Below are 72,089 nucleotides of genomic sequence, written 5' to 3' on the forward strand. Positions count from 1 at the left end.
GGTCTCCTACACATAAATATTATTGACGGTCTCCTACACATAAATATTATTGACGGTCTCCTACACATAAATATTATTGACGGTCTCCTACACATAAATATTATTGACGGTCTCCTACACATAAATATTATTGACGGTCTCCTACACATAAATATTATTGACGGTCTCCTACACATAAATATTATAGACGGTCTCCTACACATAAATATTATTGACGGTCTCCTACACATAAACATTATAGACGGTCTCCTACACATAAATATTATAGACGGTCTCCTGCACATAAATATTATTGAATATACAGAATCTTGGTGAAATTCACTCTTATCTGCGTCCTATTTCCATGAGAAATTAAAAAAAAATAATAATAAGCGGTACTTCGGCCTCCAAAAACCTGGATAAATTTTCGCGATTTATTTTTTGAGAAAATGTCATCTTCGACGCTGTAAAATTCAATAACTTTCTCAAATAAGCATCTAAGTAAATGTTTACACTGTACCTATTCTGATTTCCAAGTTCGCAAGAAACTGGGGAAGAAAGTTGCGTTATTTTAATTACCAATAACGAACAAACTTGCGTTAACTAATGAATATATTTCTGCACTAAGGGATGAGTCTTCCTGAAATATTTGAAATATAAACATTTTTACATTGACAGAAAGGAAATTTGTTCATGTCATCGCTACTTCATCTTGGAGGAGCCGTGTTAGCTGGACGAGTCTGGCGACTCTTGGGCACAAACCTCCAGCAGACAGTCAAACGTTACAATGGGGAAAGTTCCTCAGTTGCTCTCTCCTTCCGTACTTTCTCCTCCAGCACTTTCCTTGGCACTACCACGTAAGTTCTGCAACAGTTCTACTAAATACTGATGTGCATAATTTATAAAAAATCGTAAAATAAAAAAAGCTTGGTGTATTTCCTGGTCTCACTGTATATAATGTATTATGTAAATTTATATAGTGAATATTTGACTTGTATTTGGATTAATGGTTATTTATATATAAAAAGAATGAGTAAGTTGTCATTATTTAGTGAGATAGTCCAAACTAACCAACGTATATACCCACATATATACCCACATATATACCCACATATATACCCACATATATACCCACATATATACCCACATATATACCCACGTATATACCCACATATATACCCACATATATACCCACATATATACCCACATATATACCCACATATATACCCACATATATACCCACATATATACCCACATATATACCCACATATATACCCACGTATATACCCACGTATATACCCACATATATACCCACATATATACCCACATATATACCCACATATATACCTTTCTGTCGCAAGTGGTAACGAAATTATCCTTATGCTGTACACTGCTGCCTCAAGTGGCAACTTATCCTCACCCTTTACATTTCTGCCTAAAGTTACAACTTATCTTAACAACATAAAAATAAAGGAACACTGCAGTAGGTCTACTAGCCCACACTAGGCAATTCCTTCACAAAACCAACCATTCCCACCCACTCTCCATGTCCAACTTTTTCCCAAAGGTAACCAAGCATATTCTTCAGTACCTCAGGTACTAGTCAGACCCTGAAAAATTCAGATTCAGGAAGGATATAGGAAAGTACTGGTTTGGTAATAGAGTTGTGGATGAGTGGAACAAACTCCCGAGTACAGTTATAGAGGCCAGAACGTTGTGTAGCTTTAAAAATAGGTTGGATAAATACATGAGTGGATGTGGGTGGGTGTGAGTTGGACCTGATAGCTTGTGCTACCAGGTCGGTTGCCGTGTTCCTCCCTTAAGTCAATGTGACCTGACCTGACTAGGTTGGGTGCATTGGCTTAAGCCGGTAGGAGACTTGGACCTGCCTCGCATGGGCCAGTAGGCCTTCTGCAGTGTTCCTTCGTTCTTATGTTCTTATATTCTTCAGTACCTCAGGTACTAGTCAGACCCACACCTTCTCACTCACACTTTTGTCCAGTCTGTTCTTGAAGGTACCCAAGGTTTTAGCTTCCATTGCTCTTCTATTACCTGTACAATTCTTCCTCAAGTTGCAACTAATCTCCATACTGTATATGTTTATTACTTTTCCTCAAACCTCAGCGTCAAGTTTTAAACGTTGCCTACAACTTAAATTAAAGTTACTTAGGTTAGGATAAGACATTCAAACTATTTGAATTATATATGTATATACTATTTGTGTTTATAAAGGTTGAATCTCAGCTCCTGGTTCAGGAGCTGAATATGGGCAGTGGAACCAAGCTACACTTCCAGTCAGACTAGGAGGCATTGGTGTCTGCAAGGCATCACAGATTGCGCTACTTGCTTTCTTATCCTCATGCTTTGCATCCAGTTGAACATCTTAGGGACAAGGTTGGAGTCCGTAACCAAAAGTTCGTTGATAGAGCCATGTTCTGTGATGATCTAACGGGCTGTGAAACCAGACATGCAGCCCCCAACAACTACAAATATTTTTTACACTGGGATGATCCATTAGTGAAGAATATAGCCTCAACACTGCTTCAGAGTGTGTAAGGGGAAAATAAAGCCCTCCTTCTGGAAGTGAGAGCTCCACATGCAGGGGACTTCCTATTGGCTGTTTCTAACTCTTCCCTTGGCACAAGTCTCGACCCACAGGCCATACGTGGCTCATTGGATGTGAGCCAAGTATGCAGCAAGCATTTCTCTTCTGGATGGCCATGCTGAAGTGCTGAAACACGAAAGTGGAGGCTGCCCTCGGGTCCCTGGTGGTGTCAATGAGTCAGGAACCCAGTTCTTTAAGGAAATATGAGGCGTTTCTTCCCCAAGATCCCAAGGTCTCTGATCCCAATGTCTCTGATACTGGTGAGTTGTCTCCATTCTTGCCGACCTTGTACTCTTCCCTGTCATAAGCAGCTCCTCCCTATCGCCCATCACTGTGATGGATGTAGGTGTCAGCCAGCATCGACACGTAGGTATAGTCCCTTGCTAAAAGCTTGAAAGCGTGCCATTCTTCCAACAATAGATGGCGATCCCGCCAAGGCAGTTTTCAGGGTAGTGAGTATTGTTGGCTGCTAGTGATTGTTCTCTCTCGGCTGGGCATCCAGCTATAGCAAGGCTCCTCTTTATGATGTCATTGACTTCACTGTGTCTTCGTGCCAGCCCTTGGATTTGGAGCAGTTAAGACCATGTAGACCATATTGGTCAGCTTGTGCATCACTGCAAACACACATATTCTGTGTGAATTTGATCAGCAAAGCGGAGAGCCACTGCAATACAGAGGGTCTCACGGTCGAGTCATGTTCCTAAAGCAGAAATAGGGTCTGTTTGGAGGAAGTCCCCAGAGTGATGTGCATTCACAACTTTTAGATGGGCAGTCTCCCTGTCTGATGTTACAGCCCTAAGCATGTTGGCAAGCATCTTTTCAGCGATGGGGGCCATCCTAACTTGACTGTTTGTAGGCCAGCGCTGTACTAGGTTTTGGTGCTGAAGCAGCGAATCTCACATTCGATAATGGCACTGGCGTAGCTAGGCTCCTGTATTCCTGCTGAGTCACTGAGTTTGTCAGGAAGAATTTGCTTTATTAACTCGTTTGATGCTGTGGAGGAAGATAAGCTGGTAGAGCAATCTGGGAGAATTTGTGTGCTCCCAGCCCTTCCCCCGCCCCCAAGCCCGATGGAAGTGAGGCTTGCGACCACTGTCCATCTTCAAGAGAAAGATTCAATACACTCTCTTGGATAGTTTTTAGGAGGAAGTCATATTCCTTGAGTTCTGGGCTGCTAAAGGCTGGGGAGCCTCTCAGGAAGTAGGTAAGTTTTGGAATGGACAGGCACCTGGTGAGTAGGTAGAAGGTATAATTGTATCAGTGTCTTTCAGCTTGCCTTTTATCGTCCAGGGATCTTAGATTTTCTTTTCTAAGATCAAATCAATGACATTGCGCTCAAGAGGAGCACCGAGGAGAATGCTGTTGGCTGGATGAATGGCTCGTGCTCCTGGTAAAACAGGAGCACGAGCCTCAATGATCTGCTGATTGGAAGAAACAGTTTTGCATTTGGTGGGGTTTAAATATATGCCCAGGCTCTTTCCCATGTCTTTAATTTTTCTGATGTCCTCTAGGAGAGATTCTGTTGTGCCGGCCAGGGTACCATCATCTAAGAACTAGATACTGAGCTCACTGGAGAGTGCTTCTATAACTTCCTTTGAAGACCAGACAGAAAAGGAGTGAGAGAGTCCCCTGTTTCACACCCTCACACGAGTCAATTTCATAGTCTCCAAACAAAAGTTTAGAAGTCACACTATAACACGATTGTATGAAGGGATAGAGGGAAGGGAATTGTCTAGAAACTGCTTGGAGAACAGCATCTCTTCTGACTAAGTTGAATGCACTGGCAAAGTCCAATTTGATCAAGGGTTTTTCATCTGACATATTTGTGTTGCATGGGGAGCTGCTTCACAGCCTTGTTGAACACCAAAATAGAGCTGAGCTCGTTTCGATAATAGGAAGCCTCTTGACTCACCATTCTTACTGCAGCCTTGGCGACAAGACGCAGAAGGTGTTGCCCACTGCAATGGGCCTGATTCCTCCATCCTTTTTCCGGAGGGCATATAGTTAGGCGCCAACGGAGAGGGGTCTAATGGCCTCTGGACCACTGCCAGCCAAGTACACACTGGAAAATTTGATGAGTTCAGACAACAACTTCTCTGAATTGAGCACTGGACTGTACATTTGTTTTAAGTGTTGTCGCCTTAAACCGGTGAAAAGCCCTGATGAGCTCTGTGAAAATGACACAGGGACTTTATAAACACCAGCATCCTGTTGAGTTAAATGTTCCTCATCTGCTGTAATGCCAGGGAGGTTAGTGTTAGTACTGGGAGCTCTGGGTGAATGTTTGCCCTTCAGAGCTTGTGCTGTAATGAAGTCCATAGGGGCGATGGTATCCTCACTGGTTATAAGTCTCAGTGCTCCAGCGGTATTACCCTCTTCTATTTTTTGGTAATTTGGGCTCTGATTTTTGAGGCATCAGGTGTTCTATTGTTGAAATTTGCCAGGCGGGTGTTTGTCAACCAAGAGGGGAGATGGACGATGTTGTCATCTCTGGGAATGCATTTATTGCCTTAATGACAGATGTTGCCAGGGACTTGTCCCTCCTGATGGGACAGCCAGACAGGCATTGCCAAATAGCAGTAGTTTGTGCTAGGATCCGTTGTTTGCGGGGACATGAATGACTTTCTTCAAGAGGACAGCAAATCTGCTAGCAGCTTTAGAGCAAGCTGCTTTTGGGATGTGTGTCAGCATACTGGTGGACGTTAATTTGATTGCAGATTTTAGGACCTCTGTAGAGACGAAGTCACGGTGGCTGTCAGCTCTGCTGGGAGGGGCTGTTGGTTGTTCCCACTTGGAACCCTTCGGGATCCTGGACCGTCTGCACAGATGTTGCCATTAAAGGGACTGAATGCACACTCCCTGTTGCACACCTGGCAGATGCCTTGTGGACGAATTCCACGACGTTGGCTCTGTCGTGGAGATTCCTGGGAACTTAAATGAATGGTACTGAATCATTAACAACAACCCTGCAACTAGCCGGTGTGCGAAAAATTACACATGATGCTCTAACCCACAGGATCACGCAATCCTACAATAATTGATCAATAACAACGCTGCAGTAGCCAAGGACTCGAATCCATGCTGCTTTGGCCTGCCTCATGGTGGGCGAAAACACATGACGCCCTTATCCACTGAACCATACTATCCTTAAGAGTAGCGCATCCAGCGGAACTGGTTGTTGTACTCCCTACCCAAGGACACACGATGGTGTGGATGACTCTAGGCTAATTTCATTTTAGTCCCTGTTTGGTGTACTAGTTCAAAGAGCAGTATTTTATATTATTGTGACCACGAACGAGTGGTATTGATCAATAACAACACTGCAGTTGCCAAGGACTCGAACCCATGCTGCTTTGGCCTGCCTCATGGTGGGCGAAAACACCACTATGCCACTGATCCTACAAAAACCAAGCACTCAGCACGTAGCTATGTGTTTGCCTTGGTCCGAGGACACTCGTGGCAAGATTAATTTCAGCCTCATCCTATTCGAATACCCACCTCAGGATCAGTGGTGTAGTGCTGTCTCTGAGGCGGTACAAGGTTTGTAGGGTCGAGTCCTGGCCTGCTGCAGTTTGGTAAATGATTATATATATATATATATATATATATATATATATATATATATATATATATATATATATATATATATATATATATAATCGTATCGAAGTTTAGTTTAGTTTAATATGTTTATTATGCACCCCATACCCATCCTGTGGGCGGTAGTCAAAAGATTACAGAGGTACATAATTGGTCCAGGGACTGGACTCCAAAGTTTTGATAGCTGAGCAAGTTACAGAGGTAATGAATATCGAAGTCCGACAGAATTTTGATAAATGTCATGTGACTAATGTTATATTCATTACTACATTATCAGTGCTTGTGAGCAGGTCTGACTTTTTCTACTTTCCCAGTATTCTACCTTCATTCTTTCTGACACTTAGCACTGGTCTACCTGCCTCTATCTACTTTATTCTAAATAGAAAAGTTCCCCTGAACGAACCTACTTTAACTTCCTACTCTTTCCTATATTTTTTTCGTTACATTCTGAGTGGTTTATGCATATTTATGGGCTATATAATTCTTCACTCTGCTTATTCAACAAAAAAAAACTTATGTTCTGGGCCTAAATATTTAGTTTTGGACTAAAATTAACTGTACATGACCTTAATATAATACAGGTAATTTATTTTTGTTTATACTACTAAATTAATTTTGGAATAATTTTATAATACTTATAAAATAGCCTTCATTAAACAATAATTAATAACTAATTAATAAAATATAGTTAATGTTAAAATAGCTATCTTTTTGTTCTTCACTTATCCATTTTGTTCTTCACTTATCTATTTTGTTCTTCACTTATCCATTTTGTTCTTCACTTATCCATTTTGTTCTTCACTTATCTATTTTGTTCTTCACTTATCCATTTTGTTCTTCACTTATCCATTTTGTTCTTCACTTATCCATTTTGTTCTTCACTTATTCATTTTGTTCTTCACTTATCCATTTTGTTCTTCACTTATCCATTTTGTTCTTCACTTATCCATTTTGTTCTTCACTTATCTATTTTGTTCTTCACTTATCCATTTTGTTCTTCACTTATCCATTTTGTTCTTCACTTATCCATTTTGTTCTTCACTTATCTATTTTGTTCTTCACTTATCCATTTTGTTCTTCACTTATCTATTTTGTTCTTCACTTATCCATTTTGTTCTTCACTTATCTATTTTGTTCTTCACTTATCCATTTTGTTCTTCACTTATCCATTTTGTTCTTCACTTATCTATTTTGTTCTTCACTTATCTATTTTCTTCTTCACTTATCCATTTTGTTCTTCACTTATCTATTTTGTTCTTCACTTATCCATTTTGTTCTTCATTTATCCATTTATCAATATTGATTCTGATACATTATACAGTGTATTAACCAACATGTATTCCCAGTACTAATTCTGATAATAATTATCATGTTATTATAGGCGTGATAGCGACGAGGTCACTTGGCTTCACCCAGGTGATAAAAGGCTGGATCTCATAATAGCCATGAATAATAACAAATTTTTCCACAATGGAGTACAACTTACCATAAATACTGACACACCTCTAGAACCTGAACACGTTTCTCAAGTGCTGACACATTTATATAAGTAAGTTTATATGTGTAATTTATTTTAACTTGAAGACTATATTAGCTTTATTTTGATAAAGAAATGTGCATTATTAAAATGTTTAACTTTATTACGGCTTCTGTTGACTCTGTAAAATTATTGACCATAATTTCTATATTTTATCAATAAATGTAAGTAGAGGTGAAGTGTTGAAGGACTCTGATAATTTACACTGTCAGTACAAATATCATTTACATAAACTACTATTGTTAGGAGTAAGAGACTGGTTATTTATGTTCTTTATTTGTATATACATGTATATCAAAGTAGATGGTGTTACAATGGGTCAAATAACAGAGAAAACTTCTTTCATCTATCATTCAAAATATTGGCTTGATAACTTGTCATGTATTCTTAAGCGTCTTATAGCATGTCATTTACCTACGAAATACAAAATAATTTTAAGTTCATTTTTCTATCACTACCCTTATTTACAAAACTACATTTTTTTCTCAACGTCAACTATTTCTTTCCAGAATAATTTTGCAGCAATCTTAGCATTTAAAGCTTTACAAATCAGTAAACGAATTGCAAGGAAGCAGAAGAGAGGTTTGTTCAAAAGGGCAACTGCAATAATGGGAAGGCTAGAACGAGCTCTTGGTTCACCCAAATGCGTAGGGAGACAAAACCTAAGTTTGCTAGAGATTGGAGAAAGTACAGAAAACAAAGGACCCAAGAAAATAAAGAGATTAGTCGAACAGCCTGAAACAAGTATGCACAGATAAGGAGAGAGGCCCAACAACAGTTCGAAAACGACAGCTTCGAAAGTTAAGTCTGACCCGAAGATGTTGTATAGCCACATCAGGTGGAAAATAACAGTCAAGGACCAGATAATCAGGTTGAGGAAGGAATGTGGGGAACTCACTAGAAACGACCAAGAGGTATGTGAGGAGCTCAACATGAGACTTGTAGAAGCATTTACAGTAGAGACAGAAAGGACTCCAGGAAGTCAGAATACTGGGGTACACCAACAGAGGATATATCAACAAGTACTGGATGAAATACACACAACTGAGGAGGGCGTTTAGAAGCTGCTAAATGAACTTAACACCTCAAAGGCGGTGGGGCCGGACATCTCTCTGTGGGTCCTTAGAGAGGGAGCAGAGACCCTGTGTGTGCCACTGACAACAATCTTCATCATATCCATTGAAACTAGGCAACAACCTGAGGCATGGAAGATGGCAAATGAAGTGCCAATTTTTAAGAAAGGAGACAGATACAAGGCATTAATTAAACTACAGACCAGTGTCACTGACATGCATAGTATGCAAAGTCATGGAAAAGATTATCTGGAAGAAAGTGTTGGAGCACATAGAACGGAACAAGCTTATAAACGACAACCAACATGGTTTCACAACTAGTGGTCAAACACCTGTTACACCTGTAACAACAAGTGTCCCATTACCAAGCTTACCTACATTGTCATTACCTATTTTCCAAGGTCATAATTATGAAGAATTCATTAGTGGTTTTCAATCCATAGTAAATTCACGAACTGACATAGATGAGATTGCTAAGTTCAGTTATCTTAAATGTCTTGTGAAGGGAGAACCCTATGAACTGATTAAGTCATTTCCGGTGGTTAAAGGTAATTATCAAATAGCCTTACGTGTCTTAGCAGACAATTACTTTGATGATGACAAGGCTAGAGTTAGACATGCAGTCTTAATATCAAGCTTGAAGCCACCCAAACATTGTTTTTCAGACTTACAGGCATTTAGAATTACATTAGACAATAGTCTCAGATCTCTAGATGCTAAATATGACCTAAGACAATGTGATTGGTTTATCAGTGGTATTGTACAGGATAAGTTGTCACCACAAACTATTGAACGATTAAATATTATGTTCAATAAACGCTATTTCACTTGTGAGGAAATTAGCAATGGTTTACAAACAATAGTTTCCTGCATGCAAGCAACGAGACAAGATGAAAAATCCACAAATCCAGTGGATAATAAACCTTCAACTCAGTATAAAAAGAGTATACCTACTCCCACTAAACCACATAATGGGAAATCCCATATAGGCATTTATCAAGCTGTGAATACAACAGACAGTAAACAAACTGTCACACATAAACGTACTCCAAAATGTGTACTTTGTGATGGAACACATTGGGCACAGTATTGTAGTCAATACACATCAATGGAGGCACGTAAACAACGTGTTCATCAGCTGAAAAGGTGCATCAAGTGTTTAGGTGAACACAAGGGAGGAAAATGCTCACTGAAGAAGTGTTTTAAATGCAAGGGTATGCATCATACAGCATTATGCCCAAATACTTTTGCTGAACAGCAGCAGACTTCCACAGAATCAGGAAGTCAACAAGCAACAGCATTAAATGTGAGAGATAAGTTTAAAGCAACTGCTCTCCCGATAGCTCGAGTTGAGTTATCTAATAAATTACACAAAACCAATGTGCTAACACTATTTGATCAAGGCTCACAAAGGTCCTTCATAAGAAGAACAGTGTTGCAGAAACTGAATAAACAACCCTATGCCAAAATACAGTTAGATACAGCTGGTTTTTTCGACAATTCTGGTAAACAGACATATGACCTAGCCAGAATCACTGTTGGTCTAGGAAACAGGAAAAAGACAGTAGAAGCTGTGGTAGTAGATGATTTGCCTAAGTCTGTGCAGATCCAGGGATTAAAAGAAACAGTTGCAGCACTGAAAGCAGCTAAGGTCAAGTTAGCCTGTCCTGACATACAGACGGACACAATTAGTCCAATTGATTTAATCATTGGAAGTGATTATTATCACTGTTTTGTGCAAAATATAGTAAGTAAACATGATGTTCACTTGCTGAAAACAGCAGGAGGCCACATGATATGTGGTCCCATTCCCTCTCAAAGTGGGAAAGAAGCTGATATTGATTCAGTGGAAAATGTACTAGTTACGAGAATAACAGCCGATCATGTACCACAGCAAAAATTATCATTACTGGAAGAAATGAATGAACCAATTGATAAGTTGTGGGATTTAGATGCGATAGGTATTGATGTAAATAAACCAAGCCCACAAGAGTCTCAGACTTATAACCAATATTTGGACACTGTCAAATATAAAGATGGACAGTATTGGGTTAGGTTACCATGGAAATTAAATCCACCACATCTGCCTAGCAATTATCGCATGGCTTTCGGACAGATGAAAGCACAAATACATGAGCTCAGGAAGAATCCAGAGCTACTGACTGTCTATGATAATATCATACAAGAACAGTTGGACAATAAATTCATTGAGGAAATAGTCGAAGATAAGTTGAAGACAAACGCTCATTATCTCCCGCACCATGGAGTCAGAAAAGATTCTGAAACCACTCCACTACGTGTTGTATATAATTGCAGCGCACGTGCAAATAAAGATGTAGCAAGTCTTAATGATTGTCTGATGACCGGACCTTTACTAACTGAGAAGCTTGGAGACGTTCTTATGAAATTTCGCACAAACCCATATACCTACACGGCTGATATTTCCAAGGCTTTCTTAAGAGTAGGACTACAAGAAATAGATAGAGATTATACTCGATTCTTGTGGCCTGAAAATCCACATGATCCTCAAAGTCCTGTGAAAACTTATCGTTTCAAATCAGTATTATTTGGTGCAACATCCTCTCCATTCTTACTAGAAGCTACTCTAAATACACATTTGAAGAAATCTGAAAGTCCCTTCAAAGAAGTCTTAAAGAAAAGTTTCTATGTGGACAATCTTCAAGGTACTGTGAATAAAGAGGAGGATTTGAAATCCTTATACAGAGAAGCTAACAAGGAGATGAAAGAAGCAAATATGCCTCTAAGGATGTGGAATACAAATTCAAAGCAATTAAGGGAACTTATCAAAGAAGATTTCTCTGAAACTGAAATTCCTGATTGCAACAATATGCTGGGACTTAACTGGAACACACAGGAAGATACTCTGAGTCTCAAAAGGATAAACAATAAATCATGCAGTACACTCACTAAACGTAGTTTACTGTCAGAGGTATCACAATGTTTTGATCCTCTAGGACTCGTCTCACCAATTACCATAAAGGGTAAAATGCTTATGCAAGATGCATGGAAACTCAAAATTGGATGGGATGAGAACTTGCCTCTAGAAATGAGTCAAGCATGGGATGAAATATCCAAGGAGTTTAAACAACTTCATCAAATTAAATTTCCCAGACAAATAGGTCAAGAGGGAAACAATTACACATTACATGTGTTCTGTGATGCGTCAACCAGAGGTTATGGCGCTGTAGCTTACATGAGTAATGCTGAAGGAAGTACACTAATTACTTCAAAGGCCAGGGTAGCACCCTTGAAGGTCAGAACAGTACCACAATTGGAACTGACAGCACTCTATGTAGGTACAAAATTAGCTGTCTATCTCAACAAAGTACTTGATCATCTCACTATTGAGAAAACCGTGATCTGGAGTGATAATGAAGCAGTTCTCCAGTGGTTAAGAAATAATAAGAGTAAGTTGGTCTATGTACACAACAGAGTAGCAGAAATAAAAGAGATGCAGAGAGATTATCTCTTTCTTCACGTCTCTACCAAAGAGAATCCAGCTGACATGTTGTCACGTGGTGTCCCACTCAAGAAATTTGTGGATAATAAATTATGGCTCCACGGACCGAACTGCCTCTCTAATGAAAATAACTGGCCTCAGCAAAAAGCTCACATTATGCCAGAAGAAACAGTCTGCTTGAACACAGCAGAAATAAGTTGTGTAAATACTGCAGCAGACTCAACAGAAATAGTCATTGATGGATCTAATTACTCATCTTTGGGTAAACTCTTAAGAGTTACAGCTCTTGTCTTTAAATTCATTAAAGGAATTAAACCTGATTATGAATGTCTGGAACCCATTAAATACTGGGTGAAACTAATACAGAAAGACGTTTTCTCTACAGAATATAAATTTCTAGAAACACAAGATAAATCCCCAAAGAAACCTGTCATGATTAATTCTTTAGGACTTTATCTCGACTCAGAAAAGATTATGAGATGTCGAGGAAGAATTCATAATTCTTCACTACCTAAAGAAGCCATACATCCAATATTGATCCCCAAGAATCATTGGCTGACAAAACTTATTGTGCAAAACGCCCACAGTAACGTGTTACATGGTGGGGTAGCTGACACACTTTGTCATATACGACAATCCTACTGGATACCTCAAGGTCGACAAAGTGTGAAAAAACAAATAAAGGACTGTATTACTTGTCGTCACTACGATATGCGAGTATGTCAGTATCCAGGTCCACCTCCATATCCCTCTGAAAGAGTTTGTCATATCACTCCATTTGAGGTGACAGGTGTAGATTATACTGGACCAATAATTTTAACCAAAACAGTTGACAAAGTTCCCATCAAGGTGTACATCTGTTTGTTCACTTGTGCTACAACTAGAGCAGTACATCTAGAAGTAGCCACTGACATGTCTGCTGAAACCTTTATCAAATTATTCAGAAGGTTTGCAGCCAGAAGGGCATGTCCCAGACTGATGATTTCAGACAATGCAACGAACTTTGTTGCTGGTGCTGCTTATATAAGCAAGATCTTTGATCAACCAGAAGTACAACAGATGCTGAATCAACGCAGATGTCGTTGGAGATACATTCCTCCTAAATCTCCATGGCACGGCGGATTTTATGAAAGAATGATCGGCATTGTAAAACGTTGTTTAAGGAAGACTCTTCATCGTCAGAGAATAGACTTAGAAGAATTCCGTACAGTTGTGACTGAAATAGAAAATAGAGTCAACAACAGACCTCTAACTTATGTTACCGATGGTCTGGACAATTTAGAAGTGTTAAGTCCATCTCATTTACTCCATGGCAGAAGGCTCGAACCTGTTCCTCCCATGAATGATAAAGAAATCAAAGAGGATCCTACTTATTTCGAACCTGAGCAACTCAGACTTAAATTCAAACACCTTAATAAAGTGATTGAACGTTGGGAGAAAATTTGGCGAGAAGACTATCTCACCTCATTGAGAGAACACTTCTATGGAGCTGGTGTTCCTGAAAATCATAAGTCCTTAAGACCTGGTGACATAGTGATTATCGACAATGATGGTCCGAGGTCCCAATGGCCACTTGGAAAAATTGTGACCATATATCCTGATGCAAATGGAATCATCAGGACAGTTGATGTTTTGAGCAAAGGTGTAGTGAATAAGCGGACAATAAATAAACTAGTGCCGTTAGAATTACACAGTGTTGAAAACAAAATTAGTGATTCTCCAGAAACCACACAGACTAAAGCTGTTCAAAGACAAGCAGCAGTGGTGGCGAGTGAGAAAATTAAATTAATGTTAAGTGATGAATAGTTCACCTGCAGCGAACCTCCGCCGCCCCCCAGTGTGGAGAAATTTTCTCCAGGAGGGGGGTATCAGCCCCCTTCAGCCCCCTTCAGCCCCCTTCAGCCCTCTCAGCCCTGAGGGGCCACTAGAAGGGGCGAGCGTCTTGTTTACTGTTAGAGTGAGTAATTGATCACAGATGCTATGCGTGGTCAAATGACCTCTGCTCCTTGCAGAGGTGTTGCAAAGTGTATTTTTATAAGAGACAGTGCATCTCTTACTTAGCAGGACAATTAAGGAAAATCCTGCTCCCACTTTATTACCATAGTAAAGATAGTGTACATTGTTGTTTATGATTAAGACAGCAAGAAACAAACATTCTGCTTTGCTTCATCGAGGAGGTGACAAGGATGCAAGGTACTAGGTCAGCGTTTTTTTTTTGTGCTGGGGCCAGTGACGGGATGGAGCCCTGTAGCGTCTGGCAGACTAACTTTGACACTACTACGAGACACTGACGCCAGGATAACCAGCAAAGGACACTGATCTGTGCGTTAGTGTGAATAAAGTGTCTCACACAACACAATAAACACTTAAGAGAAGTGTGATCAGCTTCTCTTGTGATACATTGTGAACAATAAAGACGAATCTTGTTGAACATAGTGTACCAGTGTGCGTTTCCTAGACAATGGAAGACGTGGACATCCGAGGACACTTCAGCTTCTATCAAGTCACCGATATCTGTCGAAGGTGTTGAGAACACCATAGCTCACGTTACAAAGAGCAAGGTATGTTACGAATTTCTTGTAGATTGGGGGATTGCGCAATTCTTGAGTCACAAGGAGTTTGTAATCAACCTATAATCGGCAGTAAGGTGTGGACTTTTGAGTCCAAACAAGTAAGTATTCGTCAGCCATCATCGAATGAAATATGCTGACATAACACCCCCTAGGGGTAATTTATACTTACAAATTGTATCTCTTGACAGCCCACTGTTGTGATGGTTTCGACAGCTTCTAGACCTCGTCTGCAGGGGCGGCTGTGTAGACGACTTGCTGTCATTTATCAGCTAAGTGTTCATTATATATAGTCATAATGAACACGGCAGGTAAGGCCAAAAAGTCTCAACAGAGTTTTGCTCAGGGCTGAGAGGGCTGAAGGGGGCTGAAGGGGGCTGAAGGGGGCTGATACCCCCCTCCTGGAGAAAATTTCTCCACAGGAGCACATAGAACGGAACAAGCTTATAAACGACAACCAACATGGTTTCACAGGAGTGAAATTCTGTGTCACAAACCTACTGGAGTTTTATGACAAACTAATGTAAATAATGCACGAGACAGAGGGATGGGTATATTACATTTTCTTGGACTGCAAGAAGGCCTTTGACACAGTTCCTCACAAGAGATTAGTGCAAAAGCTAGAGGATCAGGCACGCATAACAGGAAAGGCACTGCAACAGATCAGAGAACACCTGACAGGGAGGTAACAACGAGTCATGGTACGTGACAATGTGTCAGAGTGGGCACCTGTGACAAGTGGGGCTCCACAGGGATCAGTCCTAGGACCAGGGCTGTTTTTGGTATATGTGAATGACATGACAGAATGGATAGATGCAGATGATGTGAAGTTATTGAAGAGAATAAAATCTGATGAGGATGAGGCAGGGCTTCAAAGAGACCCAAACAGGCTGCAAGCCTGGTCCAGTAACTGGCTCCTTGCATTTAACCTCGCCAAATGCAAAGTCATGATGATCGGGAAGGGCAAAGAAGACGCAGACAGAATATAGGGTATGTGACCAAACACTGCAAACCTCACTCAAAGAAAAGGATCTTCGGATGAGTATAATATCGAGCACTTCTCCTGAGGTGCACATGAACCATAAAACTGCTGCAGCATATGGGTGCCTGGCAAACCTAAGAATAACTCAGTAAGAAATTGTTCAAGACTCTGTACACCATGTCTGTCAGGACTATATTGGAGATTGCACCACCAGTTTGGAACCCACACCTGGTCAAGCACATCAAGAAATAAGAGAAAGTGTCAAGGTTTGCAACAAGACTAGTCTCAGAGCTAAGAGTTCTATGATAAGGTGACAGCAGTAAGACAAGAGAGAGAGAGAGAGGGGTAGGTAGACTGCATTTTCTTTGACTGTAAGAAGGTTTTTGACACAGTTCCACACAAGAGACTAGTGCGAAAACTGGAGGACTAGGCAGGTATAACAGGGAAAATACTACACTGGATCAGAGAATATCTGACATGGAGGCAACAACGAATCATGGTACGTGACAAGGTGTCTGAGTGGGCATCTGTGATGAGCGGGGTTCCACAGGGGTCAGTCCAAGGACCAGTGCTGTTTTTGGTATATGTGAATGACATGATGGAAGGAGGTATGATACAGCTCATGGAGGAGGGAGAGTGACATAGTAGTGACCATTGAAGAGGCAGGGCCAGGAGCTGTGGCTCAACCCCCTGCAACCACAATTAGGTGACACACACACACTACTCACACATACACACTAACACCCACCCACACACACATGCTAACATCCCACATACACACACCAACACCCCATAAGCACACGATAACCCCTCACACACACAAGGCAGGATGAAGAGGCAAGGGTACTGGGAATGGTCGGGCTGAACAAGAAGCATTGGCAGAAAGGATCAAGAGCAAAATTTAATGGGAGCGGGAGAAAAGGTTAAGTCAGTTTTGCAACACAATGGTCAAGAAGATATCTACAGAGAGCAAGAAATGGGAATAACAAGCTCTTGTGTGGAGACAAGGATGTAGAGACTGGCCGAGGAACTGGAAGTGCTGAAGTGGAATATAGTGGTGAGGACCGATAGGAGCAAGGAGCCGGATGAAGGATCAACAGCAGACAGTGAAGAGGATTGAAGGATGGAAAAGAGCAAAGAAGTCCCTTGAGGAAATGATGCCAGGCCACCAAGACGTCTGGAAGATGATATAGGAGACAACCAGGGAGATACATAAATCAGACCCAGAGTTATGGAGGGAAGCAAACTGGGATGAGGAAAGGGAGAGGACATTCATAATTCATGGGATCCATGAGGCAGAAAGGAAGACCTATGATGAAAGACGACAAGGGGTGGTAAAAGAGATTGAGAACATCATTGCAGTAACAGAAGAGGACATGAACCAACCAACAAATTGTCAAAGACTTGGTTGGTATTCAATGCAAAAGAACAGCCCAAAATGACACTGAAGTTAGAAATGATACATAACCAATGTTGAAGGGTCCCCAGAATTGCCAATGTACCTCAACCACAACAGAACACAAAATGAAAGGGAACAACTGAGAGAATGAGTGAGAAGGTACAATACACAGGAAAGGGGGACATGATAGGTACCAGTAGATGGGGAGCACAGCCTCGAAGGAATCACAAAACACATCCACCCATAGAATCACCCAGAGCATCCCCTCAACCCCTACTGTGGAAAATTAAAATTGCCTGGATGAACTTCATAAGATACATACCAGTAATTGGTAACAAAGATAATTATTTCTTACCAAATGTTATAGAGACATGTAAGAATTTTTAGACATTCTAGGTCGCAAGAAAATGTCACCCTATGAATACCCACTACTCTCATATTTCCGCAAGTCACTCTGAACCTATATTAATTCCAAATGAAATAAACATCACCAGTAATTCTGGCAAAACTATTAATATAAATTATATGGACTATATGTTAAATTGAGTTAATGAATACATATACACATTTATATATCAGAAGGGGAATATATATTAATAATACCAATTTGTCTAGAGATTACTTGGTGTGTCATCCACAACCCTCTGCCTAAAATATGAAGAAACTACTGGCCAGAATTTCAACATATAAAGACATTACTTATCTGGGGGATGGTGTAATTCTTATCCCTTTTCCCATCTAATATCAGAGTCCTGCCCATTCGTTGGTTTCTCACATTTTGTAGGACTGTACCTCCGACAATTTCTGCTCCTATTTGAGAGGTTTCAACCAGATATAACCTCCACAGCTACGAGATATTCTTTACGTTTCACTAACTCTTGTTTTGCCCAGTTCAAAACATGGCGTCTCCTCCCAAGCAATGCTAACACTGTCACTGGTTCCTTTTTTTATTTCCAAATTCATTTTTACTAACTACAATATATTTCACTAATTTACATGCAAAATACACTATATTTCGGAAAATATACAATATTTTCCACACTGCGGCCGGGTGGAGTTCGTTGTTAATGTCTCAAATTGCTCCTTCCTCTGGGAGACGATTCCAGCCAGTTCTAGATTGAGTGGCTGTTCTCCTAGTAGGCCTTACTAAAATTTCATCTTCTTGCATCTTCATGGTCAGTGCTATCCTCAATATCACTCGTGTCACTTTCCCTTAGATTTTCATTTACATTTGATTGAATATATTTAATTCCAAGGGAATCAATTTATTAATATTACCTGAACTTTCCTGGCCACAACACAACACTTTGACATTCCGGACAACACCTTGTGCGTCTGGGTACAATGTCAATACTTTGCCCAGAGGCCACAATGTTCGATGTTGTTCAGTATCAATTAACACAATATCATCTGGTTGAATGTTCTGTCGATTTACTGCCTCTGTCGCACCATAAAAGTGTTCACGTAGTGTAAGAAGATATTCCTTATGCCACACATTGGACCAATGACCAATTACTTTATTTAAAATGTTAAATTTATCACACAACACTGCCGTATCATTGTAATCATCACTTTCTTCAGGATTATCTCTATAGACAGGGGCAGCTTCCAATTTCCTTCCACATATTAGGTGAGAAGGTGTTAATACATCTGCATCAGGTGTATCACTCATGTACGAGAGAGGCCGATTATTTATCCAATTCTCCGCCTCCACCAACACTGCATGAAATTCCTCCAAATTAATTCTTCCGGTGTAGTACTTTACGGAGACACTTCTTCACTGTGCCTATCAGTCTTTCATACAGCCGCCCCCTGCCAAGGGGCTCTAGGAGTAATAAATTTCCAGGTACACCCTCGCTGGGTTAACAGAGATTGAACATCGTTACTATTATTTAATTCTATCAAGTGTTGAGCACCTGCTACAAAATTAGTGGCATTACCTGAAATCATCAATCTCGGACAGGATCTCCTAGCTGCAAAATTTTCGAAACAGCTGTATAAACTGTTCTGCAGACAAGTTCTGAGCCACTTCTAAATGAACTACCCTAGTAGCAGTACAAGTGAACAAGCATACATACACTTTCAGTGGAACACCATCTAAAGTACCTGTTAAAATTATTGGACCACTATAGTCTACACCTGTTACATCAAATGGTTTCACTAATTGTACACGCTCCTTTGACAATGGTGGAGGACCTGGGTACATATAGGATCTGGCATCCACACGGCGACATATTACACAAGATTTAATCACCCTTTTTACACTTTGCCGTCCTTGTGGAATCCAGAAAGTTCCCTAATACAATTTAAGGTATCTTGTACCCCACCATGCATTACATTTTTATGGGCATTTAAAACAATCAAAATTGTTAGATGATGAGTTTTGGGCAGTAAGATAGGGTGTTTAGCATAATTACCCAATTCAACACTTTGTAGCATACTTCTGCACCTAATTACATTATTCTCTAAATACAGCCCTAATTTCTCTATTATGGAGCCTTCCACAATTCTTCTTTCCATCATCAATTTAATCTCATCTGTGTAGATTTCTTCCTGTACCCTCTGTACCCAATATTCAAGAGGATGTGAAAAATTATGTGAGATATTCATCTTGTTTAGAACTTTAAACACCAACTTAGTTACATTGATTAGTTTGGGTAAAGAAGAATACCTATTTATATCAATGGCTAAGGAAAGACAAACCATTGGAGCGGTGGTCACAGTAATTTCAACAGGAGCAATATATATGCCTTTTGTACAGGCCAATTAACTTTATTTATCAACCAGCTCGGTACTTTAAACCATAATACAGCATTTACAAATTTAGCATAAGGTAAACCTCGAGACAAGGAAACAGCTGGATTCTCCTCACCAGGTATATGATTAAATGTTAACATATGCTGACCCAAACTATTATATTTCTCTTGCATCTGATTAATTTCAGCGACTGTTTTGTACGTACACAATTATCACACCAAATTACGTGTCGCTAATATTTATCTCCTGCAACTTATTTCTTATATAATTAGCTAATTTGACACCTACATAAACGGCTGTTAATTCCAACTGAGAAAGTGGAAAGGAGATGAACAGGCTGCACTAAATTACCGACAAGTGTCACTGACATGTATAGTATGTAAAGTTATGAAGATGATTATTAGGAGGAAAGTGGTGGAGCACCTAGAAAGGAATGGACTAATACATGACAACCAGCATGGCTTCTAGGAAGGGAAATCCTGCATCGTTGTAAGCTCCTTTCTTCTATGTGTGTATCGTTCCAGTCACGGTATTGTGCCTTTTTTTGTTATCTATTGGAGCTCTATAACAAGGTAACAGAAGTAAGACAGGAGAGAGAGAGAGATGTGTAGACTACATCTTAGACTGTAAAAAGGCTTGCGACACAGTACCACACAAGAAACTGGTTGAAAAGCTAGAGAAACAGCAGGAATTGGAGGGAAAGTACTGCAGTGGATCAAAGACTACCTGACAGGAAGGAAACAACGTGTGTCGGTACGAGATGAGGTGTCAGAGTGGGTGCATGCGTCAAGTGGGGTTCCAGAAGGGTCACTCCTAGATCTGGTGCTGTTTCTTGTATGTGTGAATGATATGATGGAAGTTATAGAAACAGAGGTATTACTGTTCGCAGATGATGTGAAACAAATGAGAATATAAGCAGACGAGGATCAGGTAGGGCTACAAGGGGATATGGACAGACTGCACACCTGGTCTTACAAATAGCTGCTGCAGTTTAAAAATGCAAAGTTATGAAGCTTGGGGAAGGACAAAGAAAACCGCAGGTGGAGTACAGCCTAAGAGGTCAGAGGCTGTATATCTCACTCAAGGAAAAGGATCTTCGGGTGAGCATCATACTGAACTTATCTCCTGTGGCACACATCAACCGAATAACTGCTGCAGCATACGAGCATGTGGCAAACCTGAGAACAGCAATTCGACAACTAAGTAAGGAGTCATTCTCGACACTGTACACCGTGAACGTCAGGCCCATACTGCAGTATGCAGCACCAGTATGGAACCCACACCTTGTGAAACACGTCAAGAAATTAGAGAAAGCACAAAGGTTTGCGCCAAGATTAGTCCCAGAGCTGAGGGGTTTGTCCTACGATGAGAGGTTAAAAGAACTCAACCTTACAACACTGGAGGACAGGAGGAACAGGGAAGATAGGATAACAACATATAAAACACTAAGAGGAATTGTCAATGTAGATAGGGACAGAATGTTTCAGAGTTGTGACACAACACTAAAACTCACATGTGTAATAATGTTGGTAGAATTACCGACAATATGTAAAGTAAAAGGACACAAGTGCAACTAATGGTACCTCACTAGTATTGCACCTCACTCTGTGCCTTTATATACCCTCTGTGTCCATATACTGTTTATATCGGCTTGATAAAGCTCCTGGAGAGCGGAACGTTGCCACATTAGTTGCACTTGTGTCATTTTACTTTACAAAACTCACTTGAGTCATAGGGATGTTAAGAAGTATTACTTCAGTCATAGAGTTGACAGTAAGTTGAATAGTCTGGAGAGTGATGTAGTGGAGGCAAGGTCCATACACAGCATTAAGAAGAGGTATGATAAAGCATATGGGGCAAAGAAAGAGTGGACTTAGTAGTGACCAGTGAATAGCAACCACGGTTAGGTGTGTACAAGGAGGTAAGTACACACACACACACACACACACACACACACACACACACACACACACACACACACACACACACACACACACATACACACGCATATAACATATAACAGGAAGGGCACTGCAATGGATCAGAGAATACCTGACAGGGAGGCAACAACGAGTCATGGTACGTAATGATGTATCACAGTGGGCACCTGTGACGAGCGGGGTCCCACAGGGGTCGGTCCTAGGACCAGTGCTATTTTTGGTATATGTGAACATGACGGAAGGGTTAGACTCAGAAGTGTCCCTGTTTGCAGATGATGTGAAGTTAATGAGGAGAATTAAATCTGATGAGGACCAGGCAGGACTTCAAAGAGACCTGGACAGACTGGACACCTGGTCCAGCAAATGGCTTCTCGAATTTAATCCTGCCAAATGCAAAGTCATGAAGATAGGGGAAGGGCACAGAAGACCACAGACAGAGTATAGGCTAGGTGGCCAAAGACTGCAAACCTCACTCAAGGAGAAAGATCTTGGGGTGAGTATAACACCGAGCATGTCTCCGGAAGCACACATCAATCAGATAACTGCTGCAGCATATAGGCGCCTGGCAAACCTGAGAACAGCATTCCGACACCTTAGTAAGGAATCATTCAAGACACTGTACACCGTGTATGTCAGGCCCATACTGGAGTATGCAGCACCTGTTTGGAACCCGCACTTGATAAAGCACGTCAAGAAACTAGAGAAAGTACAAAGGTTTGCAACAAGGTTAGTTCCAGAGCTAAGGGGAATGTCCTATGAAGAAAGATTAAGGGAAATCGGCCTGACGACACTGGAGGACAGGAGGGTCAGGGGAGACATGATAACGACATATAAAATACTGCGTGGAATAGACAAGGTGGACAAGGACAGGATGTTCCAGGGAGGGGACACAGAAACAAGAGGCCACAATTGGAAGTTGAAGACACAAATGAGTCAGAGAGATAGTAGGAAGTATTTCTTCAGTCATAGAGTTGTAAGGCAGTGGAATAGCCTAGAAAATGACGTAGTGGAGGCAGGAACCATACACAGTTTTAAGACGAGGTTTGATAAAGCTCATGGAGCGGGGAGAGAGAGGGTCTAGTAGCAACCGGTGAAGAGGCGGGGCCAGGAGCTAGGACTCGACCCCTGCAACCACAAATAGGTGAGTACAAATAGGTGAGTACACACACACACACCACAACAACCACAGGGAGATCGATTGGGAAAACCTGGAGCCACACGGGGGTCCCGAAACATGGAGAGCCAAGATAATGGATGTGGTACTGGAAAACCTCATTCATCAACATGTTAAGGACACTACCAGAGAGAGAGAGGGGAGGATGAACGAGCAAGACTGAACCTTGTGTTCACTCTGACCAGTTCAGACATTGAGGACATCACATATAAGAGTCCCCTAGGAGCTAGTGACCACGTGGTTCTGTGCTTAGAATACATAGTAGAGTTACAAGAGAAGAAGGTAACAGGAGTTGAATGGGAAAAGCCAGACTATAAAAGGGGGACTACATAGGTTTGAGGAACTTCCTGCAGGAGGTTCAGTGGGACAGAGAACTGGTAGGAAAGTCAGTAAACGAAATGATGGAATACATAACAACAAAATGCAAGGAGGCAGAGGAAAGGTTTGATCCCAAGGGCAACAGAAACAATGGGAAGACCAGAACGAGCCCCTGGTTTACCCGACGGTGGAGGGAGGCAAAAACCAAGTGCACCAGAGAATGGAAAAAGTACAGAAGGCAAAGAACACAGGAAAATAAGGAGATTAGTCGAAGAGCCAGGAACGAGTATGCACAGGTAAGGAGGGAGGCCCAGCGACAGTATGAAAATAGCATAGCGTCGAAAGGAGAAGGAGCAGAGGTGCTGTGAGTGCTACTAACCACAATCTTCAATACATCCCTTGAAACTGGGCAACTACCTAGGGTATGTAGTCCCCATTTTTAAGAAAGGAGATAAAAACGAGGCATTAAACTACAGACCAGTGTCTCTGACATGTATAGTATGCAAAGTCATGGAGAAGATTATCAGGAGGAGAGTGGTGGAACACCTGGAGCGGAACAAGATTATAAACGACAACCAGCATGGATTCATGGAAGGCAAATCCTGTGTCACAAACCTGGAGTTTTATGACAGGGTAACAGAAGTAAGACACGAGAGGGGTGGGTTGACTGCATTTTCCTGGACTGCAGGAAGGCCTTCGACACAGTTCCTCACAAGAGATTAGTGCAGAAGCTGGAGGATCAGGCGCATATAACAGGGAGGGCACTGGAATGGATCAGGGAATACCTGACAGGGAGGCAACAACGAGTCATGGTACGTGAAGAGGTTTCACAGTGGGCGCCTGTGATGAGCGGGGTCCCACAATGGTCAATCCAAGGACCAGTGATATTTTTGACATATGTGAATGACATGATGGAAGGGATAGACACTGAAGTGTCCCTGTTCGCAGATGATGTAAAGTTAATTAGAAGAATTAAATCAGATGAGGATGAGGCAGGACTGCAAAGATACCTGGACAGGCTTTACACGAGGTCCAGTAACTGGCTCCTTGAATTCAACCCTGCCAAATGCAAAGTCATGAAGATTAGGGAAAGGCAAAAAAGACCGCAGACAGAGTATAGGCTAGGTGGACAAAGACTGCAAACCTCACTCAAAGAGAAAGATCTTGAGGTGACCATAACACCGAGAATGTCTCCGGAGGCACACATCAACCACATAACTGCTGCAGCATATGGACGCCTGGCAAACCTGAGAATAGCGTTCCGATACCTTAGTAGGGAATCGTTCAAGACACTGTACACTGTGTACGTCAAGCCCATACTGGGGTATGCAGCACCAGTTTGGAACCCACATCTGGTCAAGCACGTCAAGAAATTAGAGAAAGTACAAAGGTTTGCAACAAGGCTAGTTTCGGAGCTCAGGGAAATGTCCTACGAAGAAAGGTTGAGGGAAATCGGACTGACGACATTGGAGGACAGGAGGGTCAGGGGAAACATTATAACAGCATACTCAGTACTGCATGGAATAGATAAGGTGGACAGAGACAGGATGTTCCAGAGATGAGACACTGGAACAAGGGGTCACATTTGGAAGCTGAAGACTCAGACGAGTCACAGGGAGTCACAGGGATTTTAGGAAGTATTTCTTCAGTCATAGAGTTGTCAGGAAGTGGAATAGCCTAGCAAGTGATGTAGTGGATGTAGGAACTGTACGTAGCTTTAAGACGAGGTATGACAGAGCTCAGGAAGCAGAGAGAGAGAGAGAGAGAGAGAGAGAGGACCTAGTAGCGATCAGTGAAGGGGCGGGGTCAGGAGCTGAGTCTCGACCCCTGCAACCACAATTAGGTGAGTACACACAGGGAAAGAGAGGATCTAGTAACGACCAGTGAAGAGGCGGGGCCAGGAGCTGAGTCTCGACCCCTGTAACCACAATTAAGTGACGTAAGTGAGTACACATACACACACACAAATATGAATTAAAACATATTGTTGGTCTCAATATTGGTATCCCTTCCTAGATCCCTAGTGTTACTTTCCAATCCTTTCATATGCTTAACTCTCTCAATAATAATTAAACCGTGTAATTTAATTAACGTTTATGCTCAACAAGCTTTTTCCTATTTCTCTCTCTCTCTCTCTCTCTCTCTCTCTCTCTCTCTCGTCCGGTTTTTCAAAATTCGGAGGATCTATTTACGGTATCTGTTAATTTTTTTGTACCTTCCCTTTTTTGTGCATAAACTGAACAAATTCACCAACCGTTCATAGGTTTTTCTTTGTTTTCTTTATTACTCTATATCACTGTTCCTCCAGGTAGTCCTCTTACTATCTGTACCCTCCCTCCAATACCTGCAAACATCTGTACCCTCCCTCCAATACCTGCAAACATATATAACCTCTTTACTTCCTCATCCTCCTCTTTCATGTTACCCACATCTTCATTATTCCACTTTTCTATCAACAATTTCATATATTCACCACTGTCTCCTGCAATAGATTCTTCAGTTTCACATCTTTCTTACTCACCGATGCCATGAATTTTATGTTCCTTGTTGCTTTTACTGTATCTTCCACTGAGTGATGTTCTGACGCAACAGTTACTCTTGTGAGATGATGATTATCCAGAATTCTTCTCATCATTTCTTCACCCACCAAGACAGTTAAAGTGCAGTCACTCTACGCCATTTCAAGTCTTGAAAACTTTTTTTTTTTCTCAGAATAAGTATTACCTTTTACCAAATCTCTTCCTTTACAGTTCATAATTCAATTAAATGACCCGTACAATTCTTTATACCTGGCACTCCAACCTTACCTACAGTTCCAAAAAAAAAAAAAAATCTCCCAAATTTGCATTAACGTCACCTACACAATTATATAAAATTTACTTACCACCTCTCACAACCATGAATAACTTAATTCCTCTGGCCCTCACGACCATAAACAGTTTCTGTAATATGACTCTCATATTCCACTTTTACTTAAATTGACATTAAATATAAAAGCCTCAACCCCTATTTCCTTGTCTCAGTTGATCACTGATATTACCAGCACTGCATTTGTAGCTCTGGATTTCTCAGATTACTCTCGATTTATTTAAACCACATTTACAAGTTTAAATACATTTAACCTTTATCTTTCCTAATGTTTCCTTTCATTACTTTTGCACACAAATATTTTCTTCACCTGCTCTACCCACATTCATAAACGCTATTTGTTCCTTAATGCAAGGTTATATATTGTAAAATTCCTAATATAAAGTGTTCTATATTTACAAGTGACCTACATAACGTATCTGCCAGAATGTTGCTCCCTCATTTTATGTCATGTAATTGAATGTTGAATGATCTGAATGCACAAAACTCATTGCAAAAGGTATATATTTATTTTTCAGACGTATGAATGTGAGAATGTTAGTCTGAATGTAGCATAACTGTATAAGACGATACACAGTATACCTTAAAATGTTCGTGTTAATACAACACCATGGACTTCATTTTTCTCACTGAGTAGATTGTTTTTCTGAGGTTCACCAGTTCTGGTTCCATTGAAAACAAACGTTTGAAAAAACTTTAATTAAATTTCGTTCCCAACAAACTTTCACTGAGACTTTTTAGCAAGATTAAAGGATGAGCAAAATGTGAAAATTCTGGATAAAATCTCAATAAATCCTAAACAGCCCCCAGAGGATTACATCTCACTAATGCAAGAATATGCTGATACACAAATGGTCCAGGAACTAGGCCCCAAATGGGTTAAGGAGAATACATCGAGATTTATATATACAGTTAACTTATCAGTTATAAGAAAATTTAGGATATTTACTTAATATATCTGGTATCTTATTTTCATTAATAAGGTACCTTGACATATCACTGCCTATGTGTACATTCCTCAGCAAGTGAACGATGATGCTCACCAAGTGAACGATGATGCTCACCAAGTGAACGATGATGCTCAGCAAGTGACCATAATGCTGGACACTTACTTAGCATATAGTTTGATTGTCATGCATGTGACTGCCACACTGCCTGGAGTTTACCTGGAGAGGGTTTCGGGGGTCAACGCCCCCGCGACCCGGTCTCAGACCAGGCCTCATGGTGGATCAGGGTCTGATCAACCTGGCTGTTACTGCTGGCCGCACACAAGCTGACGTACGAACCACAGCCCGGCTGGTCAGGTACTGACTTTAGGTGCCTGTCCAGTGCCTTCTTGAAGACAGCCAGGGGTCTATAGGTAATTCCCCTTATGTATGCTGGGAGGCAGTTGAACAGTCTTGGGCCCCGGACACTTACTGTGTTGTCTCTCAGTGTACTCGTGGCGCCCCTGTTTTTCATCTGGGGAATGTTGCATTTCCTGCCGAGTCTTTTTCTTTCATATGGAGTGATTTTCGTGTGCAGGTTTGGTACCAATTCCTCCAGGACCTTCCAAGTGTATATTATCATGTATTTCTCCCACCTGCGTTCGAGGGAATACAGATCAAGGACCTTACCTGGAGGTTATTCCGGGGATCAACGCCCCCGCGGCCCGGTCCATGACCAGGCCTCGCGGTGGATCAGGGCCTGATCAACCAGGCTGTTACTGCTGGCCACACGCAGTCCAACGTACGAGCCACAGCCTGGCTGATCCGGCACTGACTTTAAGTATCTGTCCAGCTCTCTCTTGAAGGCAGCCAGGGGTTTATTGGTAATTCCCCGAATGCTTGATGGGAGGCTGTTGAACAGTCTTGGGCCCCGGACACTTACGGTGTTTTCTCTTGGTGTACCAATGGCGCCCCTACTTTTAATTGGGGGCATTTTGCATCGCCTGCCCAGTCTTTTACTTTCGTAGGGAGTGATTTCTGTGTTTAGATTTGAGACCATTCCTTCCAGGATTTTCCAAGTGTAGATTATGATATATCTCTCCCTCCTGCATTCCAAAGAGTACAAGTCAAGTGCTTCCAAGCGTTCCCATTAGTTAAGGTGCTTGACAGAACTTATACGTGCAGTAAAGGATCTCTGTACAGTCTCTAGATCTGCAATTTCACTTGCTTTGAATGGAGATGTTAATGTACAGCAGTATTCCAGCCTAGAGAGAACAAGTGATTTGAAAAGGATCATCAACCGTTCTCAGTAGTTTAGGTGCCTTTTCGTACTTATGTCTGCCGTAAAAGTTCTTTGTACACTCTCCAGGTCTGCAATGTCGCCAGCCTTGAAGGGAGCAGTTAGTGTACAGCAGTATTCCAGCCTAGAGAGCACAGGCGATTTGAAGAGAATCATCATGGGCTTGGTGTCCCTAGTTTTGAAGGTTCTCATTATCCATCCTATCATTTTCCTAGCGGATGAGGCAAGATCCTCTGACATTATCATTCCCAGGTCCTTCACATTACTTTTCCACTCTATTGTATGGTTAGAATTTGTCGTATAGCTGACACATTTTTAATTTCTTCAAGTTTCCAATATCGGAGTAGTTGAAATTTCTCCTCGTTGAACTTCATATTGTTATGAGTGGCCCATTCGAAGATTTGGTTGATGTCCTCTTGGAGTCTCGCGGTGTCTTCGACGGAGGTCACTGTCATGGTAATCTAGGTGTCATCCGCAAAGGAAGACACGGAGCTTACATCTCTGTCTATGTCAGAAATGAGGATGAGGAATAGACTGGGAGCGAGTACTGTGCCTTGTGGAACAGAAATTTTTACCATGGCTGCCTGGGATTTTACTCTGTTTACTATTACTCTTTGTGTTCTATTTGTCAGGACGTTGTAGATCCATCTACCAACTTTTCCCGTTATTCCTTTATCACGCATTTTGTGTGCTATTACACCATGGTCACACTTGTCGAAAGCTTTTGCAAAGTCTATGTATACTACATCTGTATTTTGTTTATCCTATACAGCATCCAGGACCTTGTCATAGTGGTCCAGTAGCTGGGACAGGCAGGAGCGACCTGCTCTAAACCCCTGTTGCCCTGGGTTGTGTAATTGAAGGGTATCCAGGTGGTTGGCGATCTTCCTTCTTAGAACCCTCTCAAAATTTTTTATGATATGGGATGTTAGTGCTGTCGGTCTGTAGTTCTTTGCAATTGCTTTACTGCCACCTTTGTGGAGTGGGGCTATGTCTGTTGTTTTTATTGTGCGGGATGACCCCTGTGTCCATGCTCCCTCTCCATAGAATGCTGTAGGCACGCGATAGGGGCTTCTCTAACAAAGCCTAAGCCTGACTACCTCAACATCAGTCAGCCTATTCACATTGCAAATTGCTTAATGAATTATTTTATTTATTTTTATTAACACACTGGCCGATTCCCACCAAGGCAGGGTGGCCCGAAAAAGAAAAACTTTCACCATCATTCACTCCATCACTGTCTTGCCAGAAGGGTGCTTTACACTACAGTTTTTAAACTGCAACATTAACACCCCTTCTTCAGAGTGCAGGCACTGTACTTCCCATCTCCAGGACTCAAGTCCGGCCTGCCGGTTTCCCTGAACCCCTTCACAAATGTTACTTTGCTCACACTCCAACAGCACGTCAAGTATTAAAAACCATTCGTCTCCATTCACTCCTATCAAACACGCTCACTATATTATTTCCATAAATATTTTATTATATTCTAAACTTAGAATATATGTTGGTAGTATAACACTGAAATATAAAATAGAAGATTTATCAATATCTTGTGCTATTCCAGCAAGGTTGAGGTGTTGAGGCTATGTTTCCGTCAACGAGACGACCAGTGGTGGTTTTGTACCATGCCAAAACCAGCCTTAGATTTTGAGGTGAGTACTATGTAAGATGTTTACTTGTTTTAGAAGTAATTCCTACACCTTATTACTACTACACAACTGCTACTACTATTTCTACTATGTACTATTACTAATACTGTTACTACTACTACTAGCAATAATAATTACTATTATTATAATCATTACCATTATGGAATTTTTTAAGGTTACCTGTATGAACTTCGTTATTGGATTCATACAAATACATGTAATCTAATTGGGAGGTGGCAACCATATATTATTTACAGTAGTTACCCCGCGGAAGCGTGTGGCCACCCTGAGTTACTCCCTCCGATGCCACAAGCACTAGACTCCCTCCGATGCCACAAGCACTAGACTCCCTCCGATGCCACAAGCACTAGACTCCCTCCGATGCCACAAGCACTAGACTCCCTCCGATGCCACAAGCACTAGACTCCCTCCGATGCCACAAGCACTAGACTCCCTCCGATGCCACAAGCACTAGACTCCCTCCGATGCCACAAGCACTAGACTCCCTCCGATGCCACAAGCACTAGACTCCCTCCGATGCCACAAGCACTAGACTCCCTCCGATGCCACAAGCACTAGACTCCCTCCGATGCCGCAAGCACTAGACTCCCTCCGATGCCGCAAGCACTAGACTCCCTCCGATGCCACAAGCACTAGACTCCCTCCGATGCCACAAGCACTAGACTCCCTCCGATGCCACAAGCACTAGACTCCCTCCGATGCCACAAGCACTAGGCACATCTGTCCTGGGCCGGTACTGTAACTTACAATGGATAACACCCACAAGTACGGCGCTACTAATTAGTTGTGTGGACTATGGATAATTGGACTGATTAGAAGAGAGAGGGAAAGGGTTACACGTTGAACATTAAAATGGTATAAAATACCGACAGGTTGTTAGGTAAGACACATATGCAACAGTTAGGTATCTTTATTTGAAACGTTTCGCCTACACAGTAGGCTTCTTCAGTCGAGTACAGAAAAGTTGATAGAAGCAGAAGATACTTGAAGACGATGTAATCAGTCCATCACCCTTAAAGTTTTGAGGTGGTCAGTCCCTCAGTCTGGAGAAGAGCACTGTTCCATAGAATGAAACAATATGGAGATGAAGTGACAGGATGGAGCCTTTTTATAGCGCCAACAGGTGAGACGTAGGTCACTAGGAGAGGTAAGAACTCAGATGTTGGAAGGACAGGTCCCTCTCAAATCCAGCCGTTCTCACTAGTAGAGGTTGTAGAAGTTGATTGTAGGTCTGTACCAAGATACCCTTGTGTTGCAGTGTCTGACAGATTGAACATTAAAATGGTATAAAATACCGACAGGTTGTTAGGTAAGACACATATGCAACAGTTAGGTATCTTTATTTGAAACGTTTCGCCTACACAGTAGGCTTCTTCAGTCGAGTACAGAAAAGTTGATAGAAGCAGAAGATACTTGAAGACGATGTAATCAGTCCATCACCCTTAAAGTTTTGAGGTGGTCAGTCCCTCAGTCTGGAGAAGAGCATTGTTCCATAGAATGAAACAATATGGAGATGAAGTGACAGGATGGAGCCTTTTTATAGCGCCAACAGGTGAGACGTAGGTCACTAGGAGAGGTAAGAACTCAGATGTTGGAAGGACAGGTCCCTCTCAAATCCAGCCGTTCTCACTAGTAGAGGTTGTAGAAGTTGATTGTAGGTCTGTACCAAGATACCCTTGTGTTGCAGTGTCTGACAGATTGAACATTAAAATGGTATAAAATACCGACAGGTTGTTAGGTAAGACACATATGCAACAGTTAGGTATCTTTATTTGAAACGTTTCGCCTACACAGTAGGCTTCTTCAGTCGAGTACAGAAAAGTTGATAGAAGCAACACAAGGGTATCTTGGTACAGACCTACAATCAACTTCTACAACCTCTACTAGTGAGAACGGCTGGATTTGAGAGGGACCTGTCCTTCCAACATCTGAGTTCTTACCTCTCCTAGTGACCTACGTCTCACCTGTTGGCGCTATAAAAAGGCTCCATCCTGTCACTTCATCTCCATATTGTTTCATTCTATGGAACAATGCTCTTCTCCAGACTGAGGGACTGACCACCTCAAAACTTTAAGGGTGATGGACTGATTACATCGTCTTCAAGTATCTTCTGCTTCTATCAACTTTTCTGTACTCGACTGAAGAAGCCTACTGTGTAGGCGAAACGTTTCAAATAAAGATACCTAACTGTTGCATATGTGTCTTACCTAACAACCTGTCGGTATTTTATACCATTTTAATGTTCAATCTGTCAGACACTGCAACACAAGGGTATCTTGGTACAGACCTACAATCAACTTCTACAACCTCTACTAGTGAGAACGGCTGGATTTGAGAGGGACCTGTCCTTCCAACATCTGAGTTCTTACCTCTCCTAGTGACCTACGTCTCACCTGTTGGCGCTATAAAAAGGCTCCATCCTGTCACTTCATCTCCATATTGTTTCATTCTATGGAACAATGCTCTTCTCCAGACTGAGGGACTGACCACCTCAAAACTTTAAGGGTGATGGACTGATTACATCGTCTTCAAGTATCTTCTGCTTCTATCAACTTTTCTGTACTCGACTGAAGAAGCCTACTGTGTAGGCGAAACGTTTCAAATAAAGATACCTAACTGTTGCATATGTGTCTTACCTAACAACCTGTCGGTATTTTATACCATTTTAATGTTCAATCTGTCAGACACTGCAACACAAGGGTATCTTGGTACAGACCTACAATCAACTTCTACAACCTCTACTAGTGAGAACGGCTGGATTTGAGAGGGACCTGTCCTTCCAACATCTGAGTTCTTACCTCTCCTAGTGACCTACGTCTCACCTGTTGGCGCTATAAAAAGGCTCCATCCTGTCACTTCATCTCCATATTGTTTCATTCTATGGAACAATGCTCTTCTCCAGACTGAGGGACTGACCACCTCAAAACTTTAAGGGTGATGGACTGATTACATCGTCTTCAAGTATCTTCTGCTTCTATCAACTTTTCTGTACTCGACTGAAGAAGCCTACTGTGTAGGCGAAACGTTTCAAATAAAGATACCTAACTGTTGCATATGTGTCTTACCTAACAACAAGGGTTACACGTGTTAATGTAATGAGACCACCACTTGCCCAATTTCATTGGTGGTCACTGGAAATCTTTGAAGTGTCTACAGTACCTGTCATATTATAACACCTAACTGGCCAGTTATGATTCTTATATAATAAGGTTTACTTAACTGTGGGTGAGGAGGCAGCATTCGTCTTTCCTTATTTCCTCCTCTGATTTAGACGTCCTGCCAAAGAAGAAACATCGCCAACTAATTACATACCCAAAGATAGTACAACCCAGGGCAACATGAGCTGGTAACTCCTGCCTCTCACAACTACTAGACCACTATGTCAAGGTCTTGGATGTACTGGAGGACAAACTAAATACAGATGTAGTATACACAGAGTTTGTGAAAGTCTTCAGCAAGTGTGATCAAAGCACACATAATGCGTGATAAAGGAATAAAAGGAAAAGTGGGTAGATAGATCTATAACTTCCTAAAAATCAGAACACAGAGAGTAATAGTAAACAGAGTAAAGTCAGAGGCGGCTACCGTGAAAAGCTGTTCCGCAAGGTAATGTACTCGCTCCCATCCTTTTCCTCATCCTCCTAACTGACACAGAGATGTAAGATACAGCACCATGTCCTCTTTCCTGATGATGCCAGAACTTGCGTTAACCAAGTCTTTAAATGGGTCACAGGGAACAGTTTCAAGTTGAATGAAAACAAATTTCAGTTGTTGTGTTATGGGAAACTCGGGGAAATAAAAACTGGCTGGAGTATAAAACAAATTCCAACTACACAATAAAGTGAGAAACTAATATGAATGACCTGGGAGTGATAATGTCAGATTTCAAAGATCACAACAATGCCACTACTATATCTGCTAAGAAAATGATGAGATGGATAATGAGAACCTCCAAAACCAGGCATACCAAACCAATTATGATCCTCTTCAAATCACTCTAGACCCCTTTCAAGGCAGGCGAAATTGCAAACCTGGAGAATAAACAGAGAACTTTCACTACACATGTGAGTAAAACAAAGCATCTAAATTACTAGGAATAGCTGAAGTCCCTTGACCTGTACTTCTTGGCACGCAGGCAAGGAAGATTCATGATAATTGTGAAGGCTTACTCAGCCCTGTAACAACTTCAGACAGTATTACCAAGGCTGGCTCCTCCTCAGGAAAATTAATGAATAGAAAAAGAACAAAAACTGACAAACATAAACACTTTATTATTTAGAAAATATAAAATATAAAACACTTAAATATGAAATATTAATCCTACCTTAAAGAAAATGAAAAATGAAAAATATAAATGATATCTGAATTCAACGCTAAGATATATATATATAAAACTTGGGTGTCTGGTGTTAGTGACATTGCGTGTTGTTGAAATCGTAGCCGTTGCCGATGATGGGGGGGGGGTCGCAGGTGTTGATGACAACCCACCAGCTCGTTCTTCACAGATTTTCTAGCCATCAATAATCCGTCCAGATGACAGGAAAGCAGGGTTTTTTCCACTGCAATGATGAGGGGCTATATCCTGCTATTTGCATACACAAACAGGTAAGTGGATCAGAAATTGGGACGCCTCAAAACGTTAGTCCATCTCCTTCAATTTCTACTCGTTGATTAGCAGGTGACCCTCTCTGTCCTTTCAAGCTGTAAAGAGAGACAGATTACCCACTGCTTAAGAAATCACTCTCCATGATAAGTACAATACCTAAAAGATGTGGTGATTATTAAAACATTTTAACCTATCAAGACTGAAAGGACTAAGTTAATTATTGGTCAAAAGTGAAGCTTTCAACCAATAAGTCCACTAAAATATGATCAGGCGTGTACTTACAGTAGTGTTGGGAGCTGTGAGTCGAGTGATTTACTGTTTGAACGGAGCCCCACACATCACCTTTCGGGGGGAGGGGAGAATGGAGGGGAAGGGATAGCAGGAGCTAGACTGACCCTACCTTAACAAGCAGCCAGCAATCAAACTATCACTTTCGGGGAGGGGGAAAAGGGGGGGGGAAAGCGGGAGCTGGACTTACCCTACCTTAACAAGCAGCCGGCAATCAAACTATTGTTACTATATACTCCCTCGCTACTCCTATCTATTGAACTTTTCCCTCACACTCCCCCATACCAAGACTTATAGTCAAGGAGTATAAGAAGAATAGGCGAGGAAAAAGTTCTAACATGTTGAAGTCGCGTAAGACAACAAATCTTCTACTGACTGTCACGACTTAACCAGTCAGAGAAATAATTGGATGAACCATTGATATACACAATATGGTACTTAAAAGCCTGGAGTGCCAATGTCCACCTCAAGAGGCGACTGTTGGTTCCCTTAAAAGTTTCTAGGTATATCAAAGGTTTGTGGTCCGTTTCTAAAATGAATTCTTTTCCCAGCAAATAAAATTTAAGTTTTGAGATACCCCACACAAGGGCCAAACATTCCTTTTCTATGGTGGAATATCTCATTTCTGCGGGAAGGAGTTTCCGGCTTAGGAAGCATACAGGGAAGGGAGTACCATCATGGTATTGTAGTAACACCACACCTAAGCCAGTATTGGAGGCATCAGTTCTTAAACAAAATGTTTTATTAATATCTGGAATCTTAAGTATTGGGTCTTTCGAAAAGATACTTTTAATCTCATTAAACTTTTCCCGAGCTACGTCGGACAGTTCAAGAGGTTCCTTCACAGACTTTTTAAGGAAGTCGGATAAGATGCCTGTAAGATCAGTAAGGTTCGGGATAAACCGTGCATAAAAATTTACAGAACCAAGAAAGCTACGCATGAGCTTCTTGGCTTTGGGGAATTTAAATTCTAATAAAGCTTTGATCTTACTGGGAAGAGGCTGTAGAGAGTTATTAGAAAGTATCAGTCCAAGATATCTAATCTTGTTATACCCAAGAAAGCATTTCTTCGGCTTGGAAGTGAGGCCATGTGAGCGTAACCTATGCAAAACTGATGTTAATGTGTGGATATGCTTGCCCCACATGGATGTCATTACGTAAATGTTATCAAAATAAACTGAAACATTTGGCATATTACCCAAGACCTTTCTCATCAGTCTCACGTAGGTAGCACAGGCAGTTACCAAACCGAAGGGCATAGTTCTATACTGCATCAGTCCTTGGTGTGTAGGAAAAACGGTGTACTGCTTAGAAGAAGGATCTAACATTACTTGATGATATGCCTGTGCAATATCAATCTCTGAAAAGAAGGAAGAGTCATAAAATTTGTGTAGATCGCTATCTATTAAGGGTATAGGCTCAGCATCCCACCGAGTGATAGCATTAAGGCCTCTGAAGTCAATAGCAAATCTATATGAATTATCCTCCTTCTTAACCATGACTACTGGTGAGCAATATGCAGATACTGAAGGTTCAATGATCTTTAGTTTTAATAATTTGTCTACCTCTCGGTCAAATGCATCCCTAAGGTGAACTGGAATTGGGTATAATTTTCGTTTGATAGGATTGTCCGTCACTAAGTCAATCTTATGGACTACCGTGGAGGTAACACCTGGAATATCAGTAAAGACGTCTAAAAAGTTACTCACACATTGAAGTAGTTCATGTCTCTTATGGTCATCCAAAGATTCATTAATATTAATGTTGGTTGCGCCCGAGTGGTCAAGAGTCACCAAGTCATGTAGTTCTTCATCATAGTCTAAGTTAGAGGTGTCAATTACGCACACCTTACATTCTTCAGTTGTTTTATCAAGTTCGTGTGGAAAAACTAAGTCAAAGTTATTAAGGCAGTTAACCGAATTTCTTCGGTAATATTTCTTAAGGATGTTGATATGATAAAGCTTAGGTTTCCCCTTGACTTCTATGAGGTAGTCAACTTTCCCACAAAATTTTAATACTTTATATGGACCTTTCCATGCTACTAATAATTTATTTGACTTGATAGGCAAAAGTACCAGAACTTCATCTCCTACTTTAAAGCTTCTCCTCTGACTTTTGGAATCAAAATAGGTTTTGTACTGGTCCATTGACAAGCTTAAGTTTTTTGGAACTATGTCAGAGGTCTCCTCAAGTTTGGATCTAAGGTCAAGGAGAAACTGATAAGAAGACTGAACCTCTGCCTTTACGTCCTCATTAGTCCATAAGTCATGAAGGATGGACAATGGGCCTCTGGCCTGTCTACCATAGAGAAGTTCAAAAGGTGAAAACCCCAAAGAGTCACTGGGAACTTCCCTCATGGCAAACAAAGCACAGGGTAGGTAACGATGCCACTCCTTAGGTTTAAGGGAGCAAAGTTTCCTTATAATGGACTTGAGAATCGAATGCTGGCGCTCAATCCTCCCATTACAGCTGGGATGATAGGGTGTGGTGAAGAGAGGCTTCACTCCCAGAAGTTGGTATAGATGTTGCATTAAGTCAGATGTGAATTGTGTCCCACGGTCAGACAAAATTTCTCTAAGGATGCCCACTCTGGAGAAGATGGACAAAAGGGCTTCAGCCACCTCTGCAGTAGTTATGGTCTTTAAGGGAACGGCTTCAGGGAAACTCGAAGCATAATCAACTAATGTTAATATATGTCTATGTCCCCCAGATGAAAGTGGAGATAAAGGACCAACGATGTCAATAGCTACTCTTTCAAAGGGTACCGTAAAGACTGGCATTTTGACCATAGGTACTCGCCTGGTACCTCGGGAGGATGACAGTTGCCAAACTTTACACGATCTACAATAGGTAGTGACATCTGAGGACATTTTTGGCCAAAAATAGGTTTCCCTAATTTTATTTAAGGTTTTACGATGCGAGAAATGTCCGGCCACTGGCAGGTCATGAGCCATTTTAAGAACAGTCTCTCTGCATTGACTTGGAACAACTAAGATGGAATAGTCTATCTCATGTGAATTTAATTTGAATACTGACTTGTACAAGATACCTTTTATATATTCAAATTTATATGAAAAGTTTTTCCTTTGGATAACTTGATTTTGTTTAGCGGCATTATGGCAATTCTGAAGAGAAGGGCAATTACGTTGTAAATTGACAAAGGAGTCCTTCGATATATCTAAAGGCTTAAAGTCAGGGAAAATCAAAGGATGGATAGTAGAAGCCTGGGCTTTGGTCTGAGCCCTAGTCAAGACATTTATGGTATCGGAGGTGATATCTTCACTTTCATCTAACAAGTGAACCGGTGATCCTACTACCTCGCTTTCGAGAGTAGCATCACTGGTTTTTAATCCCACATGAATCTCGCGAGACATTGTCTCATCTGAGCCTTCGAGGGGCTTCTCTGACTCTACAGGAAGAGGATCTGCAAAGCTTATGTCCACCTTTGGTGATGAAAGGTCAACCTCAGAAGGAAGAATGGCACCTTTTACATTACCTATTAGTACGTAGCAAGAAGTGATGGGAGCTAGTACGGCTTCAGACCAACCTGTGAACCATTTAGACCTAATGTAACAACGGATGGTAGGAAAAGTGTCCGTACGGCCCAAGTAGTCTGAAAGTATAGCAGAGGAATGAGTTTCTTTAAGATTAGGGAACAGCTTATCAGAAATGACTATACATCTGCATCAAGTGTCTCGTAAAATGGTAAATAGATTAAGTCCATTAACTGTTCCTGAACAGAAGGGTGCTTGGTCATTACAGTCTTTAAAACATCTTCCAACTTTTTGGACCTTCTTAGAAGGACAATCGGGGCGTTTATGTCCCTTAACACCACACAAATGACAAACAGGAATAAAAGAAGTCATTTTACTTTCCACTATAGGCTTAGGGATTTCGTGGAGGCAAAATATGGGTGAAGGGAGGGAGGTTTGGTGGCGCTCGATTGGCAAGGGGCATACGGTAGAGTGGATCGGAAAGCATTGAAAGCCATCCTCAGGGGTCAGGGGTTTGGGGAAGAAATAGTGGGTTGGGTTGAGGCGTTGTATGGAGGTGCAATGGCGAGGGTACAGATTAATGGTAGATTGGGTGGGAAGATTGTAATGGGTAGGGGACTTAGGCAGGGGTGTCCTATGTCACAATTATTGTTTGCGTGCGTACAGGACCCCTTTTATAGATTGATGGAGCAGCGTATGTGTCACGTAGAGGGACCAGGGTGTGAGGTTGCGAGGGTTTGGCCAGTTTTAATTGGGTATGTGGATGATACCCAATTATGCAGACGATCTAACTGTGGCACGCATGGAAAACTCGCTTAGGATGGTAGATAGGATTCAGGGACGCTTGGGTGCATTGCGACCTTATCATTTAACCCTTGTTCAGCGTACCATTGTTATTAATATCTTACTGTATAGCAAAGTATGGCACGTGGCAGCCGTGTTCCCATTAACTGGGCCAGCAATAACGAACATACTTAGGAAGGTTTTTAAATTCTTGTGGGGTTCGAGCTGTGATTGGATTAAGAGGGATGTGGTAATGTTACCTGTAAGTAAGGGGGGGCTGGGATTGTTGGACTTAAAGCGGAGGGTCAAATGTGTCTTCATTAAAAGGGAGGTGATGAGGGAAAGTGTGGGTGGGGGGGGTTTGGCCAGGATCCATAACAGATTGCAACGGATGTATACAGGAGTTGAGTTGCATGAGTGTGAAACTGTGTTGAGGGCTCTGGCGTGGGATCGAGAGCCAGCAAAGGTTAAAATATGTAGGTTGTGTAGATTGTTAGCCGGGAGGGTTGTAGCGCCTGTAGAGGGAATTTTCCCCATGTATGCATGGGGAAGTATATGGAATAGGTTGAGTAGGATGAGGTTGCAACCTCGTGTTCGGGATGTAATGTATCGTTTTCTGCACGGCATTTTACCGTCGGGTGTCGTTCTACGGGATAGACGCGTCGTTGACGGGGGGGAGTGTGGGATATGTGGTGGGGAGGAGTCGGCTTTTCATGTAGTATATTTTTGTGATGGAATGAGGAGTGTCAAGGGGTGGTTAAATAGGGTGATAAATAGGATAGGAGGTAAAGGAATTTCTGTATTGAGAGCATTAAGTCTCGACGTGGGGGGTTGGGAGGAACGTGTAATCAGAGCTGTGGGATACATTATGGCAGATTATATCTATATAGTGTGGGGATTGCGGGGAAAACAGGTTACTGAGGTGAAGAGGAGGGTGTTAGCGGTAACGTTCTATAAAACGGTATGTAGAAATAAGGAAATTTATGGGAGGAGGTGGGTGAAGGATTTTTCAGAGGGATATAGGCAACTTACGTTACAGGTTTTATTAGACTTGTAATATACGAGGGAGGGGAGGGTATGATTGGAAAGTGTTGCTGGGGTAGGGAAGTCAGGGGTGAAAACAGGGTCGCCTCCCTGGTAATGGATGGCAACAAATGTTTGCGTGAGTGTTGGATGAGTGATGCGTGAGTGAATAATATGTGGACCACGGGTGCTAGCACCTGTGGAGCTGGCCAGCTTTTGTGTGACTGGACTTTACACTTATTATACATATTGTGTGTGGTAATATTGATTTACGGTAATGCCATTGTAATTTGGAGATTTGCTATAATAATTGCATGTATTTGCTCCAACTTGTTTTCAAGGTGCCTTGCACTGCATAGTGTTGATGCTGTGATCATGCACGGTGTCCAGAGATATGATGTGATATGTTTATATTAATGTCTGTGCATTATTGTTCGTCACTGGTGTTCTGCAATTTTCAGTTTTGTTTTGAGAGTAAAGAGGTTAATGCACGTCAGATAGTGTAAATAAAGTTGGGCAACAGTGGTGTTATAGGTTTTTGTGGTTAGGTGCGTGCTAGGCACAGTATTTATGTGTTACTTATGTCATGGTTATATTTTATGTTGTATTGTACTGTTGTCAATAGCACTATGTTATGTCCATATAAGCTGTATAGAGCTTGAATATCATAGTTGAAGCTGTGTTATTGTTTTTAACACTGGAATTGCATGTTTAAATGTGTAGAGGCTTACATGTGTTGGATTTTGAGACTAAGTTTATACCTATGGCTTTGTAGTCATTTTGTATGTCTTTGTGACTTTTCTATATCACCATTGTTGTGTAATACATATTGTTATGTAACTGAACCATTAGGACAATTACATAAATTAATGTTTTGATCATTGTTGTGTGACATTATATTCGGCAACATTCATTGTTTATAGTATGTTAGGTTGTAAATAGTGGGGTGGTTGGATAACCACGGGGGGGGGGGGTAATATGTCTGTATAATATGTTCAGTGCAATGCATTGCATGGTCTGTAGTCGATTATTAAGTACCATTTCGAGGGATGTGTATATAAAAGTGTTGTTCATATCATGTAATTCTGTTGGGTAGCTCCAACATGGTTTGTGTTAAGTGATAGGATGAGGGAGCAGGGAGGGGGGGGGTGTACCCACACGGAGTTGTAAGTGTGGTGTGTAATATTAGCTGTAGGGAGGATTGTGTTAATTTATAGACTTAAATGAGTTTTATATATTATATTTTAGTAATGTCATGTTTTAAATAAAAAAAAAAAAAAGATCCATCGTGAAGTCTGGTCATGCACCGGGCCGCGGGGGCGTAGACCCCCGAAACACCCTCAAGGTATACTCCAGGTAATAATGATTGAAATTCTGCTGTGGTAACTAAGTTTATTCAGGTATACACAAATACAGTTACATAGATTATCATACATAGCAGCATATGTGTAGAGAACCTGGGATAACCCAAAAAAGTCAGACAGGTGACTTATTTCCATTGGGATCCTTTTACCTTATTATTAAAGTTAGTTTATTGAGAGGAAGGATAAAGAAGGCGCTCAGAGCCAAGAATTCAAAGATGTAAATATTCAACTCAACATTGCTTGAAGAGACTAAAAATAATTGTCGAAATACTACAATATGTTGGGTAAAAGGGCACATGTGCAACTAATGTAACATTGTATTGCGTCAAAGTTTCGATCTCCAACATCGTAACGAAACGTTGCTACAACACATAAATGTAATTAGTAGAATGCAAAGTGAAAGGAAAATATAGTACGCAGGATGACGAGACATGATCAGTGATAATCAATACTGGTGAGATTTGACTCAAAAGAAAACAATATCTTGTCAACATGACAAGTTGAGTTAACTCAGGTTGATATTGTTACTCATAAACAACAATACTTATCCTTCCTCACCCCGCCCCAGTAGTTAGTTAGTTAAAGATTAGCCGGTATTCTCCCGGCCCGGGCCTTGTCCAAGTGGTGGCCCGGCCTTGGCTCCCTCTTTAGGGAGTGTCTGAGACCTAAGTCTCCCATGGGAGGAGGCACAAGTGCCTCCTCATCTTTGGGACCAACTGTCCCCAGGCCTAGCCACAAGCTAGGCCTCTCCGGTCTGCCATCCCCGCCCCAAGGGGGCAAATGGGAATGACAGTCTTATGAGCTAAAGGCTCGGGCTCAGGCACCTACCCTACCCTAGAAGGGCTGGGCATGGTGTCGATCGCCAAAAAAAAAAAAAATAGAAAATTAATAAACTATACAAAATTCACGAAAAAATCCGGACTCTAAATTTTTATATAAAAAAATCTAGAAAGTCACATGTGTAACACTTGGGTATCAAAACTGTTTCAACATTTCACTTAAATATTTTTAAATGTGTTTTACTCATCCACTTCTCGGCTTTATATAACAGTTTTTACATCCACCAAAATAAACCAGTTTCATTTAACGAACTGGTGGGACTCAACTAGTGTTTTCCAGGACAAACTAAAGCTTTCCACAAGCTTTAATGTTATCTAATTAACGTTTTAATGTTTATCAAAGCATCTTAGTTAATAATAAGACACTTGTGCGACAGCTGAGAATGTTTAACGTGGAAACGTTTCGCCAGTCAGTGACATCTTCAGTCTATAAATTAGACACATGTGCAACACTTGAGTGTCTTTATTGAGGAAACGTTTCGCCACACAGTGGCTTTATCAGTCATCATTCTCCTTTGTATTGGACTGATGAAGCCACTGTGTCCGAAACGTTTCCTCAATAAGACACTCTAGTGTTGCACATGTGTCTAATTTATCAACTTGTCAGTTCTCTGAACCATTCATTCATCTACATCTTCTGTCTAATACAGAGAAAATTTTTATTCTTTGTATTGTACTGAAGAAGTCACAGCTTGAAGAAACAATACCATATTTAAGATTCCCATATGTTGTACAAGTCTCATTATTCAACTTGTCGGTTATCTGAACCATTTACAGCACATGTTGGTTAAATGACATAAGCATGAAGTTATACTAATTAATTTCTTCAGGTTATTTATATTTTGAGTAATTAACAAGTTTTATGGTAACAGTGATAAGGGGAAGCTCTCATAGGCCTATGATCTGCCATTATCTACATGTCAGGCAATTTCAGCTGTGAATTAATCATCATCTCGTTTGTGTTTTCCTTCAGGTTGTCAATGGACCAGACTCATTGAAAGAAGGAGAGGCTATGGTCAACACGCCATTCAACTTGAGTGAAGGACCACTGTGGCAAGTTCGACTTATGCCACTCTCATCTGACTACCCTTGTCTCTGGCCGGAAGTGAAAGAAAAGTTCCCATATCAAAACAAAGTGTTGTTTAATTTCCATCATGGAATAGTTGATGGTCCCGATTTACTTTCAATTACTGGGTTATTTATGAAGCTTCTGGAGGATTATATCAGCAAAATCCCTATTGATAAGCAACAGTTTGGACAACTTGTTGACCACAGTCATACATCAAAGATTGTTCAACAAATGACAGAAGAACTTGAAAAGGATCCCCAAAAGTTAAAATTAATGCTAAATGAGCTAGAAAATAAAAAGCACACTCCACTTCTCTTAGAAGCATTCGGTACTCCAAGTTCATCTAATGTCAGGACAGAACACTTACAGTATTCTATACTAGATTTCTCTGAAGTTAATAAGTTTAGTGATAAATGCAAGGATAGAAAAATCACCTTCAACTCTGGATTTGTTGGTGTATTGAACACTGCTTTGGTTGAGCTAGTAAGGGAGGCTGGAATTATACGCGACATCTACAATATTAGCAGTTTACACCCCATTGACCTTCGCCGTTACATGAAAGGATACTCTGAAGTATACCCAATGGGTTTCCATACTCTTTCAATATCACACACCATGGCAACCCCTTACAATGTCAAAGACATATTCTGGGAATATGTTAAGCAGTTTGACACTGAATTCCGCAGCAACCTGAAAAACAAACAGGTTTTAAGAGATTTTGCCTTACGCAAGATGACTCTCCCAGATACCTGCAACCTTGATCATCTGTATGCAACTCCTTCACCTCCTAAATATGACTATATCTTCACAAATATGTTTTTACCAAGATTTTTTAACTATGGAGTAGGAAGACGTGTACAACAGACAGAGATAAAATATTATCTTCCCCTAAATGCCAGTGATTTCGCGTTCTTTTCTGGCATATGTAATATACGTGAGAAAGTTGAGTTTGATATATTTTATTCATCACATTGCATGAACTCCGCAACTGCACAAATGTATTTTGACAAAGCTGTATCAGTCTTTCGTGAAATGATTAATAGTTGACTTTATATGCTGAGCCTCCATTTTTTTGCTCATGTTATAAAGCTTGAGTAATAGATTAATTACTACACGTGCATGTGACATTCCAAGTGAACTGGGAGTGCTGTGAAAATAATGGAAATGACATGGTAGTGTATCACGTGGAAATTGTGCTTGGCGCTATGGTGTGGAAAAGGACACTACTTGCAGTTCAAGGCATTTGTTAAAGGAAATGTTTCGCTGTGAGTTGTTTGAACAGTCCTAATACAAAGCTTAAACATGTTAATAAACAGTAGACAGTGCAAGTGACCTGAAACTTCAGTGAGGTGGGAGATATACCAAATTGTAAAAAAATATGAAGGACAACTATGTAAGCGAGATTCGAATTTCAGCAAGAACTGTCTAGCATTGGCCAGTACATCTGCTTCTCCATGCTCATAGTGTGTCCACTTGACGGCGGATCCTAACATGGATAACAATCTTTTAGCCGTATGTCTGGAAACACTGAAACTTCCTGACTTTTGCGGATTGTCAGTTGTGGCAATGAAAACACCTTCCAAGAGCTTTCGTCTTTGTCGTTAGTTTTCTTTGACGACCAGTTGTACTTCATTAAACCTTATTCATCGTTTTTCCGGTCAGCTCTGTGGCATCTAATGTGGCCAAACTATTTAACAATCACATCGTCAAAATAAACACCAGCTCTTCCTCTTCAATCAAAAATTTGATGCAGAAACACAAGTGGTAGATGTTGTTCAATGTGGACATATGTAAATTCCAAATCCTTTGAAATGAAATAACCCTCATAGTTATGAACTAGGCGATGTAGAGCTTGAGCACACAACGTGAAAAAGACTTGTTAGTCATGGTCAGCAGAAAAATGAAGCTAAGACAACAGCAGTGGTCCTTCTGCAATGTTCCTCAATTCTTAAGTTATTATTACAGGGATTTATATCAATAAGCATAAGTAACAAGAGTCCTAAAGTAATAATGGTAGAATTACCGACAATATCTTAGGTAGAAGTACACGGGTGCAACATTTTATCGTGGCAACGTATCACTCTTTAAGAGATTTGTCAAGCCGTTGATAAAGCTCTTGCAGAGCGAATCGGTGCCACAGTAAATTGACACATTAGTTGCATCTGTGCCCTTTTACTTAACGGGAGTTCAAAAGTTATTTTACAGCCCTATATATGACTAGTAAGAGCTCACTCAGATTATGTAGCTCAGAGAATGATGACAAAATTAATCCACTGTATAAGGAATGTAAATCAATGGTATGTAATGAATTAGACAAGTGTGAAACATATTGGCATCATTAATGCTGATAATAAGAAATTTGTGCAACAAATCGTGCCACCATTTATTTAGATATCCTTAATTCACATGTACCTAATTTATTATCTTGTCGGTATTATATACTACTGTTACACACCTTATCAGACACAGCAACATCATGAGATCTTTGTACAGAGGACATCTCCACAACTACTTAATACCGCTGGCCCACCTCGAGGACATGACCTACTGCCACTGGGAAATCCTGCATGCCTGTGACAGTGCCTTCAGTTCGTCTGACTTAAGCAAAAAACAAACATTTTGCTTCCTGTGCTTTAGATTCATCAAGACAACGGTATTGAATACCTGCTCCTAGGCTAAGGGACTGATTACCTCATCTTCTACCTGTTCATTCTTCTGTATTGTTTTGACAAAAACCACAGGATGGTGAAACGTCTTCAGAGTAAAGATGCCAGATGTTGCAAATGTGTATAAGGAATCTCTCATACGAGGATAGACTAAGAGCCTGGAGAACCTTCTGCAGTGTTCCTTCGACCAGCGAAGGAGTATATATAATACCATGAGGTGGATGTCTCGTTTCTCCTACATACTTGTGAGTTCTCTGTCAACGGAAGCTACAGTGCCTTTTTCGAGTAGCTGTATCTACAGCTTAAGGAGGGGTTGGAGGAAGCCAGGGTGAGAGATACAGCATTTAGGGTCATTAATTAATGTAAATTATGAGCAACAGTGGCCCTAAATTAATAATTGTGGAATGCCACTTGTGATATGAAAATTATTAATGATGATTATTATCTAGATGTAAAGTTTTGAGAGATAAAAGCCATATTATGAACTATAATTTTTAATCATTAGAGGTATATTATGATTTTCTACTAGACGAATGACAAGTGACTGATTTCACTATTTCCAAGCGACATATAGTTTAAAGAAGAGCAAATGATGATGGAAGACTGTTTGAAAAAATCACTTTGTTAACTCACTCATCAAAAAATGAGGATATTAATCTTCTAGCCTAACATAGATATTGGGGAGCATAGATAAGTGGGGGGACGTTTTGAAACAAGGGAATAAGAAACACGAGGTAGTCTCCCTTGGAGGCAGAGATGAGAAACTGCCATGGCATAAGGGAGACCTTCTGCCTCTTTGATGAAAATGTTTTATGCGTCTTCTTACAATTTTGTTCTTATATGCATCAGAGTAGTCACAAACTAAAAACTTTTTCAAAAAATTTTTTCTCGGGAATGGTGAAATTTAACATGTTCCTCTGAAAGTTAAGTTTATCAATAATACTGATATCACTAAAAAATGGAAAAAAGTACATTTACAGTGTATATGTGCAAGTTATATATCTAGCTATTTAAATACAATTATAATAATACAGAATCTGTTTTCATAATCCTGACTATTTCAGGCACACAATTATATATATATATTTATATATATATATATATATATATATATATATATATATATATATATATATATATATATATTTATATATAAGTAGTGATGAAGGCGGCTCAGCGGTCTCTGCGGCAGAGTGGCTTCCTTTTCCTGAGCGGTCTCTGCGGCTGAGTGGCTTCCTTTTCCTGAGTGGTCTCCTTTCCTGAGGGGGCTCCTTTTCACACCTATATGCTAATGACCTTTTTCACATCTATATGCTAATGACCTTAACCCTGCCCATGACCCCCACCCATGACCACCACCCACACCCCCCACCCACGACCCCCCACCTGCGCCCCTGTGCCCCCATGCCCACGCCCCTGTGCCCCCATGACCCCTGTGCCCCCATGCCCATGCCCCCACGCCCCCACGACCCCCCACCCGCGCCCCCAAGCCCCCAAGCCCGCCCCTTGCGCCCGGCCATCGCGCCAGACTATGCCTTCTGCTGTGCCTTCTGCAGCGTCGTCCGGATCGCCCCCGCGCCCCGAATTTTTTTCCGATTTTTTTCAAATTTTTTTAACTTTTGTGTGCTCTCCTCGGATCAAATTTTTGAGGTTCCCCCTCTCCCCCACTTTCACCCACACCCCAAATTTTTTCGATTTTTTTTTCTCGAAATCAAAGTCTCCATCTCCTCGGATCAAGTTTTTCTCGATATCAATAATACAAAGATTTCCCCCACCATCCACTTCTACCCTCTATGTCCAAGTATTTCTCCTCCATCTCCTCGGATCAAGTTTTTTGGATTCCCCCTCTGGGTATAAGCATTCAAAATGGACTCCCACTTTCACCCCAATTTTTTTTCTCTCGATAATACAAAGACTACTTCCTCGGGTCAAATTTTTGAGGTTCCCCCTCCCACTTTCACCCCCGTCCCCAATTTTTTTTTTCTCGATAATACAAAGACTCCATCTCCTTGGATCAAGTTTTTGGATTGCCCCTCCCACTTTCATCCCCACCCCAAATTTTTTCGAATTTTTTTTTTCTCGATAATACAAAGTCTCCATCTCCTCGGATCAAGTTTTTCTCGATATCAAAGACTCCAATTCCTCGGATCAAATTTTTCTCGAAATCAAAGTCTCCATCTCCTTGGATCAAGCTTTTCTCGATAATACAAAGACTCCATCTCCTTGGATCAAAGTTTTTCTCGATAATACCAAGACTCCATCTCCTTGGATCAAGGTTTTCTCCTCCATCTCCTCGGATCAAGTTTTTTTGGATTCCCCCCTCTGGGGGTAAGCATTCAAATGAACTCCTCCTATGGGGCATGGTGCTCTCTCTTACTACAGGTCTAAACAAGTGTGACGTCACCCCACCTGTGTTTACTCGGCGGTCAGTGACGTCACGTGATGACCTCACACATACAGGCTGAATCTTGTCGACTTCCCCCTATGTCAATGACGTCACGTGATGACCCCGCACACAGGCTGAATCTTGTCGACTTACCCCTACACATTTCATATACAACACAGGGAAAACATTTTCACTCTTAACCCAGGATAACCAAAATAATTTCACATTTTTTCGTTAATACCCACAACAATCCACAATTTCTTCACAAAATACAACACAAGTCTAGACATTTTTCTCGTTTTAACTATTTCATCAGAAAAAGTCACCACATCACTTATAACCACTTTTCGATAAATTCACTAGTCACAATTTTACATATTACGAAGTTAATACGCACACACACCTCACTTTGAACACCTTCAAAACACTCTCATAAATCATTTGAATACTCACAAAAATACCTTTGAACATTTCCAAACAACACTGAAACACTTCCAAGACAACATTTTGAATACTCCCAAATAAGATTTGACAGCTTTAATTTATCTACACTTAAATATTTCATTAAATTACAACTCATCCCCCATACTACTCCCTCATTCTCCAGATTTTTACAACAGTATCACAAAAACTAACTCAAACACTTTACTTTGAACAACACCAAAAACACCATCAATTGCCTTTGAATACTCCAAAAACATCATTCGAACACAGCCAAATCACTACTGAATACTCCCAGAACACCTTCATAAATACTCTTGCACATCATTTGGACACCTTCAAAAACACCTTTGAATAGTCTCGAACACCATTTGTGTACTACTAATACACCACTGAATTCAGTCAAAACACCACCAAAATCACCATAAACTAAGATCAACATAACAGACTAACACCCATTTTTCACACAAATCCCCTCAAATCACTATAATCAAGACGATTATCAATTTCTATGAGTACACTCTCCTCCAACTAAGATTTAACATGAACGCAAAAAACATGAACACAAACCAAACACACACGAACACTTACAACAGAATCAAGTCTTTTTTTCGATATCTCTAGTTCGACAACAACACCCACAACACCCACATCCCACATCACCCACAACCCACATCACCCACACCCCACAATTTTTCTCGTTTTAACTAATTTCATCAGAAAAAAAGTCACAACAACCCACAACTTATAAACACTTTTCAGCAACTCTAGCTCGACAACAACACCCACAACCCACAACACCCACACCCCACAATTTTTTCTCGTTTTAACTAATTTCATCAGAAAAAGTCACAACAACCCACTTATAACGTCTTTTCGGTATCTCTAGTTCGACAACAACGCCCACAACCCACAACACCCACATCCCACATCACCCACATCCCACAACACCCACAACCCACAATTTCTTTACAAAATACAACACAAGTCTAGACATTTTTCTCGTTTTAACTATTTCATCAGAAAAAGTCACAACAACAACCCACTTATAACATCTTTTTTTCGATATATCTAGTTCGACAACAATACCCACATCCCTCATCACTTACCATTTTATTCACAATTTATTCGATACAAATTTTTCCTCTTCTTTTAATTGAATCTTAAATGTAATGCACATTCCTCCCTACATTACTAAAATTCTAATAAATTCCTCTCCATACCCATCTCCTTGTATCCACATAAATTGATATTACACTCACAACAACTAATCTCACTACCCAACTACTGAGATATGTTTCTACACCCTCCATTCTTTTCCAATATATCATAACTTTTCAATTCTATAAATTCTTTTAAAATATTCACACATTACCTTAATTTTCAGTAAAATCCCCCCATATTTCATTAAATTTCTAATACAACCCTCCCCATACCCCTCTCCATCTCACTCACATTTCTTCACATCCACTCACCCGTTTCCCATCACACCTCTTCAGAACAAACACACAAAAATCACATTTCACATCCACAAATGCATCTCATCACCCATCTCAAATCCACTAAAATCACTGTAACCAAGATATTCACAAAATTCTATAACCACCTAACACACACAGACAACTCACTTTACTTTGAACGCTACCAAAAACACCATCAATTACCATTGAATACTCCAAAAATATCATTCGAACACCCCCAAAACACGTCGTAAGCTTCTGTCTTTTATGTGCGGGTTATTTGTGTATCGTTCCAGTCACGGTATTGTGCCTTTTTGTTATTTATTCACTGAACACTACCCAAACTAAGATCAACACTACCAGCTAATATCCATTTTATAGAAATCCCCACATTTCCTCCCTACACTAAATTTCTAATAAAATCTATCTCCTCAACTCCACATAGTTAATATTATACTCATAACCCCCACAATTTTTCTCAGTTCATCTATTTCATCAGAAAAAAAAAGTCACCCGCATTTTTGACTCAGTAATATTCACAACATGTCACAAATTTTTAGAAAACACTCATTTTTTTATAACTATATCACGAACACATCCAACTAAGATATGATATAAATCACATTTTTAGCCACATTCCCTCAATTTCGGTAATATGGACAAAATTGATTGGGATAACATTTAGAACATTTCCAAATTACGTTGGAGCACATTCAAAAATATATTGGAACACTTCCAAAATACATTAGAGAACTCCAGAATTACTTTGAACGACTCCATTTTTGGATATTTCCAAATTAGTTTTGAAAACTTTATCGTAAAATCGAACATTATTTTCTTGTTGGTAAACACACTCAATGGTAGAAATATTTACTCGATTTCCGAATAGAAACACATTCCTCGCTCTGAGAGACTCCTCGAGCTTATATGCCTTACCCCAAAGTATTGCATCATGATTTTTGTACAATCCCCTCCAGCGAGGCCATGAAATGGTGTTCACACCCAAGGTAGATTTAAGATAATCATCTCTTTCCAGACCAACTGTGTCCTCTTGTTCTAAAATTTGGTGAGGTCACAGGGCTGACACACCATGAAATTAACTTAAATGAGATATAACATTTGTATTCTACCTCAATACTTTTTTTCATGGTAAGGTTTGATTGATTTAAAACTTCATCATGTCTTAAAAATTTTTATTAAACATTTCTCTTTTTAATGAATGAAACATCATATATTATTAATGTTGGTGTAACAACACGCTCTAAACATCATAAATCCTCCCCTCTAAGTCTTGTTCTTCCAAGCCCCGTCACATCGGTACCTGTAAATTTTAATATATTTTTTTATTTCATTAGCATATAATGGGGAGAAATTTGCACCATCACCTGTAAAAGATATAAACCAACTAAAAGTTACATATTTTTTCACTATCCCAAACATATGCTTCTCGTTAACATAAATATCTTCCCATTCTTGACTTAAAAGCATAATCGTACTGTGTCCCCTTATTAACTTTAATGAATTAAAAGCGTCTTGTTAACTTAAATGATGTAAGTATTATGGTAGACATGATTCTTGGTGTTCAGGTAGAGAGAGAAGGTCGAAATGGTAAGTGACACATTTCATGAAGAGATAAATATGAGTTATATATATTAATTCAAATATCTCTCTCTCTCTTCAAGTTATAATTACTTCCTCATAATAATTTAAATGAATTAAACCACTGATACAAGGTAAATAATTTTGCTTACCTCATGAGGGATACCAAGCACTTCCCTCAATTCTAGAAGACAATAACTTCGAATCATCTTCTAATTCTTGACCTTGGTTAATGTTTTTCATTTCTTCTTTGACAACCATTGTTGATCGAATACCTTCTTCCTTAAATTTCATTATCATATCTTCGAGTATAGGTTTATAATGTGTATTCCAGATATAATCATTTGAAGTTTCATACCTCCCAATACCTTTCAGAAAGATAATCTCTCGTATATTTTTATTGTCTTTCACACTTTTTATGACTCTCAATGGATTCCTTGAAATATCTTATTCTGTCTGCGATAGTATCTTTCTTTAAACCATACACCAAATGGGAATCTCTTGATTTTTCAATTAAATTTTGAGAAATGGTATTTTCCTCCAATGGTCCAGCAATACCAAATTGGCTTATTATGGCTGCTAAATAAGGAAGATTCAATTTTCTCTGATCCGGTGAAGGTTCAAACTCGATAACAGTTCCAGGAGTATCACGATCTTCAACTCTGCATCTTCTCAGATTAAATAATGGTTCTCTACTCCGATACACATCAGCGTAAGGATATTTCTTACCCAAATAATAACTTGCACCATATCCTTTTATAACAACACAATTCGCATGGAAAATAATGCAGATGTTGTCACGACAATATTTTTCATTGTACAATTTTTCTTCTTCAATTTTAAAATATTTTTCCATCCTATTGGCTGTCTCCATTTTCTTGAGATGGTTAGTCGCACCCTGGTGGAAGAGGTACTAATGTATGAACAACAAAGAACAGAGATGTTTATACTCATCACCATTCCTGCCAGACGTATGATCTCTATTCAGTTGCCTAATAAGGTTTTAGAGTGCTGGTGAATAAAACAAAAAAAAAGTATTATAGAGATATTTTATTCGTCATATTTTACAATAATGATAACAGTATTTCTACGACATTTTTTTAATTCCTTTGCAAAATCATGAATGATTTTAAGATATGCATGCCATTCACCTCCAGCTGAAGCACATCCAATTCCTTCTGGAAACACAACTTTTTCCATTATAATCCCGTTGGGATCTGTTAATAACCACTTAACAAGATCATTCATGCACTCTTTGAATATAATCTCACGACCTTTCTTTGTATCTAAATATTTGCATGTATTATAGTAGGCCTTATCAACTGTACAGTTTATATAATACTTATGTGGAGGTCCCATCGCATACTGTGCGAACATATTGACAATCATGGGGTTATTTTTTCCATTATTTACAAATTTTATGCTTCCAAATTTATCACTAGTGACTTCACTAGCTAGATTTGCTTTATGACATCCAGGTGATCTAAATAAATATGGATTGCTAAGTGGTAAAACCTGACTTAAAGCATCAGCAAGACCTCCCTTTTTCAATTTAACAGCGCAACAATTTGCTTGTTGTACTAAAAGAATTTTATCACTGCCACTAAAATCTTTTGTAATATTACCTTTCATTAACAAAAGATATTTTTCTTCATCTTTTGTTGCTTCTTTACCTGTAATTTTGATAAAATATAGTATTATATCCCAAAAAATTAAGTTTGTTACTCAACAAATGAAAAAAAAATATTTCTCATTAGAATTTCTAAAAATTACATTGTGGGTGAATTTACTCAATAATATCTCATTAAAAACTCATGTTCAAAATCTTCCATTGCTATAAGCATTTCTTTATCGGTGAGATATTGTTCAGTCACCTTCCTTCGTTTTGGAGGGTTGTGATCAAGGTCTTCTATCGAATTAATCATTTCTTTATCAGTTCAGTGATGTGTAGACACTTGCTTCTGTAACAAATTTTCCACATGTAACTTCCACGTCTCTATCTAAATACTCTTGTAACTCAATACGGATGTGTCTTCTTATACTCTTTTCACCACGAGGGTTGTCGAGTTAGTAGTTTTTATAACTATATGTGTAGAGAAATTTGTTCCATGAAAAACACTACGTGGCATCACCATGACGATAAGTGAATGAACCACCACGAGTTTAGTGTCATACAGGATGGGGATCATAACTTATTTCAATGGTATTATGACATGTTATTACTATACCGATGGTGTATACTTGGAAATGCATGAAGACAATTAAAGGTAAGATAATTTGTTCAATGAGTATCGTGACGTCATGCTTTTAGTTCATTTAAAATAATAAGGGGAAGATGCTCTAACCTGTTTTAACGTGTTGCTGGATAGTGACGTCACAAGCAAGTAGCAAGTGTTGCCAAAAAAAAATATTGTCTGAATATTTCTTTTTACTGAAAAATAAGGAAAGTTAACAATGACTAAACATATTATTTGAAATATACAATGGATAATATATATGCTTTGAAGAAATCCCCTGTAATGTGTATTTGTATTATTAAAAAAAATGATATTCGATGATGACAACGATTGAAATTTTTGGTATAAATATTTGGAGTGAAATGGTAAGGAATCACTTGAGCAGAAGAAGAAATATGGAGGTGGTTGCGACAAAATATACTAGTGTGGTGTTTATAGAAATGTTATATACAATTAAGAGAGTCGAACCCATTCAAAAAAGAGTTGATGCGGAAAATGTTCTCTCAAAAGAAGTGTTTGTAGCTGAGGTACGAGAAATGACTCAACGATGGAGTGAAGAAATATTGGAAAATTTATTGTTACGAGAATGTGAATAGAGTAGTCATTTATCTCAAACTTTTATTATACCAAAGCCAAAAAAATTAATGATGAAAATGGATTTTGAAATGGCTGATACTAGTTTAGGTAAGTTTAATGAAATTTTTCATTTAATACTATTTAGCAACTCTTTATGTGTATGGGAGAGTTGTGTGTAAGTCACCCCCAGACATTGTCTGGAAGCCACATGGAAAGCATCTAATATGGGGAAACATAGCGATTTCATTGTTATTTGTGAAACGGTGAAAGATCTTCCTTGGTTGGAATTTTGCAACACTGTCAATCAACTCTTAAGAAAAGATGGTGAAACATTGAGTGAAAAGAATTTTCAGCAAGTTAAAAATTGGTTAGAAAATGAACTTGATTCGCATAAATTCATTGATGAAATGGTAACCGAGTGGAGTGATGATCTGGTATATTATATTTTGGAAAACAATACATCTGAAAACTTTGTCAGTCAAATATTTAATAGACATTATAATCTGTGCATTTTGCATAGATGGTACAACACAAAGAAGTGGAAATTAATTTGGAGAGAACTTTTCACAGATATTAAACAATATATTAAAAACATTGAGCCTAATGTGTGAGTAACTTATAAGGTAAGCAAAATTATTTACCTTGTATCAGTGGTTTAATTCATTTAAATTATTATGAGGAAGTAATTATAACTTGAAGAGAGAGAGAGATATTTGAATTAATATATATAACTCATATTTATCTCTTCATGAAATGTGTCACTTACCATTTCGACCTTCTCTCTCTACCTGAACACCAAGAATCATGTCTACCATAATACTTACATCATTTAAGTTAACAAGACGCTTTTAATTCATTAAAGTTAATAAGGGGACACAGTACGATTATGCTTTTAAGTCAAGAATGGGAAGATATTTAAGTTAACGAGAAGCATATGTTTGGGATAGTGAAAAAATATGTAACTTTTAGTTGGTTTATATCTTTTACAGGTGATGGTGCAAATTTCTCCCCATTATATGCTAATGAAATAAAAAAATATATTAAAATTTACAGGTACCGATGTGACGGGCCTTGGAAGAACAAGACTTAGAGGGGAGGATTTATGATGTTTAGAGCGTGTTGTTACACCAAGATTAATAATATATGATGTTTCATTCATTAAAAAGAGAAATGTTTAATAAAAATTTTTAAGACATGATGAAGTTTTAAATCAATCAAACCTTACCATGAAAAAAAGTATTGAGGTAGAATACAAATGTTATATCTCATTTAAGTTAATTTCATGGTGTCTGTCAGCCCTGTGACCTCACCAAATTTTAGAACAAGAGGACACATTTGGTCTGGAAAGAGATGATTATCTTAAATCTACCTTGGGTGTGAACACCATTTCATGGCCTCGCTGGAGGGGATTGTACAAAAATCATGATGCAATACTTTGGGGTAAGGCATATAAGCTCGAGGAGTCTCTCAGAGCGAGGAATGTGTTTCTATTCGGAAATCGAGTAAATATTTCTACCATTGAGTGTGTTTACCAACAAGAAAATAATGTTCGATTTTACGATAAAGTTTTCAAAACTAATTTGGAAATATCCAAAAATGGAGTCGTTCAAAGTAATTCTGGAGTACTCTAATGTATTTTGGAAGTGTTCCAATATATTTTTGAATGTGCTCCAACGTAATTTGGAAATGTTCTAAATGTTATCCCAATCAATTTTGTTCATATTACCGAAATTGAGGGAATGTGGCTAAAAATGTGATTTATATCATATCTTAGTTGGATGTGTTCGTGATATAGTTATAAAAAAATGAGTGTTTTCTAAAAATTTGTGACATGTTGTGAATATTTCTGAGTCAAAAATGCGGGTTACTTTTTTTTTCTGATGAAATAGATGAACTGAGAAAAATTGTGGGGGTTATGAGTATAATATTAACTATGTGGAGTTGAGGAGATAGATTTTATTAGAAATTTAGTGTAGGGAGGAAATGTGGGGATTTCTATAAAATGGATATTAGCTGGTAGTGTTGATCTTAGTTTGGGTAGTATTCAGTGGTGTTTTGGGGGTGTTCGAATGATATTTTTGGAGTATTCAATGGTAATTGATGGTGTTTTTGGTAGTGTTCAAGGTAAAGTGAGTTGTCTGTGTGTGTTAGGTGGTTATAGAATTTTGTGAATATCTTGGTTACAGTGATTTTAGTGGATTTGAGATGGGTGATGAGATGCATTTGTGGATGTGAAATGTGATTTTTGTGTGTTTGTTCTGAAGAGGTGTGATGGGAAACGGATGAGTGGATGTGAAGAAATGTGAGTGAGATGGAGAAGGGTATGGGGAGGGTTGTATTAGAAATTTAATGAAATATGGGGGGATTTTACTGAAAATAAAGGTAATGTGTGAATATTTTAAAAGAATTTATAGAATTGAAAAGTTATGATATATTGGAAAAGAATGGAGGGTGTAGAAACATGTCTCAGTAGTTGTGTAGTGAGATTAGTGATCGTGTTACTGAAAGAAATATCCTAATTGGGGTTAATATGCTCAGGCAAGCTCATTCAAACCCCTGCACAGAAGCCCTCCAAACTTTCCTCAGCACTGGTGAACACTCCTCCAGATGGATCGAAAAAACTGGAACCGACCTCCGCATGAATCAGACATATGATCTATGTCAAGTAAGGCAACAGGGGCACTTCTCCGCTCCATGGAATATTACCCCATTCCAAACTACCATTCCTCCATTCCCCCCCAAACTACTTCTTAAATCACAACCAAAACTTCGCCTTGAAGCCAAACATGAGGCCTTAAGCTGTATTGATAACTTAGTCACACAGCACACACTCTCGCAAATTATTTACGCTGACGGTTCTGTTCACCAATCCACTGGTGCAGCTGGTACTGCTGCTGTTGTCGTACAGAGTGATGGCTCTCTTAAAGAAATTGGAGCACGCATCAATAATTGGGCCTCTACCCTTCAGACAGAACTGTTTGCCATACTCCTTGCACTGAAATGCATCTATGTATCAAAGATTGACAGTTTAGTTGTAACTGATGCTCTGTCATCCATAAATGCTCTCAACTCATTAAGCATAAATTGTTGCATGCTTGTGTCAGAAGCCAGACACAGGTATGGTAGGATTGTGGACAGTGGAGTCAGAGTGCACATGCTGTGGATTCCATCTCACATTGGTCTTCAGATACATGATAGAACTGATAAATTGGCTAAGCTGTATGCTTTCAAAGAGGGAGTAGATTACAATCTTGGCTTGTCAGGTAGTAGTTTGAGAACAATAATACGAAAAGAACTTCAACTGAATTTTATGGACTTAAGGCTCAGGGAGATTGACACCATTGAGTCCATCTATCATCATTCTATCATGCAGGAGGAGCCACATGTCTATGGTGCATCCAACAAAATAAGCAGACTCTTGGATGTCACTACTGCCCGGCTCCGGCTGGGTTACAAGTATCTTTGGCAGGTTAAATCACCACCACCAGATGTAGACCAAACGAAATGTAAACTTTGCCAGATGGACTATTGTCACACCCTGCGTCATTATGTACTGGAGTGTGATAAAATTAATGAATTTAGAAACAACTCGCTCATAAATGTTCAAGAAATGGCAAAGTACTTCATCCACAGTGGTATATTGCAGACCATTCTGGAGAAATACCCTGACTTTGCTAGCTGTAAATAAAACATTACCACATGTGTGCATGTGTGTGTGTGTGTGTGTGTGTGTGTGTGTGTGTGTGTGTGTGTGTGTGTGTGTGTGTGTGTGTGTGTGTGTGTGTGTGTGTATGTGTGTGCACTCACCTAGTTGAGATTGCAGGGGTCGAGTCCAAGCTCCTGTGTACTCACCTATTTGTACTCACCTATTTGTGGTTGCAGGGGTCGATTCACAGCTCCTGGCCCCGCCTCTTCGCTGATTGCTACTAGGTCCTCTCTCTCCCTGCTCCATGAGCTCTATCATACCTCGCCTTAAAATTATGTATGGTTCCCGTGTGTGTGTGTGTGTGTGTGTGTGTGTGTGTGTGTGTGTGTGTGTGTGTGTGTGTGTGTGTGTGTGTGTGTGTGTGTGTGTGTGTGTTTGTGTGTGTGTTTGTGTGTGCGTGTGTATGTGTATGAGTGTATATGAGTGTGTGTGTGTGTATGAGTGTGTGTGTGTGTGTATGAGTGTGTGTGTGTGTGTGTATGAGTGTGTGTGCGTGTGTGTGTATGAGTTTGTGTATGTGTGTGTGTGTGTGTGTGTGTGTGTGTGTGTGTGTGTGTGTGTGTGTGTGTGTACTCACCTATTTGTACTCACCTAGTTGAGGTTGCGGGGGTCGAGTCCGAGCTCCTGGCCCCGCCTCTTCACTGATCGCTACTAGGTCACTCTCCCTGAGCCGTGAGCTTTATCGTACCTCTGCTTAAAGCTATGTATGGATCCTGCCTCCACTACATCGCTTCCCAAACTATTCCACTTACTGACTACTCTGTGGCTGAAGAAATACTTCCTAACATCCCTGTGATTCATCTGTGTCTTTAGCTTCCAACTGTGTCCCCTTGTAACTGTGTCCAATCTCTGGAACATCCTGTTTTTGTCCACCTTGTCAATTCCTCTCAGTATTTTGTATGTCGTTATCATGTCCCCCCTATCTCTCCTGTCCTCCAGTGTCGTCAGGTTGATTTCCCTTAACCTCTCCTCGTAGGACATACCTCTTAGCTCTGGGACTAGTCTTGTTGCAAACCTTTGCACTTTCTCTAGTTTCTTTACGTGCTTGGCTAGGTGTGGGTTCCAAACTGGTGCCGCATACTCCAATATGGGCCTAACGTATACGGTGTACAGGGTCCTGAACGATTCCTTATTAAGATGTCGGAATGCTGTTCTGAGGTTTGCTAGGCGCCCATATGCTGCAGCAGTTATTTGGTTGATGTGCGCTTCAGGAGATGTGCCTGGTGTTATACTCACCCCAAGATCTTTTTCCTTGAGTGAGGTTTGTAGTCTCTGACCCCCTAGACTGTACTCCGTCTGCGGCCTTCTTTGCCCTTCCCCAATCTTCATGACTTTGCACTTGGTGGGATTGAACTCCAGGAGCCAATTGCTGGACCAGTTCTGCAGCCTGTCCAGATCCCTGTGTGTGTGTGTGTGTTTATGTGTGTGTGTGTGTGTGTATGAATTTGTATATGTGTGTGTGTGTGTGTGTGTGTCTCAACAATCAATATTTGCACCAATAACTCACTACAGTTGTGACCGGGTGTGGAAGTGTGAATTGCTCATTACACTATAATTTGTTCATGATTGTAGCCATGTATAAACGTAAGTAACCATTCTTACAGGATTCATTACCTTTGTAACTTGTGAGTTCATTACCTTGTACCTAGTTCAGCCATCACAACTTTGGGAGCCCAGTCCCTGGACCCATTACGTACCTCTGTAATCTGTAAATACCTTTGTAACTTGTCATGATTGTGACTAGACCTACCTGGAGTTCATTACCTTTGTAAATTGTGAGTTCATTACCTTTGTAAATTGTGAGTTCATTACCTCTGTAACTTGCTCAGCTATCAAAACTTTGGAGTCCAGTCCCTGGACCAATTATGTACCTCTGTAACCTTTTGACTACCGCCCACAGGATGGGTATGGGGTGCATAATAAACATATTAAACTAACTAACTAGATTAGTTGTTGTGAGTATAATATCAATTTATGTGGATACAAGGAGATGGGTATGGAGAGGAATTTATTAGAATTTTAGTAATGTAGGGAGGAATGTGCATTACATTTAAGATTCAATTAAAAGAAGGGGAAAAATTTGTATCGAATAAATTGTGAATAAAATGGTAAGTGATGAGGGATGTGGGTATTGTTGTCGAACTAGATATATCGAAAAAAAGATGTTATAAGTGGGTTGTTGTTGTCACTTTTTCTGATGAAATAGTTAAAACGAGAAAAATGTCTAGACTTGTGTTGTATTTTGTAAAGAAATTGTGGGTTGTGGGTGTTGTGGGATGTGGGTGATGTGGGATGTGGGTGTTGTGGGTTGTGGGCGTTGTTGTCGAACTAGAGATACCGAAAAGACGTTATAAGTGGGTTGTTGTGACTTTTTCTGATGAAATTAGTTAAAACGAGAAAAAATTGTGGGGTGTGGGTGTTGTGGGTTGTGGGTGTTGTTGTCGAACTAGAGTTGCTGAAAAGTGTTTATAAGTTGTGGGTTGTTGTGACTTTTTTCTGATGAAATTAGTTAAAACGAGAAAAATTGTGGGGTGTGGGTGATGTGGGTTGTGGGTGATGTGGGATGTGGGTGTTGTGGGTGTTGTTGTCGAACTAGAGATATCGAAAAAAAGACTTGATTCTGTTGTAAGTGTTCGTGTGTGTTTGGTTTGTGTTCATGTTTTTTGCGTTCATGTTACATCTTAGTTGGAGGAGAGTGTACTCATAGAAATTGATAATCGTCTTGGTTATAGTGATTTGAGGGGATTTGTGTGAAAAATGGGTGTTAGTCTGTTATGTTGATCTTAGTTTATGGTGATTTTGGTGGTGTTTTGACTGAATTCAGTGGTGTATTAGCAGTACACAAATGGTGTTTGAGACTATTCAAAGGTGTTTTTGAAGGTGTTCAAATGATGTGCAAGAGTATTTATGAAGGTGTTCTGGGAGTATTCAGTGGTGATTTGGCTGTGTTCGAATGATGTTTTTGGAGTATTCAAAGGTAATTGATGGTGTTGTTCAAAGTAAAGTGTTTGAGTTAGTTTTTGTGATACTGTTGTAAAAATCTGGAGAATGAGGGAGTAGTATTCAAATGATTTATGAGAGTGTTTTGAAGGTGTTCAAAGTAAAGTGAGGTGTGTGTGCGTATTAACTTCGTAATATGTAAAATTGTGACTAGTGAATTTATCGAAAAGTGGTTATAAGTGATGTGGTGACTTTTTCTGATGAAATAGTTAAAACGAGAAAAATGTCTAGACTTGTGTTGTATTTTGTGAAGAAATTGTGGATTGTTGTGGGTATTAACGAAAAAATGTGAAATTATTTGGGTTATCCTGGGTTAAGAGTGAAAATGTTTTCCCTGTTTTGTATATGAAATGTGTAGGGGTAAGTCGACAAGATTCAGCCTGTGTGCGGGATCATCACGTGACGTCATTGACATAGGGGGACGTCGACAAGATTCAGCCTGTATGTGTGAGGTCATCACGTGACGTCACTGACCGCCGAGTAAACACAGGTGGGGTGACGTCACACTTGTTTAGACCTGTAGTAAGAGAGAGCACCATGTCCCATAGGAGGAGTTCATTTGAATGCTTACCCCCAGAGGGGGGAATCCAAAAAAACTTGATCCGAGGAGATTGAAGAGAAAACCTTGATCCAAGGAAATGGAGTCTTGGTATTATCGAGAAAAACTTTGATCCAAGGAGATGGAGTCTTTGTATTATCGAGAAAAGCTTGATCCAAGGAGATGGAGACTTTGATTTCGAGAAAAATTTGATCCGAGGAATTGGAGTTTTTGATATCGAGAAAAACTTGATCCGAGGAGATTGAGACTTTGTATTATCGAGAAAAAAAAATTCGAAAAAATTTGGGGTGGGGGTGAAAGTGGGAGGGGCAATCCAAAAACTTGATCCAAGGAGATGAAGTCTTTGTATTATCGAGAAAAAAAATTGGGGACGGGGGTGAAAGTGTGAGGGGGAACCTCAAAAATTTGATCCGAGGAAGCAGAGTCTTTGTACAGTGGACCCCCGGTTAACGATTTTAATCCGTGCAAGAGGGCTCATCGTTATGCGAAATAATCGTTATGCGAATGAATTTTCCCCATAAGAAATAATGGAAATAAAATTAATCCGTGCAAGACGCCCAAAAGTATGAAAAAAATTTTTTTTTACCACATGAAATGTTAATTTTAATACACACAAACTGAAAAAGGCATGCACAATTAAATGACACTTACTTTTATTGAAGATCTGGTGATGATTGATGGGATGGGAGGAGGGGAGAGCATTATCTTCTTACTGTTTAGAAGGGGAATCCCCTTCCATTAGGACTTGAGGTAGCAAGTCCTTTTCTGGGGTTACTTCCCTTCTTCTTTTAATGCCACTAGGACCAGCTTGAGAGTCACTGGACCTCTGTCGCACAACAAATCTGTCCATAGAGCTCTGTACCTCCCGTTCCTTCAAGACTTTCCTAAATTGGGCCATAACATTGTCATTGAAATAGTCACCAGCACGGCTTGCAACAGCTGTGTCAGGGTGATTTTCATCTATAAAGGTTTGCAGTTCAACCCACTGTGCACACATTTCCTTAATCTTTGAAGTAGGCACAATGGATTCCACAACTGGCATAGGCTTCTCAGGGTTAGCCCCAAACCCTTCAAAATCTTTCTTAATTTCCATACTAATTCTCACCCTTTTTACCACAGGGTTGGCACTAGAAGCTTTCTTGGGGCCCATGGTCACTTATTTTCCAGAAACAGCACCGAAAACACTGTAATAATACGAAATATTCCGAGTGTATGCTTGGATGTTACCGCGGAGGCTGGCTGGTAAACAATGGGACAGCCGGCACATGTGAGGGCACATTGGACGCGTCTCGGACGAAAATCGGTAAGCGGGTTTTTAATCGGTATGCGCGGCAAAAATTTTGCGATAAAAGTAATCGGTATGCGGAAAAATCGCTATGTGATGCCATCGTTATGCGGGGGTCCACTGTATTATCGAGAGAAAAAAAATTGGGGTGAAAGTGGGAGTCCATTTTAAATGCTTATACCCAGAGGGGGAATCCAAAAAACTTGATCCGAGGAGATGGAGGAGAAATACTTGGACATAGAGGGTAGAAGTGGATGGTGGGGGAAATCTTTGTATTATTGATATCGAGAAAAACTTGATCCGAGGAGATGGAGACTTTGATTTCGAGAAAAAAAAATCGAAAAAATTTGGGGTGTGGGTGAAAGTGGGGGAGAGGGGGAACCTCAAAAATTTGATCCGAGGAGAGTGCAAGAAAATTAAAAAAAATTTGAAAAAAATCGGAAAAAAATTCGGGGCGTGGGGGCGATCCGGACGACGCTGCAGAAGGCACAGCAGAAGGCACGGTCGGGTGCGACGGCCGGGCACGAGGGGCGGGCTTGGGGGCGCGGGGGCGCGGGTGGGGGGTCGTGGGGGCATGGGGGTCGTGGGGGCGCGGGGGCGCAGGCGTGGGGGCGCGGGGGCGCGTGTGGCGGGGTCATGGGTGGGGGCATGGGTGGGGGTCGTTGGTGGGGTCATGGGTGGGGGTCGTGGGTGGGGTCATGGGTGGGAGTCGTGGGCGGGGTTAAGGTCATTAGCATATAGGTGTGAAAAAGGTCATTAGCATATAGGTGTGAAAAGGAGCCCCCTCAGGAAAGGAGACCACTCAGGAAAAGGAAGCCACTCAGCCGCAGAGACCGCTCAGGAAAAGGAAGACACTCTGCCGCAGAGACTGCTGAGCCGCCTTCATCACTACTTATATATATATATATATATATATATATATATATATATATATATATATATATATATATATATATATATATATATATATATATATGAGACCATACAATCCTGTTATTAGCTCTGAAGCACCCTCACCATCGTATGTCCTCGGATCACAGTACAACACCTAGCTTTCCTGGGTGCATGATTCTTGTAGGATTGCATGGTCCCGTGGGTTAGAGCATTGTGGAATTTTTCTCTCACCATGAGGTGGGCAATAGTAACATGGGTTCGATTCTTCGGCTAGTTCAGTGTTATTGATTAAATACCATTTGCTCATGGTTACAATAATATATATATATATATATATATATATATATATATATATATATATATATATATATATATATATATATATATATATATATATATATATATATATATATATATATATATATATATATGTCGTGCCGAATAGGCAGAACTTGCGATCTTGGCTTAAATAGCAACGCTCATCTTGCCATATAGGACAAGCGATAAAAAGGGGAAGGAAAAAGTCCGCCAAAATCATTCTGAACCTAACGAAAAAAATATATTTCACTGTGTTTGTTTATTATTAAATTATTGTAAACAAATCTAAAATAATAAATACTTAGATGACGTAATCGTCATGTCCGAAGATGTGGATACACATTTGAAAAGACTTGATGAAGTACTAACTGTCCAAATGTCAATTTTTCAGATCAGAAATTAAGTTTCTTGGTCACATAGTCACTCCTAGAGGGGTTACGACTGACCAAAGTAAAGTAAAGGCAGTACTAAATTTTCCATCCCCCAAAACTGCTGATGCTGTAAGATCCTTTGTGGGTCTAGCAGGTTTTTATAGATCTTTCGTTGCTAATTTCTCTTCCATAGCAGCTCCTCTAACTGAATTGCTTAAGAAAGATGCTCCTTTCGTTTGGACCTTCCGTCAAGAAAGAGCATTCCAAACACTAAAAGAAAAGCTAACGTCCGCTCCAATTTTGAAGTTTCCAGATTTTTCTAAGCCTTTCTATCTGACAACTGATGCTAGTTTAATTGGCATAGGTGCCGTACTAGCTCAGAAGACTGATGGCAAGTACAACGCAGTTGCATTTGTTAGTAGAGTCCTTACGATGGCTGAACGTAATTATACAGTAACTGAGCAAGAAGCTTTAGCAATAGTATGGTCTTTAAAGCACTTCCAAGACATTATTTACAAGTACCCTGTTCATGTCTTGACAGACCATGCACCACTGATACCTTTATTCCAGAACAAACAACCTACTGGAAGGTTAGCCAGATGGACCTTGACTATCCAAGAGTTCAATCCTACTTTTGAACATTTACCTGGCAAGTCCAATATAGTCGCAGATGCCTTATCGCGACATGTTAGTATAGTAACTGCAGACCCTCCATTTACTGCCGAGGACATAAAGAATGTTCAGAGAACAGATCCCATGTGGTCTGGTGTGATTCGATTCCTGCTCCAGGAAGATCTTATTCTGACTGTGAAGCCACCAGCACCTATTAGTGGCTTTGTCATGAGTCAGAAATTACTGTATCGAACAGCTGAGTTGGGCACTCCAAGCAGAAGGGTATACCAATTAGTAATTCCACAGTCACTAGTGAATGTAGCTCTACAGCTAGTTCACGGTGCACCAGGTGTTGCACACCCTGGTATGGATCGTTCAGTGAAACAAGCCAGAATGAAATACTTTTGGCCATGTATGGCAACTGACATTTCTGAGTATGTTAAGAAATGTAGTGTCTGTATGAAACATAAAGGAAATATCAATGGTCCTAACCCAATCCAGGTGTATTCAACTACTAGCGAACCGTGGGAAAGAGCTGCGCTAGATTTGTTAACCAATTTTAAATGTTCCCTCCAAGGCAACAAACATCTGTGTGTTATGGTTGACCATTTCACCAGATATTGTGAGATAGTTCCTATTGCAGATAAGACTGCCGAGACAGTAGCTAAAGCATTTAAAGAATGCATTATCTACAGGCATACCACCCCTAAGTCCCTAGTAACAGATAATGGAGGTGAATTCTGCAATGAGATTCTTGAAAATTTGTGTACCTTGTACAAGGTCTCTAAGTCAACCATTGTTCCCCATCATCCTACGAGCAATGGTTTGGCAGAACGAACAAATAAGAAAGTACTAGAATGTTTTGAGAGCCACTATCAACCCCAATAGTGAAACCTGGGATGAAGTTATACCCGATGTTCAATGTGCTATCAATTCTGCTAACAATGCTTCCATAGGTGACACTCCACATTATGCACTGTATGGTGTAGACAAGCGTTTACCGCATGAGTTGTTATATTCTACACCAAAACCCAATTATAACCCTGATGATTTCATAGCAACTCATACCAGCATAGCTCAAAGTGTTTTTAGAAGAATCCGTGAAACACTTCATAAATCAACAGTAGAATTTACTAGAGTAACTAATAGCCGTGCTAAGCCGACAAAAGTTAAAGTGGGTTCGAGAGTAATGCTGACTAATTTCAACAAAACATCTGCAATGCCTAAGCTTGATCAAAAGTTTGTTGGCCCTTATCGAGTAGTTGAACATATCAATGGCAATAAGTATAAAGTTAGAGAAATTAGTACTGGTCAGTACAAAGAATCGCATTTAGATCATATGAAGTTAGTATGTGATGTTGAGGATATTGCTACCCAGACTAATGTGACAGACTCATTTCTCTGCTCAGACGTTGTGCTGAGCGGTTGTCAGCTGCTTCTCCTCAGTCCCGACACCTGGTGGAGGAGTTTTTACTACATCAACAACAATGGTGACTGCGTTTCGCCGGCGTGTAAATACTGTCTGTATTCATCTAACACAGGGCTCTATCATCAGCAAATCAATAAATGTGTTAATGCCAGCAATCATTCGTGATACATATGGCATTCAGCGTGAATCCTTGTGTGGCGTCGCCTTGAATGGAACTTCACGGATATTCGTCAAGTTTTGTGATACTCAGATTTACGAGAAGATTGTGACCCAGTACCAGGATATAAGTAAGCAAGTCACCCAAGGTGTTACTGTCCAGTTGCATGACGTTTCACGGTACTATACGCGGGCACGTGTGCGAAACGTGCCTTTTGAGGTCAATGAAGTTGATATACGTGACGTTTTTGAACGTTATGGGAAGATCCACCTGGTCACCATGGGTAAGTGGTCTGACGGCCTCTATGCTGGTCTTCAGGTGTACGTACACCTGGAGGATTTTCGTTCACAGGTGTACGTTACGTATCCTGAACAGAGAAGACCTTGCCGCCTTTGCGGCGCTTTGGATCACATGGCGGCTCAATGTGTTCAGCGCAAGCCGCCCTCGGGGCGTGGTCGTCGTCCTGATGGCGATGTACCCCGTCAGGCTCCGGAAGAAGAAGTTGTCGAGGACCCGCCTTGTCTGACATCATGGAGTGCTGAGGTTGATCGGGCCATGCTACTAGAGTCATCTTGTGTGACTCTACCTGGGACTGCCTCCCTTGACGAGGTGGAACATGTGAGCAGTGAGATCCCTCTAGCAAGAGAGGCAGGTGATATGGAGGCTGATATTGTATCTGCATTGAGTGACCTTTTAGCATCGCATGAGTCTGATTCTGTGTCGTGTGTGCCTTTGTTGAAGTGTTCTGATGAGGTGAGATTACGTGTAGATGATGCTGATCAGATAGCTAAAGTGCGAGATTTGGAGAGTTCGAGGGTTCATACTGTTGAGGCAGAAATTCACAAGCACAACACTCCAAGTACTGACATGTCTGAAGATGCTGTTTCTAGGAAGCGTGCGGCTACCCCGTCCGACTCCGATGACGTCTTGACCCCTGGACAACGTTCAGGGAAGAAGACGTGGTCGGAAATCACGGGTGGGTGGGGGGGGTCGCACGAGTCCAGGACAGCAGGTAATATCACGGGGATTGCCAAAGGTGCGGGGAGTGCCTTGGGTGCTTGCTGACGCAAAGAGAAAAAGGGAGTGGTGGCCCCTAGAGCAAAGCCGCCTTTAGCACAGTTAGGTGTGCAACTATTAATGCTAATGGTTTGAAATCTGTCAAAAAGTGTGTGCAGGTGCGTGAGTGGTTGAATCGTTTTGCTGTGGATGTGTGTTTTTTGCAAGAACATAACCATAAGGTAGGAAGTTTGTTTGAGATGGATGGTTATGACATTTATGTAACTCACTCCAGACATCTGAAAGGTGGAGTGGCTGTGTTGATAAAAGCGACCAGCCAGTTTGTGATGAGACATTGGGAGGAAGGGGGGGAGGGTCGCGTGGTGCGAGTCGTGGGGGATTGGGGTAGTAGAAGGGTTGGTTTCGTAGGGGTATATGGGCCGGCTGAACTGATGTTAATATTAAAAATACTTTTGTTAGAGATTCTTAGTGTATTATTTTAGGTCCCTGCCGGAAATTACAGTGGTCGGTGGTGATTGGAACTGTGTGGTGCGCCGTAAAGACGTTGAACCGAGGGGGGTGGGTTTCTGTTCGCTTATTTTGGGTGACTTGTTGCTATGCAGCATGTTTAGATAGGGTGTATGTGTCTCGGCGGGTGGTTGTAATCAATGTGCATGTGTTGAATGTCTTTTTCTCTGACCACCGGGGAGTTTTTGTAGAGCTCGACTGGGGGAGTCTCCCGAATCGTTTTAAGGGATACTGGAAATTGAATACGCGGATGCTACAAAGTGCAGATGATAGGGAACTATTCATGGACTTATGGGCGTCTATGAGAATAGACTCCTGGGAGGGGTGGGATTTAGTGTGATGGTGGGATGAGGTTGTGAAGCCTCGAATTAAGGATTTTTATGTGCATCAGGGTAAGGAGGCCACTCGCTTGGAGTATGGTTTTCTGAGGTACCTGGAGGGTCATCTACAACAATGTTATGCGCAGGTAGAGGCATCTGGGGTTTACCCAGTGGATGAGATTGACGCTCTTAAAGAACAAATCCAGGTATTGAAAAATAAGGTTTTCGATGGGGTGCACATTTCGGGTGGGGTGGAGGAGGCTTTGTGGGGTGACAAGCCGTCTGCTTGTGTCTTACGAAGTCAGACACAAAGGCGAAAGGCGACTGAAATTGTGAGTTTAGTGGTGCAGGATGAAGTTGACGGGTATAGTGAGGGACAGGTCTTAACAACAACTGAGGGGATAAGTTTTTATGTCGATACTTGGAGATGCAAAGTAAAGACGTGAGTGAGCATGCAATACAGGAATTGGGGAGAGGAGTACGATGCAAGTTAAATGATTATGATTGCCTTCTCATGGGTGGGCCAATATCTGAGGCAGAGGTGTGGGAGGCACTACAAGGAATGAGTAAGGGGAAGGCACCAGGCATTGATGGCATCCCTCGTGAATTTTATATCAAACATTGGGAGGTAATACGGACTTTTATGGTTCGTTTACTCAGTGCGATGAAGGAGGGGGGGGGTGTTAGGTCTGTCTCAGCGTACGGCAGTGTTGGTCTTAGTTAGGAAATGTGATGTGCCGTTAGCGATTAAGGACTACCGTCCCATATTGTTGATGTGCAGTGACTATAAACTATATGCGAAAATTTTGATGAATAGAATTAAGAAAGTGTTTGATAAGGTAATCCATAAGAGTCAGTTTGGTGTGCCAGGTAGGTCAATGTATGATGGTCATGGGAATATCAGGGAGTTTGTTGAGGAATGCAGGGTGAGGGGTGGGGGTGGTGTTTCGGCTTTAGACTGTCGAGCCGCTTTTGATAGTGTGGAAAGAGAGGTTCTGTGGAAATTTATGAGATGGCAGGGTTTTGGAAATGAGGTCGTCATGTGGGCCCATTCGTTGTACAATGGAGCGGGATTTAAAGTACAAGTTAATGGGAAGTTAGGTGTTTTTGTACACTTGAGCAGAGGCATTCGTCAGGGATGCCCCATGTCTCAAATGCTTTTTGCATGTATGCAAGACCCTTTTTACTGGGCTGTTTGTGGACGGGGAGTAGACACATCGTGGGGTCCAAGTAGTGATCGACCGACCCTTGTGGGTTATGTAGATGATACTTCTGTGTTATTACGTTCACGGGAGCAATTGGGTTTTGTTGGGAGACTTGTTGACATATTTGGCAAGGCTACGGGGATGTGTTAATAGAGAAAAATCGAAGATTATGGAGTTGGGGAGTGGGTGGGGGATGGGGTGGATGCAGTGGGGTGGACTGTGGTTGATCGTATCACTATATGTGGTGTTCATTATATGCGGGAGGTCGATCAGATGAGGGCGTGTAATTCGGGGAGGGTTGTACATAGTGTCTTGGGGCGCTTAAATAGTCTACGGACGCAACATTTAACCCTGCATCAGAGGGCGGTGGCCATTAATGTCCTGCTTTATAGTAAAGTATGGCATGTTGCTGCACTGTATCCTCTGCTGCAGGGGGACGTCAAACGTCTTTTGCATAGAGATTATCGATTTTTGTGGGGTTCAGGTTGTGATTGGCTCACAAGAGCTGTGGTGGAGACACCAATACATCAGGGAGGCTCGTGCCATGGCATGTTACGTGAAGCGTCGTTTTCTCCGACTGGGCGGGATGCATGGTGGGTTAAGTGAATTGTATCACGACCTGCGCAGGTGGTGGGGAAGAATTTAATTAGGTGCAACACGATGCTCCGCGTATTATTGCGCATGAGGGATGTGTGCTGTGTAAAATTATGTACCTTAGAAAGGGCGGGTATTACCTGGAGTTTAACTGGAGAGAGTTCCGGGGGTCAACGCCCCCGCGGCCCGGTCTGTGACCCGGCCTCCTGGTGGATCAGAGCCTGATCAACCAGGCTGTTACTGCTGGCTGCACGCAAACCAACGTACGAGCCACAGCCCGGCTGGTCAGGTGCTTGTCCAGTGCCAGCTTGAAGACTGCCAGGGGTCTAATGGTAATCCCCCTTATGTATGCTGGGAGGCAGTTGAACAGTTTCGGGCCCTTGACACTTATTGTATGGTCTCTTAACGTGCTAGTGACACCCCTGCTTTTCACTGGGGGATGTTGCATCGTCTGCCAAGTCTTTTGCTTTCGATGTGAGTGATTTTCGCGTGCAAGTTCGGTACTAGTCCCTCTAGGATTTTCCAGGTGTATATAATCATGTATCTCCCCCGCCTGCATTCCAGGGAATACAGGTTCGGGAACATCAAGTGCTCCCAGTAATTGAGGTGTTTTATCTCCGTTATGTGCGCCGTGAAGGTTCTCTGTACATTTTCTAGGTCAGCAATTTCACCTGCCTTGAAAGGTGCTGTTAGTGTGCAGCAATATTCCAGCCTAGATAGAACAAGTGACCTGAAGAGTGTCATCATGGGCTTGGCCTCCCTAGTTTTGAAGGTTCTCATTATCCATTCTGTCATTTTTCTAGCAGCTGCGATTGATACAATGTTATGGTCCTTGAAGGTGAGATCCTCCAACATGATCACTCCCAGGTCTTTGACGTTGGTGTTTCGCTCTATTTTGTGGCCAGAATTTGTTTTGTACTCTGATGAAGTTTTAATTTCCTCGTGTTTACCATATCTGAGTAATTGAAATTTCTCATCGTTGAACTTCATATTGTTTTCTGCAGCCCACTGAAAGATTTGGTTGATGTCCGCCTGGAGCCTTGCAGTGTCTGCAATGGAAGACACTGTCATGCAGATTCGGGTGTCATCTGCAAAGGAAGACACA

The 72,089-nt window shown here is 40.7% G+C and overlaps 1 protein-coding gene across 1 annotated transcript; it reads left to right on the top strand.

Moving 5' to 3' along the window:
- Positions 1-630: 630 nt before the first annotated feature.
- On the top strand, positions 631-46,045 carry LOC128699739 (uncharacterized). The gene is made up of 4 exons (XM_070080328.1): positions 631-836; positions 7,566-7,733; positions 30,074-30,161; positions 43,550-46,045. Exons 1-4 carry the CDS (start codon positions 673-675, stop codon positions 44,690-44,692), a joined length of 1,563 nt encoding a protein of 520 aa, XP_069936429.1. The 5' UTR covers positions 631-672; the 3' UTR covers positions 44,693-46,045.
- Positions 46,046-72,089: the final 26,044 nt, after the last annotated feature.

This window comes from Cherax quadricarinatus, unplaced genomic scaffold (assembly GCF_038502225.1).
Source record: "Cherax quadricarinatus isolate ZL_2023a unplaced genomic scaffold, ASM3850222v1 Contig325, whole genome shotgun sequence".
Classification (NCBI taxonomy): Eukaryota; Metazoa; Arthropoda; class Malacostraca; order Decapoda; family Parastacidae; genus Cherax; species Cherax quadricarinatus.

What these genes read in the sequence shown, in the direction of transcription:
- LOC128699739 (XM_070080328.1), top strand. Translation starts at nt 673, where the DNA reads ATGTCATCGCTACTTCATCTTGGAGGAGCCGTGTTAGCTGGACGAGTC. An exon ending in ACTTTCCTTGGCACTACCAC is followed by an intron (nt 837 to 7,565) that starts GTAAGTTCTGCA and finishes ATGTTATTATAG; the next exon opens with GCGTGATAGCGACGAGGTCA. An exon ending in AACCAGCCTTAGATTTTGAG is followed by an intron (nt 30,162 to 43,549) that starts GTGAGTACTATG and finishes GTTTTCCTTCAG; the next exon opens with GTTGTCAATGGACCAGACTC.